Consider the following 70,674-nt stretch of genomic DNA (forward strand, 5'->3'; position numbering starts at 1 on the left):
TTCCCATGAACACTGTGGAAAGTAGAAGTTGAAATCAAACCAACAACTTCTCCTACTCTTCCCATTGAGCCACAGTCCCTCAATAAAGGCACTTACAATGAAAATCGTCCACACTTTTTGATTTGTTGATTTCTTGTGTAAGAAGTTGAAAAATAAGTGGCTTTTATTGCAGTAAACATAAGTCAATTTTTTCCTCCAATACCTCACATGTGTAATTGCTAACACAGCAGGCCTAGTCAAAAAATCCAAATATTTATTTCATTTAGCTAAAAGCTAAGAACCACATTGAAATAAAAGCAAACAATAATATAGCACAATAGGATTAAGCAGCAAAAGGGAAGAAAAAGAACTTCAGATCTTGTCTCTGATCAGATAATATGCGTACTTCTATGCCCCGAGGTAAGCTTACATATTTGATAAGCCAGTTGCAAATTTTGATATTTAATCAGCCTGTTGCAGGTGAATAGGATGTGAGAAGGTAAGAGCGATCAGGTGTGCTGTTTTGTCCAGATACGAGGTAGGACAAAGTCCTACAGCTGTTCCCCCTGTAAGTATTTTATTAAATAGCTGACATGAACAGGCAAAAATCTGGAATGACAATCAGGCTTTGTATTTTTGTGTTTGCTTCTGTAAGGCTTGTCCTTTCAGAGGCCCACAAAAATGTTTCTGTTAATCATGTCAGCAATAACAACAAACTAAGATTGTCCTTCAGGGCACATGAGAAGCATGCATGCAGAGCTGTACCATTCCACCTTTTGGTGTCATGACCTTACAATGTGCGGTCATGATACTCACACAGTGAGTATAAACAAATGCAACAGACTGGAACGTCCATGACTCTGTGCCACAAACATCTTAGAGAGGGTTATTTGTGAGCACTGGACTGAAACCTGCAATGGAGACATTTACACATAGATGCATAACCCAATGTTTAACTGTAGTGTGAGGCTGCAGATAAAGATGGTTTAAACAAATTAAAACATCTTGTTTTCTTTTCATTGGAAAACATATTAGTCTATTATTTAACAGTTGATTTATTTCAGTAATTCAAGCCAAAAACTGAAACACATTAGTAACAGAAAAACTGTTATGAATAAAAGCTTATAAAAACAGTGTTCTCCAGAAATTCTCTATAAACATTGTAATATGATTTAACACACACAAAATGTGGTTCATGTAGAAACTAAAGTCCCAAAGTATGGAGTAAGATTAGATAGGCAGAAAACCCAAGTTGCTTGCAGTGTGATTTTTGAAAAAAAAAAAAAAGAAAAAGATATTTATTTTGCTATTGTGAATTCAATCAAATAAACTTTTTGAGAAAATCTTAATGAGACACACCTAAAATTAATAAAATAATTTTTTTTTTTTTTTTTTTTTGCTCCAACACGAATTAAATGTCACACTCACTTGTGACTCTTGAGCAGATGATGAGTTGAGAAGTGTGGACACTAAAGGAAACCTTTCTTCTTACACACAACACATTTCAACCTTGATCTACCTTAATCTCGTTGGACACCATCACATGCTCCACTATGATTGCTATGACAACCAGCACACACACATATTCACGCCCTCTGCTCTTACTCTCAAGCAACAGATTTAAACTAACACAAACACACATTCCCATAGCTGTCACACAAAATGAAAGAGAAAGACAAAGGACTCCAACACATACACAATGCTAGTGATGCTTGTGGAATACAGTAGGAAGCAGCTAGGTATTAATTTTTCTAAAGCAAATCAGTGATTTTTAAAATTTTTTACTGTAGCACAACCTTAGGAGGTCATTCGTGCTTGAGTAAGAAGAAGATGCATTTTAAAAATGCACTATGAGATTAGAACTAATGAGCAGAACACAGCAACTTTATGAAAACGTAAAGGCCTAAATCTTAAATTACATATGTGGACAACAAACATATTAGCTTTTTATACAAATGAATTGGCCTTCTTATGTCATCTTGTAAAGGCCTTCTTTTTTAGCCTTCTGTCTGATTAATATGTGCAAAAGCTAGGAGTTAAACACTATAATTTTTGAAATAAGTAAAGAGCTATAGGATCAGGGTGCACATTCTGCTAATCTAGCATTAAACCAAAACAACATTTTATCATTCCAAGACTCTTAAGTTTGAAGTTTTTTGACTGTGGAAGGAAACCCTTAGTCAGACGTTTGGCCCAGGACCTTGTTGGGGCAACTATGTTAGCAAATATGCCAGTGTACAAACCAACATTTAGAACAGAAATCTCACATTGCATTCCTCAAAAGCTAATTCAGTTTTAGACAATTAATTTGGAATAGGAACATCCTAGTCATGGTCAAACACGGTTGTGGTAGTGTTTGACCAAATCAAGGGCTGATTTGTCGTAATTGATGCAACAATACATTGTGCTTCCCATCAAAAAATCTGTCCAAAAAATATCAGAACATACTACTCTGTCTAGCGGTTATTAGGTGAGAGGTAGGTGTGCAGGTCTCTGGAGAGACCTGCACACCTACAAACAACCCTGCACTCTAACACTTAAACCTAAGGGTAAAGTGGAGCCAAGCTAATCTAACAGTTATATTTTGAGAGGAAGCTGGTGTAGCCAGAGGGAACCCACATAGGCACAGGGACGACATGCAAACTTCATTCAGAAAGATTAAACCAGATCTTCTTCCTACAAGGCAACAGTGCTAACCCCAACGCCACTGAACAGCCAAGTGAAGCAGCTCTTGTAGTTAACATTCTTAAATTTACAGCTTTACACATAAATAACACAATATGTACAAAAATAATCAAGTGAAACTGCACCTTTGCTTCCCAGTTCTCATGAATATTTCAGCTGCCTTAATGTCATTCATCCATAAATCAGGAAAGGTTGCTTCTTCCTACTGCCTTTATGAAACATACATGCATGAGTGCAACATGTTTGTCACTTTAGTGTTATTTTTGCAGCTTATTGTCACGGCTCCTGGAAGATTTTATATGGCAATGATTCTGTTCTGCTGGAAACAGAACGCACTTGAGCAGAAATGTGCACGCCCACGCAGTTTTCTAGAGCTACTATAAAACAAGTGCAGCTAAAATTGCTACCTTTACTCCACTTTTCAGCCCAGCAATGACCTCTCACAGTTACAGACAAAGCTTCTGTTTTTGACCGTGCTCTAAATCCCTCTCAGTGAAATTGGGCATCTTATGTTCTCTTTTGTTCCTGGTTTCCTTCTTTTCTCTCTTCACTCTCGTCAGCTTTTATCTCGTCGAGCCTCTCCTTTCTTTCAAATCCTCTTTTCTCCTTTTTGTACTGGCTGTCTCTGTTGTCTTCGTTAGGCTGCCTCTGTGTAAAAAGTCCTGCTCTGATTCAGAACTCCACCACAGGCTGAATACATCGGCTTATCCTCTGTGCATGTATGCCTGCTTTTGTGTGTACGGGTGGACTGTGAGGCAATTTTATGATAGAGAAAATGGAAAGCAAGGGGGATGTGCATGGAAATTTGTTATGTGACCTCCTTCCTGGCTGCTTGACAAAACGTGTAGTGTTTGGACAGGGTGGTCATTGCAAAGCACTCAGCCGTCTATCGACTGGCAGCCATTGATCTGCAAAATCCAATGACTCACTAGCTGCTCAGAATGCAGCCCACATGCATATCCACGCAGACGTGACTGCTGTGTGTGTAAATGGGCGCACATGTAGACACTGACTGATTAAAGTAATTACAGTTCACAAATTAAATGAGTATAATTGGCCTGGGATATTTAAACTGAGTTGTTCTTTTGAAGATTGTAGTTAAAGGAGATTAGTAACTCCCTGCCTCACACAGTAACTGAGAAAACAATGCTGAAAACCAAAGTTGAACTGAAAATGCTAGTTTTATATGGCTGAGGAGGATGTTTTAGCTGTGAAAGCATGAAAGAAATATGTTATGAACTATATGTCAATATTTACTGTATAGGCCATTCCTGTATCTTGTTGAACCATTTTAAGAAGCAAAAGATCTCTTAAGGTTGACAGATATTAAAAAAACAGCATACATTCTGCTTCTGGTGATTGTATTAATATAAAACTATAATAGTTCTATAAAAGTTCAATAAAAATATATTAAGGTGTACGGAATCTTTAGAGAACATTTCCTGGATGTTTTCTAAAGGTTATTCCATGCCAGTTGGAGATACTCACCAGAGACAATTTATAGAACATCCTTTGATAGTTTCCAGAAGGTAGCACCTTTAGGCCGATGGGGTCAAAATACTCTAAAAAATAAAAGACAAAATAATAGTCTATCTCCATCAACCACCTGTGCCAAGTTTGTACCAGCCTTAAAATGGTCGCTCCTGCTTTACGTAGTGTACATAAATAAATGTTTCCTGCATTACCTGCAGAAAATGTTCCATGGAGGTTCTATAAAGGTTACTTTGAGAAAGTTGGAAATAATCTTTAAGGAAACCTTTTAGAAGATTCCCCAAATATTGCATCGTCAATGTCCTTTCAGCCATTGCTTCTGAAATTGTAGAATTTTTTTTTTTCTGATTCACTTGATTTCTGCCATGGGCCAAACTTTTTAATTAAAAAGTTATTGGGCATATTACCAGAAGCCATGATGAAATATTTTCCTATATTTACTTGAAGTATTTAAAGGTTGATTTGTCCATGCAGCCTTTCAGTAATGAGACTTTATTCAATCAGACTTCTTGTAACCAGTAATGTAGTTGGCCAATTATTCATTTTCCAGACTGCCTTGTTTTGTCTCCTTCCTCATTTCCTATTTTTGACACACTGCACTGTTTTAGAACATCAAACCAATTTAAATATTAGTCAAAGACATATATTATAAAGGGAGTCAGAAAATCTAGACATAAGGCCTTGTGTGAAAAAGTGATTGACCCGTAAACTGAACAACTGGTTGTGCAACGCTTTGCAGCAACAACTGAAATCAACCGTTATAACAACCGGCATGAAGTATTTTACAGTGCTGTGGAGGAATACTGGCCCACTTATGTATGCAGAATTGTAATTCAGCCACATATTAATCAACATTTTCATTTAAAACTACATTTTGTGTTCACTTGTGATATGACCAATTGGCTTGATGTTCTGAAACACTGAATTGTGACAAACAAGTAAAATAAATAAAATCAGGATATATATATTTCTCCCACATGTAAAAACACCTTTTAAGTTTTAAGACTACTTATAAATGTGACTGAATGGTACTTTGTCTTTCAAGTCTCTGCTGTTTTGGAAATATTTAAAGGCCTGTGCACATGGTAGCTCACAGTCTGCTGATTGATTTAGTTGGTATAAAAATATAAGTTAAAAGAATTACCTAATTTACCACCACATAAGGAAAAAAGAGAAAGTGCGCCCCCTGTAGGAAAAATCGATACTACTACATTGTCTAAGCAGGATTAGAAACATTAACATGTAAACGGTAATTGACTTATTTATCTGGTCAGTTTTCTAATAATTACAGCTGTTAATCAGTTGATTGGAATATTTCTAAAACTTGCTCAGTAAAGTGCAGCACTTAAAAGAAAAGGTTTCAATTTGTTGAGGTTTTTAATAATCATCAACACATTTATATACAAAGCAAGCAACAATTATCATGTTCAAAGAAACAAAAGTATCCTAAAATGTATTTTCTTGTTTTTGTCTCTTTAAAATAGCTAAAGTTTACCTCAGGAAATCAATTCAACAGTTATAAGAAGACATTTTACAGAGCAAGTATAATTAAAATTGACAAAGAAAAAAATATCTTCAGAGATCATTTTCTAGTTTACCAAACCTGGGTATGAGTGAAAAAGCTGGATGGAATTAAGAATTACATGCCCCTCCGATAAAGATAATTATGACAAGATCCTATTTTAATCAGAGTACACTTGTCCCTTACAGTTTTTATGAGCACCAAGTTTGACTTTGTTCTGCAATTATTCAATGGGGTAAAAAAGAATGCGCACACAATAGAGGCAGAGATAACTTTTCCAGATCTTAAGTGTTTGAATAATTGGGCTTGTTGGGTGTCTCAAGTTTCCACATCAGCATCTCCTTTAATCAGTCTTTCACCGGCCACCTGAAGACAAAGGTGTTTGTATTTCTTGCACCTATTGTTGTGCTTTTAATGCAAACATCTCAATACCCCGATTGTCCAAAATATTTCACAGTGACATCAGGATACCCTCTGCTTTCTGCTTTGAAGACCATACAGAGATAAAAGAAAATAATAAAAATAAGCAGAAAACGAATAAAGGTAAAATTCACTACTGCTACAAACATGTATTAGAGTGAACGTGAAATGTTTGAGTAGTTTTATTTGACTGCTTGCAAACACATTTAAGAAAATGTTATTGTGAATCAGTCTTAGGTGACGCTAGAATGACCCTAGATAAAAAAAAAAGAAACAACAAACTAAATTACTTAGGCTTGGGAGCTTTGAAAATCATCACATCGATGTTGATCTCTTATTTCACATTTGTATCCATGACATTTATTTCAACCGTCCTTTAGCACTAACTGCAATGATGCAGTCATAAAGATCGAGTATAACTCAAGGTGATGGTAGGAATTCCTGAAGCATACCAAATAGTTTGTTACTCTAAAATGATCATAAAAATTTTTAATCCAGAGCAAAGCATATTCCGAAACAGACAAAGCCCAACAACGGCCAGACAAAATACCAGACCAAAGATGATTGGTGCTGTAACCACAGATGTAATTTGCACACAACCAGGACAGTACTTAATTTTTTTTCTTCTGTATTTAATATAGTAAAATGTTCTAAATAATGTGATCTTACATCCTGTTTTTCTCTTACGTTTATAACTCAAATTTGTATGAAGACATCACAAGTGAGGATCAATTAACTTTAACTTACTCTGCATTATTTGATCATAAAACCAGGGGTTACAAGTAACTGAAAAGAGTACAGAAAAAAAACCAAGTAGTTGTCTGTTTAACACAATCCTAAAGAAAAAGAAAGGTAAAACAGTTTTGGAGAAGTTCAGAACATATACAAAAGCGTTTCACCCACAGGTTCGTTTGGTTTGTTTCTTCCTCAGGTTTTCTAACGGTCTTGCCTACGTGAGAAGCTGCACCGTTGGGATGATGGTGAAAGACATCAACACAAACATACTAAAACTCACTGTACAGCCATACAGCTGTGGACCTCAGTGCGTCCACTTTTCTCAGTGGCATCACAGGTGAAAGTCTGCAAGTCTTTAGCTCTCGTACAAACAAACCGTGGGAGCAGTGTCGGGCAGTTGGCGCTGCCGGCGCTCCTATGTTTTATAGCTGCAACAAACAGGGAGCTCCTCCACTCTGTCAGATCATCTGACTGACAGAGAGAACTGTGGGAAAGAAGGTCCTTTAGGGGATCTTACATTTTGTTTCAGTCATTAAAATGAAGAGCTGCAAACAGAGAAAACAAAAATAGGTACATTTAACCACTGAGAAAAAAGAAATCAACACAGAATATCAGTCAGTAAAATTAATTTTAAAAAAAGTTTGGAAGGATAATTGAAGCAAATAAAGGGTTATGAAGATTATGACCAGTTTTTATCCAACAACTTACTGAAAGCTTCTGACATTTCTCATTAACCTGCTAAAAGTCTTTTTATACATTCCACACAGATTCAGGGAGTTTTAATGAGTTATTGATAAATGGCTTGACTAATCATAAATGAATGATTCAGAAGAGAAGACTGGCTAAAAGGAAAGGAGTAACAGCAAAAAAGCTAAGCCAATGGGTGAATCTATATAGAAGAATTGTCCAATATGTACAGATAACTGGTTTATTTTTTTCCTCTTTCCTAAATAAGTGTTGAAAACAAGAAGCTGAATGCTATGATGACTTGTGAAAATACTTCTAAATTAAGAAATGTCCCCACTGCTGTGGAGCCGCTGATAAGCTGACAGCAAGCTTTAAAGTGTGACTCTAAAAATAATTAAATGCATGAAGAGGTTTTATATATATTCAAATGCTGAATATTTTTAATAATCAAATATATTGATTGTAATACCATACAGACATCTCCAGGACATGGGGTACAATAGAATTTTCTAGATAAGAGTTTGCTTTGCTGCAATCTTCCCCATTAAAGTGAAAAAAGAAAGTGTTCTCAAAATGTTTTTTTTTTTTTTTGATCAGACAATATCAGGATGCTGCATTGGCAAATAAAAATAAGCTGTGAAAGCTTATTTTCCAAAGCTTTTGGAGTCAACTTAACCCGCTGGGGTCACTACATTATAAAATGCCTCATGCAAAGCACAAACTCTGTATATGTGGAATGTCCTGTCACTTTTATGTAGCTCAATGTGCACAACTTGTAAAATTGCAGAAGTGAGCCATCAGTTTTACTGTGGTGCTGTTTTATGGTTTAAAACCTGTGTGTGATGCAGCTTTGTACCACTTTATTTATTCTCCTATCATACCCTGTCTGTTAAACTAAACAGGTGGGTTTACCAGGAGTTTGAAGCCGAAATAACTTGTCTGAATAATAATGTAATTCAAGTGACCGAATATATCTGTGCTGTCAGACATCAACAGACTTGTTCATTGCTGATCTGACCTCCACTCTGCAGCATTGCCTGGTGTTTATCGTATTTTCCGGACTACAGAGCGCACCATACCATAAGGCGCACCTACAATTTTTTTTTTTAAACTGGAAACATCCATATAAGCTGACCATGGTATCTCCGCCGCTCTCGGTTTTCTTCAGCAGAGGGCAGCGTTCTAATAAATCTGCTAGATTTATTAAGGCGCAGCCCTCCGTCTGCAATGGCGAACGATGGTTTTGTTCATGCCGAGTTTACGTGCAGCAGCTCTATTTCCTTCCTGTACTGCTGGATCAATAGCCCTCAACTTAAAAGCTGCATCACATGAGCTTGAAGAAATTTCTTGCTAGTGCTAGCATGTGCTTGCTCTAAATGAAAATTAGCACTTTCTTCTTTGAATTCCAATTTTGACTTTCAATGATTCACTTCCTGCTAAAGAGGAGGTGGTCGAAGAAAAATCCACAGAAAAGCTGCACCGGGCTATGAGCCGCATGGTTCAAAGCGTAGGAAAAAAGTAGTGGCTTATAGTCCGGAAAATACAGTATTTCAATGTAAAGCAGGTAACTGTAATCTGAACACTCAGGACAGATTTTAATAACTGATTTGACTTCTTGTTAGGCTTGTTAACCTTCATTTAGATATAAGCATGTAAATACTGGTCTAAATACGGGAGACTTTAAAGCATTTTAGGTATTTATTCCTTATTTATTTACCAAAGTATCAAAGTTCTTGATTCATAAGAAAAGTCACCCATCTTAAATCCCATAGAGACCCAATATAGGTAGTGTGTAGAATATGAGGAACACAATGCAAATAAAATGAAAGAAACTTGGGCTTCTTTAACATTGAAGCAAAGCCATAGGCTGATCCTCTTCATGACACGCTGTGCTGATGCAGTAATACATAAAACCACGTGTAAGGCATATTGACACACATAGGTGGGCCAACATTGTTGTATTAATATATTTCCCATTGGTAATTTTCTGAGCAACTGGGGGTATATTTATTAGCCAAAACCTAAAATCTTAAAACATCAGTAGAAATAAATGCTTGAACTATATGTATATTACTCTAACATATGCATCACAATTTTAAATAGAATTATGAAATAACTTTTTACAAGTATTCAAATTTACTGAGATATACCAGTAATTTTTCACTTAACAGTAAAGTTCACTAAATTTTGAGCTTGTATTGAACTTGAATCAAACTAATTTAAATGGAATATTGTTAATTAAAGCAATGAAGAAAAAAAAAATCAGCTGAAGATTTTACCTTGTGGCCTTGATGGTTTTAACTCTCATCATCTGACACATGGGGCTTCGCAACAGCCATCTCCTCTTTGCTATTTGCAATCATCTTGCACTTCTATAGAAACAGATAAAAAAGAAACAGTGGTTAGTTTTGAACTAAGATGGACATAAATACAATTTAAATATTCAGAATTTCAGAACAGACTACCCTTGGAGGTTCTTTTCATCCATCAATCAGTAATGGCTGGTTTACTAAATATTCAGCTTACACATCATTAAAAATAAAGATTTTAAAAGATAGGTTTTCTTAGTATGGATATAAATTGAATCCTTATATTTAGATGAGTTTCCATACAGATGTTTGGAAACTCAAGACTTACATTTACCTTTTTTTTGTAAAACAGTTAAGCCCATTTACCTCTGTGAGTTCCTTAATGGTATGTATGTTGGCCTGCTGAGTGACTTTCCTCTTTGCTTCCTCAATGTGGTCCAAGTTTAGAGATGGAGTTGGGGGGACAAGGCTAGGAGGGGGTTTATTAGTTATGGTGGGAAGAGGGGCAAGTGGTGGCATAGCTGCAAGGGCACCCATGTTGGTCAAGGCAGCAGTCATGGTGGCTGCTGTCATACTTGCCACAGCAGCACTCATGGTGATGTTTGACATAGTGGGCATTCCAGGAATACTTGATAAGCCCATTGGACCCATGTTGGACATATTCGGCATTCCCATACCCATTGGAAGAGGTAACGGTAAAGGTAATGAAATTGGGGATGGGGACGGAGTCGGGAGAGGGAGCTGGAGAATAGCTTTTGGCCGAAGACTTTCTGGAATAGGAACCCCTGCCTTGGCACACATGGCGGCAGCATTCGCCTTGGCTATTTCAAGCAACTGGTCCTTATCTGAGGAGAAAAGGAGTGAAAATAAGACACAAGAAGGGGTAATGCAAACAAGAAGGTTGGTGCACGCAGTTTATTTATTCACAAACTAAATGTTTTACCCAGATCAGTTAGCCTTGGAGGTGTTTTGCTAGCACTGCGTCGTGATCGGGACCCTGAGCGGCGTTGCTTGCGGAGAATGACAACTGGAGAGTGACTTGGTTCCCTCTTCCATCTGTCTCGTCTGTCAAATGAACGACTGCGGAATGCTGGCCGTCTTCCTCGACCTCGTGACCTTGACCTACGTCTGCGATCTGAGGAGCGGGACCGTGATCGCCTACTTCTGTCTCCTGATCTGGATCTTTTCCTACGGCCTGTGGAGCGGCTTTTAGATCGCTTATTCCTATCCAGGGACTTGGACCTCCTCCTTCCCCGGGCATTCGGTGAACGGGATCGCCTCTTGCGAGCTGGAGAACGGGATTTGGACCGTCGATTCCTGGTGCGTGACTTGGAGCCAGAACGCTTGCGCCGTGTGGTAGAACGTGAGCGTGATCTCCGCCATCGAGCAGGACTCCGAGATTTGGACCGTCGCTTTTTTCTTTGTGACGGAGAGACGGAGTCTTTTTTCCTAACCGGAGACTTGGACCTTTGGAAGAATATTCAGAAGAATTAACAACTGCACACAATGATGCTTTCCAATGCAGACTATAAGTCAGAAATCAACTTGAGTAGGAAGGAAGACTCGTCAAATTTCAATGCCTGACTTGTATTAGATATTTTTATACCAACTGAAGACCTAATTTTACAAAGTTGACAAAAATTAACCCCCTTTTAGAATACCTCACAATACAAACCTGGACAACTTTCTTTTGGATGCCGGCTTGGATGTCGAGCAAGAACGTTTCCGGCGATCAGCAGGTGAGCGTGACTTGGAAAGCTGCTTCTTTGGTACTTCTGGAGATGCTGAACCTGAGGAGCTTTTCTTGCTCTTTGGCACAGTTTTAACTGGAGATTCCTCATCGTCATCTGAGCCTTCTGAAGAATCAGAACCACCTGGGCCGCTGGCTGGCTCTTGGGAAGCAGATCTTGAACTGGGAGCAGGCAAGTTTGCAAGCTGAGTGGGTTGATCCTGCAACTTATCCGAGGGACTCTCACTTTGGGGAGCAGCGTCAGCTGCGGAAGGCAATGGAATCAGATCACCTGCTATAGATGCATACACAAGGCATAACACCTCAATATCAGAACATTTATTTCACTTAAATGTATTTATAATGTTAACAACCTAACAAATGTTTTACCTGCTTCAAAACAAGGTGTGCCATTTTCTTCAACAATTTTTTCTTCTGGTGTCTTCTCCTTAGCAGGAGGGGAAGCCTTCTTCTCTTTAAGTGGTGTGTTAGATACTGATCTTGCTGAAGATGAACTTTCAGATCTTCCATCACTAGATTCAGACCTTGACCTGGATTTAGATTTTTTTAAACCTCGAGAGGCAGATTTAGACTTTGACCTCCTTCGACTCCTTCGTGGAGATTTTGACCTCTTTTTGCTCGGCTGAGGTGATCGGTGTCTTCGAGACAAAGAGCGGGATTTTGAACGTTTTCCGGACCTTGGTGGTGAGCGATTCTTCCTTCCAGGAGATCGAGAACGTCTTCTAACTGCTGAACGGGATTTGGACTGCTTTCGTGGAGGAGGGCTTCTTGATTTGGACCGTTTGCGAGGACTTCTGGATCTAGAGCGACGGCTGCGCTTAAGCATGACAACGGATCTTGAAAGACTTCGCCTGCTCCTGCGGGCGGATCGAGACCGTGAGCGGCGGGATCTCGGTGGTGGTGACCTCCTGCGGCGAGACAAGGAGCGACTCCTGGAGCGCCTGCCTCCTGCACGCCTGGCTGCTGATCTTGATCTAGAGCGACCAACAGGGCGTCTAGACCTAGAGTGAGAGCGACGGGTTTTCGTGATGGAACGTGACAATGAACGTCGACCAACTGCACCACTTCGTCTTGGTGACCGGGTCCTGGAGCGCCTTTTACCTCCACGGGAACGTGACTTTGACCGTCGTCGTCTCCTTGGAGACCGAGACAGGGAGGGGGACCGCCGCCCTCCACGCTTAGGGGATCGTGACACTTTTGGAGAACTTCTGCGTCGCTTTGGGGAAACAGACACAGAACCCTTCCGTCGTTTAGGAGACTTGGACTTGCTTGGAGATTTTGACGCCTTCTTCATTGGAGTGACAGAAAGAGAGGTGGATCGGGACCGACGACTGGATCTCTTCTGCGACTTTTGGAATGGTGAGAGCGATGTCTTCTTGGTTTTGGGAGAGGGAGAGCGGGACTTGGAGTGAGAGAACCTTTGACTCTTCTGAAGAGATGAAGGCAGCTTTTCCTTTGAGCTTGATCTAGAAGGAGTTCTAGAGCGTTCTTTTGTTAATTCTTCTGGTTGAACCTCAGCTTCTTTCTTGATAAGACAGGGTGAAGGTGAACGGCTGGGGGGCAATTCTGACCTCTTTATTTCTAAGCTCTTAGAAGGGGACAATGGCTGGGGTGAATCGGGCTCCTTGACCTTTGCCTCTACTTCTAAACTGGTCTGATTTTTCAGGATTAGGTCATCTTTTGGAGTAGTGCCTTCCTGTTTTGGGATAATGTCAGGCAATTCCTGTACATGCATGAATTTGGCTTCTCCATAATTGCTCTCAATCTTCACCTCAACAGTGTCTGTCTGTGTTATCTCATCTTGGCCAGTAGAGGGTGATGTCTTATCCTTTTCTATGTCATTGGTGCAACTATGGTTCTCTTCAGTGGAGGGGACTTCCATGTCTGATATTTCTTCCTTCTTCACTTCAGCCAGTTCAGGCTTTTGCATGACGATGGGAGCAACTTGCTCCTCCCCTTGGCTGTCCTTTGGATCCGGTCGGGATATTGGCTCCTTGAGGTCAGACGAAACAGCTGGAGAATATTTTCCATTGCCAGCTGTTTTACCTCCTTCACCTTCAGAGTCAGAACCTGAAGCTGAACTACTGTCAGAAGGCGAGCGGGATGATTTTTTTTCTTGCTTTTCATCTTTCTTTCTCTTCTTTTTTTTCTTTTTGGCAGCTTGTCTTTTATGTTTCTTAGATTTTGAGCCTCCATCTGTATCTACAAAACAAGAAAGAAATACTCACAGTTAATATTGCCAAAAGTATTTATTGCATTACTTAAAAAAACAGACACAAATTATGGTTGTGTCACTTCCATTTACCTGTAACTGCATCTTTTCTTTTCTCCTCTTTCAGTCCTGTGTTTTCAGTTCCAGCTGCTGCTGCCAATCTAGCACTAGAGCAAAAAATGTGTCCAATTTACTTCCCATGTCTAAAACACTAAATAATTGTGGACATGAGCAAAGCAGGATGTTTGCTCATTCTAATATTTTTAGAATAAAAATATTCTAAACATTATTTTTATTTTGAGAATATTAAAATATGAACCCATAGTATAATTCAGTTCCCGATTAGGGATCAGGTCAGTAAATAAAATTCAAATTTATCCCTTTTCATAAAGAAAACCTAAAACATTTCTCTTCTCTAGCCGTTACCACAACAGATCTGTAACCCAGGTGACCACCATGACCCAATCACCTTCCCTTTGAGCTGCCCCTTTAAATTGATTGTCGTGTGTGCTTCCGGGTTCTCTCCTCTTTTCTCCAAACATTGCTGCTGCTCATTGTTGGCTGTCTGATCGGTTGTTTATAAAACAACCAGAGCGCTTAGATTGACTCATCGGTTGTTTTGTCTTTGAGACGTGAAGATTTGTGGTGAGTGTTGAATGTCATCTGACTGTTGTTGTATAATAGCTGTACTGATCGCGCCGCTAATGTTGCCTCCCGTTAAACCACTTAGGTTGTGATCTATTGCCAGAATCGAACAAGTTACCATTACCACCTCCTCAGACAATCATTACTCGACGGTGAGTAGATAACGGGGAATTATTTTCATTCTGCTCCGCTAGTTAGCGTTAGCAATCAACTCGACAATCAGTGGCTCACATCAAATTGTCCTACTTATTACTTGCTTAACGGCAGCCGAATTAAAGACCACACCTTTAATATTTAAGGGTTTGCTTTTCAATTTTAGATTTGATTATTTTTTCAGGATTTCTTATTGGTGTTTGCACTCCATGTTGGTGCAACAATGGAATTTGGTACCTAATATGATTTAGTTGTAGCTACTTTGATCAATCACATTTTAAGTTGATTGATTTGATTCAATATTAGTTGTCTGTAATGATTGCTAATTAGATTACTTAATTGATTTTGAACTTGAATTATGAAGTGCACTTTTTAAAAGGATTTCTTTCTTTTTTTTTGAGATTGTTAAAATATAGGAAGAATGTATTTAACAGTCTTCTTGCCCCTCCTTTAGTACAAATGAACTAAATGTGTTATCTGGCCTTTTAGGTCAGGTTTTTTTTCCTCCTTGGATTCACCTCTTTGTGAAGGAAGATGGCGAGCTACCCACCCACCACCTGGTGGTAGGAAACGGAACTGCATTTCTTTCCTACAGGAAATGAACTAAAACTCTTAAGGAGTATTGCAAGGGGAAAATACTTGTCTCCTTTTGCTTTTGGACTTCTTGTGGACTCTATTGGATTTTGACATATCACTGATTATAATAATTGTTTTGTTGGGTTGTTTTTTTTCCTCCTTCCGTTTTTTTTGGGGAAATTTATTGTTTTGTTGGTTTGGTATTATTATTATTATTATTATTATTATTATTATTATTATTACCACTGCAATAAATAGCAGTATCAACAAACTTTACTTTTGCATCAGTTGTATTACTTATTCACCATTATCATGACTCCGTATCGTACCTAGTTCTGATTTTATAAACTGGTTAATATTACAACTTGCAGTCAGAGCTGCGCAGTGAAAAAAAAGCGCTACAAGTGGCGAGCTAGCCAGGAGTCTTGTAATGGGTGAATAATTGAACAACTTCACAGTGTCTTTAATTTTGATGAGTTAGAAAAAAAATGGATGTTGTTACTCAGTTGGGTTTAAACATGCAACGATCTGTGTTAGTTACTGGCACTCAGAGCGATGATGATGAAAAAGAGATAGTTGAACGTTTACAATGTTATGGTGCAGTAAAGGAGGTTTTTCATGTTAATGATCCACAAAGTGCATTTTATAAAAACCTGATTGTCGAGTTTGAAGAAGATTCTTCATTAATTGCATTACAACCCCTTTTCCCGTATGATTATCCTTCTCGAACCAGTTTATATATTAGATTTCATGTTAACTCTCTTGCTTCAGAATATGCAGCCGCAGTGAGTAGCAACAGTTCCCCATAGATTACATTGATGAGTTGAAGAACATAGCTACGCTGGCCGGAAAAGCGATTTGAGGAGGTTCTTAAAGGTGTGATGGACCAAATCAGCACACATTTGGAGTTGGCAGGAGGTGATGATGGAGATGATGAGGACAAGAAAGATGACATCCTCACCTTAGCACAACCTGTGCAAAGCCAGCAGACATTGCTATCTGTGCCTCAAGCGGTTTCAGCCCCTCCAACCCATTCATATACTGATTGGCAGGGAGAGCCACCTGGAGCTAGCCGCTCCCTACACCGCCAATCCAGAGAGTTTCTTTGTCAGGGAATGATCTTATTCCACAGAATGTTCAAAAGTTGTGGTGGAGCATGTTGTAAAAAATAGTGACTTTTCTACATCCTCACTTAGACTCCGCTCATTTCAGGAAAAATTCAAAACCAAGCAATGAAGCGGATTATGACTCATGGCGATCCCAAATAGAGTTGTTGCTTGCTGATCCCAGCCTTTCCAGACTGCATATTAATCGGTGTTGAAAGTTTGTTATCACCAGCTGCCGATTTGATTAAATGTTTGAGCCCTGGTGCATCACCTTCCACTCTTCTTCAAGTCCTTGATTCAGCTTTTCAAACAGTACAGGATGGAGAGGAGCTGTTTGCTCAGTTTCTGAACATTTTCCAGAATCCTGGTGAGCGCCATCCTCCTATCTCCAGCGATTGCAGCTTACTCTCAGCACAGTAATAAAGAGGAGGAATATTACCAAGAGACAAGGATATGTATTTACTTAGACAGTTCTGCCGTGGATGCTGGGACAATTCAGTCATCTCCAAGTTGCAGCTTGAGGAAAGAAAAGCAATCCTCCACCATTTTCTGAACTCCTGTTGGCACTCCGAACAGAAGAGGACAGACAAATTGCTAAAGAATCTCTAATGAGAAAGCACATCCAGTCATCTAAACAGAAAGTGACCATTCAGTCTCAGAGTACTTGCTCTTGTGGTCATGAGACAGTTAATGAAGAACTGAAAGAATTAAAAAAGCAGATTCAACAACTCCAACAACAGATGTCTTCCTTCATGTCTAAAAAGACATCTGTTAGTGTAAAATCAGAGTTACGGCAGACCAAGTCTAAGCCAGGTACCAGTTTTACCTCACCTCAGACCACTGGAAGACCAAAGGCAGGATATTGCTTTAACTGTGGTGAAGATGGTCATATTTCTTCCCATTGTAGTAATAAAGCGAATCCAGGCCTTGTGGAACATAAGAAGAGACAGCTCCGTCAGAAACAACAAGCATGGGATGAAAAAATTTGAGCCAGCGTTAAACTAAATGCAGTTTCTGCTGAGGGACACTCAGGAGCTGCTACTATTAGCTGTCCCAAACCCCATTCTGAATTGTCTTGTGTATTACCCAAGGGTCTTATTGGCATGAAGAGCATGGGCCAGATTCAAATAAAAGGAACCACCTTCAGCTGTCTTCTTGACAGTGGGTGCAAGTCACTACAGTACCACATTCATTTTATAATATGCACCTTTTGACCATGAAATTATGCCTTTGAACAGTCTGTTGGAAGTTGAGGGTGCTAATGGTCAAAATGTGCCATACCTTGGGTACATTGAATTAAATTTGACTTTTCCACCTGAATTTCTTGGCTCACCAATTGATGTGGACACCCTAGCTTTGGTGGTTCCAGACACCAAAACCACACATCCACTTTTACTAGTAGGCACAAATACCCTTGACATTGCTTACAAAAAGCACCTTGAGAGCCAGTCTACTACTTTTAAGCCCATTGCCTTTGGGTATCAAACTGTCCTGAAGATCCTGCAGCGCAGGCATACTCAAACCACATCTGAAAATCCAGTTGTCCTAACTCTGCAGTCTGACCAACCACAAACAATATTATCTGGTCAAACTGTTGTTCTTGAGGGATGTTTGACCGCACGGTTACTGAGGGAAGAGAAGGTGGTTGTTGTTGAATACCCAGCTTCTTCCTGTCTGCCTGGCGGACTTATGGTTAACACCTGTCTCATTAATATACCTCAACATCGGCCTTGTAATCTGCCAGTTGTGGTAACTAATGAGTCAAACCATCCTGTCATCATCCCGCCAGAGCAGCCATTGCAGAGATTGCTGCGTTCCAGTCTGTTATCTCAAAAGAGCATAGTGTCCAAAGTCCATGAGTCTGCAGCGCCATTAACAACTCAGCTTCAATATAATTTTGGAGAATCACCTCTAACACCAGAATGGAAAAGTCGGATCATTTCAAAGCTCAACAACATACCAGAGGTCTTTGCCAAACATGACCTTGATTTTGGTCGAACAGACAAAGTAAAACATCAGATAAGATTGTCTGACCCGACACCATTCAAACAAAGACCACGCCCTATACATCCACAGGATGTTGATGCTGTGAGAAAGCATCTGCAAGAATTGTTTGAGTCTGGAATAATCCGTGAATCAGAGTCTCCATTTGCCTCACCCATTGTGGTGGTTCGTAAGAAAAATGGCTCTGTACGTCTCTGTATTGATTATCGAAAACTCAACATGCAAACTATTAAAGATGCTTATGCTCTTCCGAAGCTAGAAGATGCATTTACTGCACTGGCAGGCTCTAAATGGTTCTCTGTGCTGGACCTAAAATCTGGGTATTACCAGATAGAGATGGAGGAAGCTGATAAGGACAAGACAGCATTTGTTTGTCCTTTAGGCTTCTGGGAATTTAATCGCATGCCACAGGGAGTGACCAATGCTCCGAGCACATTTCAACGACTTATGGAAAAATGTATGGGTGAGCTCCATCTGAAAGAGGTCTTGGTTTTTATTGACGATTTGATCATCTTCGCACCAACTCTTGAAGAACATGAAGAAAGATTGATGAAAGTCCTAAACAAATTAAAGGACTTTGGACTAAAACTGTCTGTTGAAAAATGTGTGTTCTTCCAAACTTCAGTGAAGTATCTCGGCCATGTTGTGTCCCAGGATGGTGTGGAGACAGATCCTGATAAAATTTCCACTCTTGCATCTTGGCCGGTGCCAAAAAATTTGAAAGAACTAAGATCATTCCTGGGATTTGCAGGATATTATCGACGATTTGTGAAGGATTATTCTACAATCGTCAAGCCGCTACATGACCTCACTGCCGGCTATCCACCTAACCGAAAGAAACCAAAACCTATGTTGAAACCCCAAACCTATTTCAACCCAAAAGAGCCTTTTGCTGAACGTTGGACTGAATCTTGTCAGCATGCATTTAAAACTATTATTGAAAAACTTACTACTTCTCCTGTACTTGCATTTGCAGATCCTAGTAAGCCATACATTCTCCATACTGATGCCAGTTCTGCAGGTCTTGGAGCAGTGCTATATCAAGAAATTGATGGCAAAAGTCGAGTTGTAGCTTATGCAAGTAGAGGTCTGTCCAGAAGTGAATCAAACTACCCAGCACATAAATTAGAATTTCTGGCGCTGAAATGGGCAGTTACTGAGAAGTTTAATGACTACCTATATGGCACACAATTCACTGTGGTCACAGACAGCAATCCATTGACCTACCTGTTGACATCAGCTAAGCTTGATGCTACAAGTTATAGATGGCTCTCTGCTCTGTCCACATTTACCTTTAAGATTGTTTACAGAGCAGGAAAATTGAATGCTGATGCTGATGGGCTGTCCCGACGACCACATTCTGAAATGCCTGATGATTTTAAATCTTGCAAAGAAAGGGAGAGAGTGTTGAAGTTCGTTCAACATCATCTCGAGGAGCCAGGTTGCACCTCTCTTGACCAGCACATTGTTGAAGCCATCTGTGACCGCCAATTGGTGCTCAGCTCAAGCAATGACCATGCCCTTGTTCTTTCTTTGACTGCCCATGTGGAAAGCTTACCTGACAGTTATACGAACGACACCCAATTTGCTACCTCTGTTCTCCCTCGGTTCTCCACTGCTGATCTTGCTGCTAAACAGCGAGCTGATTCCACCATCCAACATGTGATTGCTCAGCTTGAGAGAGGGGAATCTCCCCCGCCATCACTGAGGGATGTACTTCCTGATTTGCCACTACTGTTGAGAGAAGTAAATAAATTGGAGCTCCGTAACAACCTTCTTCTCAGGAGACGGCAAGTGGGAAACAGAGTAGCCTATCAGTTAGTGTTACCAGAGGAGTGTCGGCATATGGTGATGGTTCAGCTTCATGATCGTATGGGCCACCTTGGGATCGAGAGGACCTTAGATTTAATTGCGTTCTCGGTTTTTCTGGCCACGCATGTCTGCTGATATTTATAACAAAATCAAGACCTGTGAACGATGTGTAAAAAGGAAAACCTTACCTGAACATGCTGCACCTCTCGTTAACATCAAGACATCAAGACCTCTAGAGTTAGTGTGCATGGACTTCTTGTCTTTGGAGCCAGACCGCAGAGTGAAAGATATTCTTGTGATTACAGATCACTTCACAAAGTATGCTGTCGCTGTTCCAACACCAAATCAGAAAGCTCGAACTGTTGCTAAATGCTTGTGGGAAAATTTCTTTGTCCACTATGGCATTCCAGAGAGGCTACACAGTGACCAAGGACCGGATTTTGAGTCCCGTACCATCAAAGAACTTTGTGATATTGCTGGCATCCATAAAGGAAGGACAACTCCTTATCACCCAAGAGGTAACCCAGTGGAAAGATTCAATCGTACATTGCTTAACATGTTGGGGACATTAAGTGAGCAGAATAAATCACGGTGGAAAGATTTTGTGAAACCACTTGTACATGCATATAATTGCACTAAGAATGATGTCACAGGGTTTTCTCCATATGAGCTAATGTTTGGTCGTCAACCTCGTCTTCCCATAGATGTGGCTTTTGGGTTACCACTGGAAGAAGACACCACTACCTCTCACCTGCAATATGTCCAAGGATTGAAAGCACGCCTGCAAGATAGTTATCAGCTGGCTGTGGAGAACTCAGAGAAGGTGATGTCCCGCAACAAGAACTTTTTCGATCGGCATGTCACTATTTCTGAACTTGCCGTAGGAGACAGGGTCCTTGTCAGAAACGTCCGACTGAGAGGAAAGCAAAAATTGGCTGACAAATGGGAACCTGACATATATGTAGTGGTAAAGAGGGCTGGCAATCTCCCTGTTTATACTGTAAAACCTGAGAACCAGGATAAACCTCTCAGAACACTTCATCGTGATCTTTTGTTGCCCTGTAACTACTTACCTGAGCAGAGCCCTGAAAAAAACTTGCCTATGAAGAGAAAAAAACATCTGTCTGTGAACTTACCTGATCCTGACGATAAAGAAACATCAGAGGATGAGATCATTTCACCTATATATGATCCCTCTTCTTTTGAGCCTGTGAAATTTATCACTACTGTTAATTTACCATTACCTCCTGTCCAACAATCTGTTCCACCTGTAGATCTACCTGAAGTTCCTGATCAGCCCCCATCCTCTGCTGCAGAAGAGGATTTAGAACAGGAATTTCCAGTTGTCTCAGATGAGTTAATGGGATTACAACCTGTGGACAGAGAGGCAATATCCATCAGTTCAAAATCTGATGATTCTGCTGGAGGCCCTGCAGCTGAGGGAAGTCCTGTTCCTGAGCCAGTCACTCCAGAACCCTCCACTAGTAATATTGAACCAGAAGTGGACTCAGATGCTGAATCAGAATCATTAAGCCCTGAATCTGAATCATTAAGCCCAGAATCAGAACCATTATTGCGAAGATCAACCCGAGCAAGAAGACCACCAGAACGTCTACAGTACTCTCAACTGGGCCACCCACTGTTGAAGAGCATCCAGTTATTGTTTCATGGTTTGACCACTGCATTCTCACATGCTCTTGAAGAGACTGAGGAGGATGAACGCATAACTGTCCCTGCCATCCAGACTCAACCTGGTCCATGTACGGGGACGTGCATGGGATTAGGGGAATGTAACCCAGGTGACCACCATGACCCAATCACCTTCCCTTTGAGCTGCCCTTTAAATTGATTGTCGTGTGTGCTTCCGGTTCTCTCTTTTCTCCAAACATTGCTGCTGCTCATTGTTGGCTGTCTGATCGGTTGTTTATAAAACAACCAGAGCGCTTAGATTGACTCATCGGTTGTTTTGTCTTTGAGACGTGAAGATTTGTGGTGAGTGTTGAATGTCATCTGACTGTTGTTGTATAATAGCTGTACTGATCGCGCCGCTAATGTTGCCTCCCGTTAAACCACTTAGGTTGTGATCTATTGCCAGAATCGAACAAGTTACCATTACCACCTCCTCAGACAATCATTACTCGACGGTGAGTAGATAACGGGGAATTATTTTCATTCTGCTCCGCTAGTTAGCGTTAGCAATCAACTCGACAATCAGTGGCTCACATCAAATTGTCCTACTTATTACTTGCTTAACGGCAGCCGAATTAAAGACCACACCTTTAATATTTAAGGGTTTGCTTTTCAATTTTAGATTTGATTATTTTTTCAGGATTTCTTATTGGTGTTTGCACTCCATGTTGGTGCAACAATGGAATTTGGTACCTAATATGATTTAGTTGTAGCTACTTTGATCAATCACATTTTAAGTTGATTGATTTGATTCAATATTAGTTGTCTGTAATGATTGCTAATTAGATTACTTAATTGATTTTGAACTTGAATTATGAAGTGCACTTTTTAAAAGGATTTCTTTCTTTTTTTTTGAGATTGTTAAAATATAGGAAGAATGTATTTAACAGTCTTCTTGCCCCTCCTTTAGTACAAATGAACTAAATGTGTTATCTGGCCTTTTAGGTCAGGTTTTTTTTCCTCCTTGGATTCACCTCTTTGACGAAGGAAGATGGCGAGCTACCCACCCACCACCTGGTGGTAGGAAACGGAACTGCATTTCTTTCCTACAGGAAATGAACTAAAACTCTTAAGGAGTATTGCAAGGGGAAAATACTTGTCTCCTTTTGCTTTTGGACTTCTTGTGGACTCTATTGGATTTTGACATATCACTGATTATAATAATTGTTTTGTTGGGTTGTTTTTTTTCCTCCTTCCGTTTTTTTTGGGGAAATTTATTGTTTTGTTGGTTTGGTATTATTATTATTATTATTATTATTATTATTATTATTATTACCACTGCAATAAATAGCAGTATCAACAAACTTTACTTTTGCATCAGTTGTATTACTTATTCACCATTATCATGACTCCGTATCGTACCTAGTTCTGATTTTATAAACTGGTTAATATTACAACTTGCAGTCAGAGCTGCGCAGTGAAAAAAAAGCGCTACAGATCACTATTTACATGTCCACTGACATTTCTATTATATTTGAAGGGGTTCCAAATATGATGAGATTTTTTTGGTTTATTCTTCATTATATGGGTCATTTTCTGTAATTGGTTGTACATCATTTTGGCAATCATTTATTTATTTGGGGTCTTTTTGCCAACACCATACTTAAATATGTAAAACTTTGTTGTAATTTAAATGTCATTAACTGTGGAACATAGGGTACTGTAACACTAAAACATTTTAAATAGACAGGGACAGGAAGGGTTTTAATCTTGAATATGTTTTAACTTGATGCCATACAGTAGCCATATTTGGCACCATCGGATTTGTTTGTTGTTTATTAAGGCTCTTCTTTTGACCACCGAGTACAGCCACCAGCACAATTTAAACCCCAGGAATCAACAGTAATGGAAAAACTTCCAAGTAAATTAGTAAATTGCTATAGTTAACAAAATGAATGTTTAAAAGCTAGGATAGCAATGTGAACATTATATATATGTGTTTTATTGCCAAAATGTAATAAAGAAATGTTGTTTGGGTTCAGTTTATCAGGACTTAATAAATTACTTTGCTTTAGATTTAAGATTTTATTTAAAATGTTTAATGGAAAAAAATACCTATTTTTGTCTGACCTGGCTCTAGTGGTCCTTCTCGGTGGAGGTGGAGGCTCTACATCCGACTCTGCGCCGGATTCTGAACTGCTCTCCTTCTCGCCTTTTCTCCTCCTCTTCTTCTTTTTGCTTTTGTGTTTTCTGTGCTTCTTGTTTTTCTTGTGGGGCGCCTCAGTACCTTCCTTGGTATTCACGTCATCTTTCTCAGGCGCTTCATCCTCACCTGTACACATATGTAGTAACGAGTATTTTAGTTACACAACTCTTTTTAAAATCCACAACAAAACACAGGGTAAATCATCCGGAGATTATGCAGAGATTGTCTTGACAGTGACAAAAGTGGTTCATGTCCAGTAATCAACCAATGTTTCTTAAATGGCAGTGCAAATGATCCTTTCAAGAAATTATAATAGAATTGAATCAAAGAGCACACAAACAGGCATATGCCTAATAGGAGATTTTCCAGACATAATTAAAAACATATTTTTAGACTAAATAACATGAAATTTATTTTGTATAAAATGTAGCATATATAAATGTCTGTGTAAATCAAAAAAAGATTAGAAGAAATGACGATAACACTGATCAAGTACAGATTTGGAGCGCTACGGATTACGTACCTGATGGAACATCCACTGCACTTTCCATTACGGTAGCACAGAAATGTGGTAAAAAGCCCTCTTAATGATGCTGGAGTGGATTTCTTAATAAATGCTGTGGGGAAATAAACCAAAGGTAATAAGATCTAAAGATGCATTATAACTAAGCAGCACTTATGCATTCAACTCAAGCATATCATTGGCGTGAGCAGAGCAGTGCTTGTCTCTCAGTTGGCTAACATGTATTTAAACCTACAAATGAGCCAAAAATTAAACCATCTTATTAGCTAAACCACAGACAGTTTTAGAAACCCTAAAAACACCAAGACAGAGAATCTCAGTTAAAAATAAATTAAAACCCTGGAAAAAAGTTGAGCATGAAGGCTTTCAACCCAAAGAAAAAATAATTCCACTTAAAAATCCTTTTCAAAGAGTTATGTAAGAAAAATATCACATCTGCATAATCTGCCAGCATTTTTCCTGACTTAGATTCAACAAAACTGGTAATATGTCAGCAAGCTAGCTACAAAATATAAGCAGATGGCTTTGACAAAGTAATATTTGAACATCATTCAATTATGTGGTTTTCAACTGAAATGGAAACCAAAATGATCAAAGAGGTGTCCTGAATGATTCAAACACTGACACATTCATGTCGTCTCCATGCTGATTTTGCTCTTTTGTTCATTTTTCACAAGCAATTCATCTCTCTTAGTAACACAGGCTTTGCTAGTTTAATAAGAACAATAAAGTAGCTACAATGACCAACTGGTTCGGCAATTTTCACTTTTAAAAAACTGATCAGGCTGCACAGTGGCGCAGTTGGTAGAGCTGTTGCCTTGCAACAAGAAGGTCCTGGGTTCGATTCCCGGCCCGGGGTCTTTCTGCATGGAGTTTGCATGTTCTCCCTGTGCATGTGTGGGTTCTCTCCGGGTTCTCCGGCTTCCTCCCACAGTACAAAAAATATGACTGTCAAGTTAATTGGTCTCCCTAGGTGTGAGTGTGTGTGTGTGTGAATGGTTGTGTGTCCTGTATGTCTCTGTGTTGCCCTGTGACAGATTGGCGACCTGTCCAGGGTGTACCCCGCCTCTCGCCCAGAACATAGCTGGAGATAGACACCATCAACACCTCCCTCTCAAATGTATTTAAGTCTGTAGTTTACTGAGTCATTCAAAGGTGGACTTGATGATCTGCTTTGGATCATTGACTTGTTGCAGAACTCTAGTGTTCTGAACAGCTCGAGACCATCACACTACCACGACCATGTTTGAATATGAGTATGATCGATGTCCTCTTTCTAAATGGTTGTGTTTTACATGAGTCCTCCACTTACCAAATAGTTTCACTGTTGTCTCGCCAGTAACACAAAATGTTTCCCCAGTCTAAAAGAACTATCGAGATATTCTTTGGCTGGTTGGTGATGACCTCTCGCTGTAATTTTGATAGACCAACCATTCCTGGGAAGGTTTCCCATTGTTTCTTATATTCCCTATTTGAGAATTATATTTCACACTATGTCTCAAAGCCTTAGAAATGCCTTTATAAATCTTTCTAAACTTATTTTAATGATTACTTCTCATAAGTTCTTGAACTCCTTGCAAAAAGTGTAGTTTTTGCTGCCCAACAGGTTGTGTGTAAGATATTTATTAATTCCTCAGATCTAACAGTGGGAAAAAGGTTATTCATCATATTACCTTCATAATTATTATGGGGTATGATTTCTTTCTCACACAAGGTCAGACTGTTTAGGTTAACTTTTAATAAATAAATCATATACACCCTGCGCATAGTATCTACTTATAATAAATTTGCCAGATATTAAAATTTCTTTTTCTTTAAGTGTAACAAAATAGTCAAAACAGAAGATATTTTTAAGGGGGTAAATACTTATTCACAGCAATACATACCGAGATATTTAGAAAATGCTTTGTAAATTATTGGCAGTTATGGTCATTTTATTGAACAAAACGTACATTTGAATAGAAATGTTAGTATTTACATACATCAAGTGTCCTTGAATTTCAATGTTTGAACTACTGTAATTGTCTTATTTTTTTAACCAACTACCATAATCTTGGAGTCCTTTAAAATTTATTTCAATGCGTTTTAACATGATCTATGGTTGTTTTTGTATTGAGAAACAACTCTTGAAAATACAGTTAAGAAAGTAATTTAAACGTTTTATATAGTGGGATTTTATAAAATTGCTCTAAAAACATTTATTTCAAAAGGAATACTAATAACAGCACCACACAAATAAGGATGTAAAGTCACCAACATGATCTTGAGTATAAACCACCATTAGCGACACACGGTACATATCTGCTGTAGAGTACATATCATATAAATCACAAGTCGTCAAACTACGCTTGCAAAACGGTACAAAAGAACCAAACAAAAAACAGTTTACGACATATATTAATACCCCTTAATGGATAGTACTTGATGAAATAATGCCCAAATAAGAGACATAATATTAAATGCACAAAAAGCTTGTTTATACTTTTAATAGGCGAATCCGATTAATTTAGTTAATTCATTCATAACGTAAAATGTTATCAAATGAAACCTAACTAAGTACTGATTTGCAACAACCAAAAGCTGCGTCGAAAGCGGAGCTAAATTTGAACAAAGTTGTGCACATCGCCACCCCGTAAACACGTTAGATAACGTTGTCAGGCCTACAATGCCCTGACTAACATTTATCCACATATGGTAACCGATGGCTCTGGCTAGTCAGCTCAAACTGATCTGTAAGAATAAAATACGCCATATTTGAAAAGTTCTGGAAACTGTTTAAAACATTTATAAAATTATTAGCCTCAAGAGCCAAATACGGTCCTTGCAGGGAGATGCGGCCTCACACACCGACAACGCACTAGCAGCTCAAACCTTGAAGCTAATGTAGCTGCTAAACATTTAGCTGCAAGTGATGTCAACAAAGCAAAGCTGTTTCTTTGTCAGAGTATTTAACTGTTCAGCTCATATTTACCCGGTTTACGTTAAATGGCTCCGGTTCGTGTAGAGAAAAAGGCAGACGAGTACTGCGCTGAATTGTGCGAAATCAAGCAGTTGTTGAATATGCTAACCGTTAACATTAGCTTGCTCCCTGTTCCGCCATGATGGAGAGAGGTATCCCAACATGCAATGGTGCGCGGTTTGAATGACTGCGTCACTGTTTCCCAGGCAACACCACAGTAAACCAGTGACCCTGAAAAGCTGCTGTTTTTAGGTTGTAAAGGGGACCACTTGGACTACCTTTAGTGGTTCTCAAAAGACTTAGTGTCAGTTATTTGCCAAGTTAACTGTGTTTTTTGTACTTGACAGCGAACCACGAGCAAATGTTTGTGACCAAGTATACTGTATCATTTAATCCAAACTTGGACCTGAGTATGATCAAGCCAAAATTCAATACAGTTCAGTTTAAGAATATTTTATTAATACCAGGGGAAAATTACATGTTGTTGTGACCCTTTTTTCTCAAAGAGTTGCTAAAGGGCATGGGCAGGAAAGCTCTCCTGCAGCAGTTTGTATTACAACAACTCAGAGAAAGCCTCTGACTGGAGATGCTGTTGTATTGAGAAGGATGCTGTTGAGACGCTTATCCAGGGTTGCACGTGTACTCATGCACATACAGCTGTATTTCACACATAGTATGTTTCATTTATGCACAGAGAGCTTTTGGAGGAATGGAACTTGACCTTGCATGTTTCACTTTCAAACAAAAGGCTTTCAGTAGAAGTGAAACTTAAGCTGACACCATGATATCATGGCATTCCTTAGCTGACGTAGTTCATCAGACGACCAATAAGGCGTGTCTTAGATATAAAGAATGGATCGTCCGTTTTTGATCAGATGCTGTTTAGTCCCGGTGTATTCACGTCACAACCAATTAGCCTGTGAGGGTAAGCGTCTCTTTCTTTTTAGCGCTAAAAAGAATAAAATAAGTAAAGTCTGATTATTTGTGTTTGACTGATTTTCTGCACGTGTGATCACATGCTTCCGATTCATCGATAGTATATTTGGTTCAACAACTTGGTAGCGCAGAGGATGGTTACATGTTGACACACGTGCAGAGTTGTGCAGATTTGGCCAGCCGTTTGGGCTGCTGCGGCCTGGCCGGACAGTGTAACAGCGTTGGGCCCAAAAAATCTAGTAAGGAAGTTTTTTCCTTGAACGCATTTGCACTGTCTGTTGTGGGGCTGCCTAAAAGTTAAAATATCAGCCGTAATAGTTTAGGAAGAGTCAATAGAGCAAGCTGATTTGAATTGTCAGCTGTGTGTACGTTCATGTGTGTGCGTGCAAAGTAATGAAATAGAAATAAAAAGAGATGAAATAGAAATAAAAAGAGATGAAATAGAAATAAAAAGAGATGTTTGCTGGATTGGCTTATTAGTGAGAGGTGGCCGTCTCCCCCTTGTGCCACTCACACAGGTGTGTGAGTGCGTCGGACGCGACCAAGGTTTTGGCTGGGTTTTTGTCGGTTTTTAGATCCCGGAGAAGTGACTAAGCTCCAAAAATAAACGCGTAGCCAATCCGAGCCAGCTCAAGAGAGCTGACCGCAGAGTAAAAGAAAAAGTTGATTACGATAGAGTTGATCGTGATCTGTGCCTAGGACAGCCTGGGACAAAAGTTGATTACGATAGAGTTGATTGTGATCTGTGCCTAGGACAGCCTGGGACAAAAGTTGATTACGATAGAGTTGATCGTGATCTGTGCCTAGGACAGCCTGGGACAAAAGTTGATTGCGATAGAATTGATCGCGATCTGTGCCTGGGACGGCCTGGGACAAAAGTTGATTGCGATAGAATTGATCGCGATCTGTGCCTAGGACAGCCTGGGACAAAAGTTGATTGCGATAGAATTGATCGCGATCTGTGCCTGGGACGGCCTGGGACAAAAGTTGATTGCGATAGAATTGATCGCGATCTGTGCCTGGGACGGCCTGGGACAAAAGTTGATTGCGATAGAATTGATCGCGATCTGTGCCTGGGACGGCCTGGGACAAAAGTTGATTGCGATAGAATTGATCGCGATCTGTGCCTGGGACGGCCTGGGACAAAAAAGTTGATTGCGATAAAGTTGATCGCGACCTGTGCCTGGGACAAAAAAGTTGATTGCGATAAAGTTGATCGCGACCTGTGCCTGGGACGAAAAGTTGATTGCGATAAAGTTGATCGCGACCTGTGCCTGGGACGAAAAGTTGATTGCGATAAAGTTGATCGCGACCTGTGCCTGGGACGAAAAGTTGATTGCGACAAAGCTGATCGCGATCTGAGCCTGGGACGAAGTATAACTGAAAAGAGAATAAGAGATTTCTTCTGTGTGGGAAGAAAATAAAGACGTTTTCTTTGTGGGAAGACGAATATGAGTTAGAATAAAAGAGAACGTCCAGGGCTCAAAGCGGGGATCCTTTTAAGTGTTCTCTGTCTGTTTGGCAGCTCCGCCGCCGAGCGGAGTGCGTGTGTGTCAGCTGTGGGTGTGTGAGAGCTGCAGACGTTTTTGCTCTCATGTGTTCTGGTGCTGGTGAACTGTAATTTAAACACGGTTAAACACGACAAAACAAACCGTGTTTAAGTTATCAAGTGTGTCGTCGTCGAGGTTTGACTTTGTCTGTGGTGTTGTCTCGTCGCCGTGCGAGCAGGTGCCGCCGTGCCCACTAAACAAAACATAAGGTGATTTCTGAATTTGCAAAATGGAGAGTGACTCAGGGATGAGGGTTACGACTCAAAGTGGGGCACAGGCCCTTGGGTGACTCTCGGGGAACAAATAGACGGACTAATAACTTATCTGGAGCAAGATAAATTTCAAAATAAAGGGGAAGAACAAAAATAAAAAATAAAAACAGAGACCTCCGCCGTGTGTGTGAGTAATAAATTATAACAAAAAAAAAAAAAAAAGGCAGGGAGGAGAGAAGAGGTGATTCTTGCTCCAGGCATGGCAGACGAGGTCGACAGGAAGAAATTTTATTTAAAAGGGGGTATAGGACCTTTGTTTATGGTTGGTGAGCAAATAGAGGAATAACTAGCATAACTAGAAGAAAATCTACAATCACTAAAATTTCAGCAAAAGATCTAACAAAATTTATGCTACTAAATTTCACCAACTTAAAATTATCAGAGTCTAAGCTAATAATGATTTGTAAAACTTTCTCTCCTTTATTAAAAAGAAAAGAAGGAATATTCGGTAATACATGCTAGTTTGAAATTAAATTGAACAGTTTTAAGGGCTGAAAATAATTGAGACTGAAGTGTTTATATACCATAAAGTATTTGTTGCATTTAAACTGAACAGTTAATTTAGAATTTCATTCTATAAATGAATTTACATTTTATTAAAATGGGTGAAGTGCTCTAGCAGCAGGTAGTTCAGTTACTGCTGGATTCTAACATATGTCTGACATAGTTTTAATAACAATAAATAAATACATGAATGAATAAATAATAAATAAAAATGTGCGCATTACCTAAAAACAGGAACCTGACAACTAAAAGATAATATTAACATATTAAATATGTTAACTAATATTGGAAATTTCATGAAGCTTCAATAAAATTGATAATTTGAGCATAGGAAAACAAGAAAAGCAGACTGAAAATTTGTGACTAACTGAAAATCAGATAAATATTTATGTTTCTGTTTGTGCTGCTTTGGTTGATGAAAATTAGTGTGATTATGAGAACAAACAAACCGTACTCAAGCACTGAGTAACTGATGAAGTTATTAATTATTTAATAAATAATAATTATAAAAAGATGTCTACTGCTATAAAATAAAAGATTAAAGGAAACTTTGATTTAAATAACTGGTTATTTCAAACTGATGATTGTGAATATAAATAACATTTTCTAGACTAAAGTTTAAACTAGGTTTGACTGATTGATTGATGATTATTAAATTCATAAAGACATATTGAATTAGAGGATTTTAGATTTGGTTTAATTTTAGGACGGTAATTTTTGTTTAAAAAGTGTAAAAACCCAAGAAAAAAAACAATGTTCTGCAGAGGAGCGAACTTTGGGTTGTGTCATCTGTCAGGAATCAGACAGAAGTGTTCCACCTTGATGAATTTGACAACATCTACATGTAAGATTTCTGATTAATTGCCTCTTTGTTAACAAGTCTCCTACAAACAATGTCACTACCAGGTAAAACTAATAATTTTTAAGCGTGCCATGCACACCACAGGACAGGATGAAGCTCTATAAGGGACATAGGTCAGCTGATCAAATGTTAAAATAACAAAAGCAGCAACAGGATAACATAGAACTGGAATCCTCTTAAATTAAGATAAAAAAGAGCAAACAATAGATAAAATTGTTCTAGCTGACATGCAGGCAAATGCTCCAATAGCAAGATCACAAATGAGAATAATTAAAAGAGGCAACACTGAATGATAATAAAATTTTTTCAATTAAAAACAAAAACAGAAAGAGGCAGGAGTTTTCACTAAAAGAGGCTGAAGACAAAACAGGCAGACTGCAGAGACAGAACTCAGGCAAAATGAAAACTATTGGGTTCCTGACAGGGACAATAACATAAAATAATTTTTTTTAAAAAAAAAGGGTCATTGCCACCAGCTCTGAACACACTAGCATAAAAATACAGACTTGACTATTTTCGTTTTGGGCAAAATCAAGAACATGAATGCTCTTAAAGGGCCAGTTGTACCAGAATGTATTGATAAAAGCCATTCACAAACTGTTAAAATATCACGCATTTCTTAAATATCATTGAATTTTTGTGATTTTTTGCAATAAAAAGTGTTTGTGGTAGTAATTTGGAAATATTTGCACTTATTTATGACGGTAAATTTGACTTTTTATTACTCGCTGTACAGGTCATATAATGGGAAATCAATTAGGTTTGAGGCAGCTGTTTAGTTCAAGTAAGGAAGTTTCACATTTTTTATTAAAACTGCAAAAACTCCCAATTATTTGCTCAGAAAAGTGCAGGGATTTGTTGATTTTGGTGAATTTCCCTGATAATTCTAAAAGAAACTGGAGCGACTGATTGATATAATTTGGCAGTAAACGGATAGAACTGCATTAATTTGATTGATGACATAATATTTAAGCACACTTAGTGTTTAGTTTAGAATCTGGAGGGCCGCACAAACCCACAGCGGGCTGGATTTGGCCCACAGGCCTTCAGTTTGACACGTGTTCTAAGCGGATATATCCCCTAATTAATATCACAGAAGGTACTTTGACAGTCAAGGGGGAACTGCTACCCCACAAAACTTCAGGAGTCCACACTGGGAATAGAACCCCGACTTGGACTGTATTAGATCAAACCCCATCATCACCAAATCCCATGTTTGGTCCCAACTAAATGACATTATATCTAGAAACCTGGCTCAGAAAATCTACAGTTAATCTTAAAGGTCCATGCACAAACTTAATTGAAATGTTTAAAGAAGCAGTTTTAAAAGGCGTCCCTGAATATGTTATGCAGTCTATAAAACACAATCAATGATCTCGCAGGGTGTGAACATGTGAGATGGAAAAGACACCTGCTTCATCACCTCTTAAAGGCGCAGGACGAATAAAAATAAAAAACAGTCTTGAGGGCTTAGGCACTCAGACGCTGAAACTCCAATTGCAGGAAGCAAAACAAAATTACATTACTTAAATAATAATAATAAAAAAAAAAAAAAAACAAGAACATGTGATGGTTGCAGCAGCATCTTCTCAAAATAAATCTACACAGGGTAAAATTCCAAATTACTGGCAAAACTCTAATCATACTGGGGGGGGGAACTGGTTCCTCCTCCTGCTTTTTCTTTTTTATATCCTCAAACAGATACAGAGCGTTTCCTCGTGGACGGGGATGGCGTTTGGCTGGATGTGGATGGGGGCCATGGGGCAAGGTCACGGAGCACGAGGCCAAGGACCAAAGGAACTTGACGTGCTACCAGTGCAGACATTTTGGACACTGGGCCAAACACTGTGTGAACATACCAAAGACTGCCAGGTTTGATCCCCAACAATCCTTATGTGATTCCTGGACATTGCTTTCAGGGGAATACTGAGGCCACACAGAACATCTACTGAAACACTGCTGAGGACCCCAGAGACAATGTGGGTACAGCAGACCCCATGTTGTCTGCAACAGTGGAAGGAAAACACACAGACTTCCTGGTTGACACCGGAGCCACACATTCCACTCTGAACTCTGCTCCTCCTTTTTCTCTGACATCAAGAACTGTGTCTTTAACAGGGTTCTCATGGACTGAACAGAGTCTGCTATTCACGATGCCTCTGACCTTCACCTTGGGTAATCAGAATATGAAACATTCTTTTGTAAGTTTTCCTACGACTCCCATGAATTTACTTGAGCGAGCTTTGCTGATAAAGATGGCAGCAACAATCATGTGCTCGGCTGATGGAATAATTGTTGCTTTTCCTGATGGCACCTCCCTTCTTTGTGGAAATTTCCAAACAGAAGGACAGTATCTGATCCAGCCAGTGGTGTCTGAGTTTGCTGACATCTATTGGGGACTTTTAACAAATTTACCCTACAGCAGCCTAATGTCAACGTTCTTGGCCTGGAAGCCCTGGCTCCTGTGTCTGCGCTTCTGTGTTCCTCCTCCGGGTCCACCACACGTGACCCTGTTCTGCGACAGAGACGCCTCTGAATGGTACCAGGAACCTTTCCTTTCCACTTTGAAGGAAACAACCTGGCAGGTAAAAGTCTCGGACATTTATGTAGCTCCTGTTGGTGTAGCTGCTGCTGTCTCTTTCGCAAAAAAAAAAACAATCAGAATGGTATTAAATGTCTCACATTTCTCTCTGTTTGCACCCTGAGCACCAAGTGAAAAAATTGGGCGTGATGATGAAACGTTCCCTGGCAGCCACAGATTCGATTGCCACAGCAGCACTAGGTTTGTTTTCCTCCCATACTCTTTACACATGTAATATCTGTCATTCAGGGTCTGATCACATAATAAGTCTTAAAGGAAAATGTACTGCAATTTTCCATAAATCAGTGACCTTAGACATTCTGATGAGGCTCCTTGGTTTGTAAAAGTAACAATCTTCAAACATATTTGTCAGCATATCTACATTTCTTAATTAAATGGTTTTCTTTATATTGTTTGGTAAGATATTCCGATTTAATCTGTCATATTTCCATTAACTGTAAGCATAAAATTATTGTCATTACTAGACTTAAAGACTTTAGTTATGTGTTTCACTTTTTGAACTGATTTACTAAAATAAATTAACATTTAATATGCAATGCATAAAAATATTTTAACGTTGAATGTTCCCTCATAATGGAATCGATTTTAGTTTAACCAGGTTTTGCAAGATATTTTGCAGGACTGCCCACTAGACCTTTTGCTTGCTGCACCAGTAACAGAGACCTGCGTTAAAGCCACCTCTCTGGTTTTGCAGTGCCTCGTCAAACAGATTTTAAGGTCAGTAAAAGCAGATTGCTCGAAAACAGGCTAAGTTTCTGGGTAGAATAATTTCAGCAGGAACGACTGGCATGTCCCCATGGAACAAGCTTTTGTCTCTCTCCAACAACACATGGCTTTGGCTGCAGAGCTCTCCATCCCTGAATACATTTTACAGTTCTTTGAGGATATTTCTGGAACAAAACTGACTGTTTTGTTTCAGAAAAAGGGGGAGGAAAAGGGCATCACCCTTGTACACAACAGGCAGCTGGGATACCTGCTGCCTGATACAAAAACTGAACACATAGTCATGGGACATTCACTGAGTTTCACCATGACAGCGTTGAGGCAACAAACACTTTCCAAAGTCCTGAAAGCTCCAAACATTTCACTCACGACATAAATATGGCAGACTGTTTTTCAGAAGGAGAACCACACGTGTGCAGACCTGGTGGCAAAGACAGACAAGGTAACACCAGGACTTCAGCAGCTCCTCTGCTGGGACCAGAGGTGAGACAGTTCTTTACAGATGGTTGTTGTTTCAGAAACAACACACAAGGGTTAAGAGCCTGGAAGAGGTGGTAAGATGCCAAAAGGGGGCGCCACCTGAAGAGAAAAACGTGAAACAAATGGGTGCTGGAGGGGCCCAGATGGCAGGTTAATTCTGCCTCCTGGGAAAATAGGAGAGCTGCTCCAAGAAGCTCACAGGGTTGGATATGTTGGGACGAAGCAGATGATGCACAATCTTAAAGAGTGGTGGCACCCCCAAATGATCCACATGGTGAAACATTTTGTTAAGAATTGTTCGGTGTGCGGACAGTTCAACCCTAAGAAAACTTTGAACCCACATCAGGGACAGTTTCCTCCAGTCACATGTCCAGGGAAAGAAATTGTGTTGGATTTTACTGACATGATAAACCCGGTGCAAGACAAAAATATTTGCTGATTTGTGTTGATGCTTTCACAGGATGGCCTGAAGCCTGGCCAGCAACAGCAGAAGATAGTAAAATCATCATAAAATGTCTAATCAATCATTACCTCCCAAGGCAAAGCAGAATGAATGAATCAAAATTTAAAACAAAATTGGCTAAGGTTTGTGCACAAACAAAATTAAATTGGGTCGATACATTACACAGGAACCAACTTGTGGTTAGACTGATTAACTGCAACAGCTCAATGATATCAAATGTCTAACTGTGCGGCCTGCACAGCTGGACGACCCAGAATCTATAGTGAACCTGCTTCTTTGATTCCATCTGACATTTGGGGTTTTAACTGCATGTTTAATATGACTAAGTTTCAACAGCCCTCTAGATGTGACACTTTAACAGCTTTATTTCCAGTAATCAACAGCGGAGCCCGGATGGTGCCGCTATTCCAGTTAAAGATAACTATGTCTATTAAATTTTGACAATTGATGACATTCACATTATTTTTAAAAAAAAAATATATATATATTTCATTTATTTATTTTTTATTTATTAGCTGAATGTTCTTTGTTAGCCTGTAAGAGGAACACTGTGGTTTCTTCCCGCCGCCCAGGGCCAGGGGGCGCTCTGTTCGATTTTTACCCCATAAGAATGAAATGAAATGACAACAACAAACATCGTAATGGGCCCGGGGAGTTTTCCGAACAGTGGGCAGTGTTTCCTCAGGATGTGTGATGCTCCCCAAGCTGTTTGATGTTCTATTTGTGGTCTCTTAGAGACCAAAAGGGGGAGTTGTTGAGACGCTTATCCAGGGTTGCACGTGTACTCATGCACATACAGCTGTATTTCACACATAGTATGTTTCATTTATGCACAGAGAGCTTTTGGAGGAATGGAACTTGACCTTGCATGTTTCACTTTCAAACAAAAGGCTTTCAGTAGAAGTGAAACTTAAGCTGACACCATGATATCATGGCATTCCTTAGCTGACGTAGTTCATCAGACGACCAATAAGGCGTGTCTTAGATATAAAGAATGGATCGTCCGTTTTTGATCAGATGCTGTTTAGTCCCGGTGTATTCACGTCACAACCAATTAGCCTGTGAGGGTAAGCGTCTCTTTCTTTTTAGCGCTAAAAAGAATAAAATAAGTAAAGTCTGATTATTTGTGTTTGACTGATTTTCTGCACGTGTGATCACATGCTTCCGATTCATCGATAGTATATTTGGTTCAACAATGCTCAGAGATGTCTGTAATTGTCTTGATTTTATTATTAATTCTTTTTTGCACAATAATCTGCAGATGTTCCAGCGAAGTCCCCAAAACAGAACCAGCCTTATTTATCAACTTTATATCCCTCTGGTTCTGACACTTTTGCCTCAGTCAGGGATGGCAAAAGAGACTGCCCTTACACAACAAACTTCTAAAAGATGTGCAGCATCTGGCTGCAAATACTGAAGTACCTACACCTGTTCGCTCCCTTCTTGTAGACAGGCTGTTCCATGCTTCATGCACCTGATGACTGCAGTCATTAAAATATTCAGATGGCAGGAATCTGTTTTGTACTGGAAGTCTGAGGTGTACAAAGTGGAAAGGAAAGGTGAGTACAGTCCTCTGAGTTTTTTTCTGTGCTGCTGACCATGTGATTACACACATGACCCTTTTTCTTCAACGCATAAAATACTCTTTGACCAGTACCTCTACTTTTTGCATGTCTTCTGTCTTAAACTGCGTTCATGCTTTTAATTTGGTAGTGTGGGTCCCGGAAATGTGGCGTCTCCTGCTTTCACTGTTGAGTAAAGAACGTTTGTAAGTTTACGGATAAATTCAGGGCATGTTTTACTGCGAAACGTTTTTATAAAAATTAAAGACATGAAGAAGAGGTTTCACATCGATCTGGACGATTCTGCTTTCACTAAAGAAAGAACACCGGTCTGTATTTTGATATAGCTACTAGCTGTGTAGCTATATCAAAGTGTTAGCTCTTCTGTCTGTTTAAAGAACCTTCAATTTCAGATGTCTTTCAAAATAGTTTATCAATGATAATACTGTGAAATTTATGTCAAATTAATTCTCATATTGTTATTTGATTGTTTTCCAGCTAAAGCCGCAGTTTCAGCCTTTATCCAAAGGACAACAAAACACAACCGCTTCAGCTTCGTCTACCACAGAGTCAGTTACAAAATCATCTGTGCAGCCCCTCTCTTATGCAGATTACATTGTCCAGAGTAAAACTACAACAGCTGCTGCTCCACAGAGAGATGCTCCCTCTAAACTGGTCAGGGCTGAGGGAGCTGGAATCAGCAGTTTGCAGCAAGGGGAGTCTGTGTCGTCTGGGGGCTCTGAAACTGTTCAAGACTGTGTTAAAGGGACTGAAGTTCAGCCCGAGGAGGTGAAAAGGAATGATGAAAAACACGAGACTGCTGCTGAGGATTGCAGCAGTCTGAAGTCAGATCTAAGTGTCATTCCGGGTCCCAAACCAGCGGGATCTGGGAGCAGCATTATTGTCAGTCCTCGACAGGTAAGCTTGGACTTGTAAATATATTGGACTCACTAAAGTATAAACTATCTATGTTTATGTGCATCAATAATTATATGCTTGTTGATGAGTGTCAATTTTGATTTTTAATTGTTTACATATTTGTTTTTGCTTCTACAGAGGGGTAATCCCATTCTAAAGTTTGTGAGGAGCGTGCCCTGGGAGTTTGGAGATGTTGTTCCTGATTACGTCTTGGGACAAACAACTTGTGCTCTTTTCCTCAGGTGGGTGGCTTTAGGGGGCTATGAAGTAAGCAATGTTTTTTCCTCACAAAGATTTTTCGTAAAATGGAGGTGGAGGGAAACTGTGCAGCAGCACTATGTTTGATAAATATTGTGATGATATCACAAGTAATAAATTTACCTTGTCCTATATTATCTGCTTCTCATCTGCCATTACAATGTCTACCACTCTGTTTGGGGTCTTTCAAACCTTTGTTAATGTTTTCGTGGAGTAATACTCCATCCAGCAGACTGAGTAGGCTATTGGTATTAAAAACATCAATTCCTGGCAAATTGATTGTAACAGAATGCAATCAATGTATTCCAAATGTACTTTGTAGTATTATTATATGGACTGGACTGTTGTCCACTCCTATTATTGCATTGGATTGATGCACTGATGTTGCTATGACGATTAATTGAGATCTATTGTGCAGCTCTGTTCTAAAATTTAAATAATTTTTAGGAAACAAGGAGTGGTGTTTTTCTGTTTGTTTTGTGAAGTTTGCCCTAACGCTCGTTCTGTTTTTTGTTTTGTGATTTTTCTCTTTTTCATGATGATGGCTTTGGCCTTGATTTGAAGCCTGAGGTATCACAACCTAAATCCAAACTACATCCATGACCGTTTAAAACAGCTTGGAAGTGCATTCACCTTACGTGTGTTGCTGGTTCAAGTTGATGTGGTAAGTATTGTTTAATCACTGTCACAGTGGACTTGCATTTAAGGTTGATACATCACCTGCAGCCAAACACTATTATCAGAGAAGAATGGGACATAGTTTGCTGAATCTTTATACTTGTCTGTATTTATCATTTTTTAATTTGCTGTGCTACACCCACTAATACAGAGTAACATCAGTACATTTCAAAATATGCTTTTGTCTTAGTAGTCAACATTAATTTTCTTACATATGTAATTTACACTTACAGTAGATTCCAGATTTATTTTAATGCTTATCTGTGTTCAGACAAATTTTACTTTACTACTTGTAAAGTAAAACAATTTGTTAAAAGAACTAAAAATAATTTTAAAATTCTTGAGGCTACTGTTTCATACTTAAATAGATGTATATAAAATGGTAATACAAATAATTTTGTACGCAGAACATCCTTGGGCCGTCTTCCTTTACTGTCAGGCTGTTTAAATCAGTTTTAACAGAAGACTAACTGTAATGTGAGCTCCCCTTATAGAACTGTCCATCTATGAAGTGTATCTTGCTTCCACAGCATTGGGTTTGCTTACAACTGTACAACTGAAGTGTGCAGCCGGTTGCTATTTTTGGCATCACACGCAGCAAAAAATAACATATCTCATAAAATTGGCCTATTGGAAAAATAGGCCTACTGTCTTACCATTTAATGTAAGAGTTCATCATTAAGAGTAATGTATAATATCATAGTGTAAACCTATTTGTTTTTATATGTACAGAAAGATCCTCATCACGCTTTAAAGGAACTGGCTCGCATCTGTGTCATGGCCGACTGCACTCTCATCTTGGCTTGGAGGTAAAATTAACAAATGACACACATCAGTGTTCAGAGAAACCCTTTAACTTCTTCTGCACATTTAAATTGTATAAAGAAATGATAAAGCTAAGTTTGTTTTTTTTGTTATATGTCATCGAATTGTATGTGTTAGCATGACCACCCTAAAATGGGCTTTGTTTACAGTTTTTAAATAATCTCATATACTGTAAATAAACTTGTGAACCACAGTTGAGCACTTTTTTCTCTTTTTTTTTTGCTTAATATTAAATTGGCAGTACAGAAGAAGCAGGACGTTACCTTGAAACATACAAGTCTTATGAGAAGAAGCCAGCGGATCTTCTGAAGGAGCAAGTTGAAAAAGACTATCTGTCAAAGGTCTGTTTGTTTTGTTTTGTGTTAGAAATTTGATTATTCTGTACATTTCTTCCCACAAAAAATAGGCTAATATTATTTATTTAAAAATAGATTATACAAAACTGAAATATAGCTGAATCAGCTTTGTACCAGCACATAAATGTTTGTTTGTGTTTGTTTAAAGGTTACAGATTGCCTGACGACTGTGAAGCCTATAAACAAAACCGATGCCATAACCTTGTTATCCACTTTTTCTGTGAGTATTTCTGTGAAACAACTATGAGGCTGTCCTGGATTGACTTATTTCCAGAATTGCCAATATATTACTCACACAAAAGCTACAAAAGAATAGTTAATACAGACCAATTTCACCCTTTTTTTTTAAGTCTAAGATTAGAAATCTACAGAGTTCTCGGTAATTTGTTCCCATTTATTAGCTGGATGCTCTTAATTGTAAAGACATTAAAAATGTATCTTAATATGAAATGTTTTATAAAATGACTTGATTTTTCCATTTCAATATTGTAGCACATTAACTGTTCTGTTTCAACTGTTAACTCAACTTATATAGAATTCTGCGAGCACTACACAGATAACATACTGTGCTTTCTACTTCTTGTCCAGTCTGTAGAGGGAATCATCAATGCCTCTAAAGAAGACTTGGTTCTCTGTCCGGGCCTCGGACCACAAAAGGTGAAGACATATGGATCTTAAGGAAGGCTCACAATGATTATGCCAAGCATTTATTGAACATTGCTGATTTACCTTTTACATTGACAGGCGAAACGTCTTTATGATGTCCTACATAAGCCTTTTCTGAAGTCAAGAACAAACAACAACTGACGTGGAAAGAATTGAAGAAAGGAAGCTGTCCCATTGAACAACCTTATTTAAGACACAATTTAAAGTACTTAATTATAAGAACAAACTGTTTTGATTTAAAAAATTACGTGAACTATTTTATGCTGTTCTATGGTTTGAGGACTATGTTTTTACAGTAATAAATGTTATTTTTCTACAGTATATTCTCCCCTTTGTGTATTGATTACTGATTCACTGTGTGACGTAATGCCATAAAAAACCATTTGGCCTCTTTCAAATTTCTTCTGTTTTTGCTTTTTTTCCCACACTTAGCTGTTTTAAATCATCTTACTGCCAGAAGCAGCAGAGAAGACCATCACATTACGCTAGATAGTGTGACACCTTTTCAGAAAGTTCCATTTTTGTTGCTTGAGAATTCATCCACGGGTGTCATTTTAGCCCAGTTTCTTATTGCTGAAACATGACCACTGACCTCAATTGAGCCAAGAGAAGTCTGTAGTGCTGTAGATGTAGTTACTGTTTAGTAATTTTGGTTGGCCAGTCAGTCCTAGGAAAACCCATTACTGTTCCATGCACTCTGTAGATAATGGCTCCCATCATGGATTATTGGATTCCCAAGGTATTATAAAGGTTTGTAAGGATTTATCTAGGCTGATAAATGTTAATGATTGTATGTCTAGCAGTAATCAAGCCTGTGTGTGGTACAATTAGCCAAAATATTGTAATCAGATTTAAATCACGATTTAACAAGATGGCAATTACTTTCTCCATATTAGACATAATTCATTTAGACAGCTTTTTTTCCTTTGTAAAAAAATTAAACATTGCAGAGTAAAAATAATTTTAAAAGTTAAATATCCTTTTCATGTCATCAGATAATTTATTTTGTGGGAGCTGAAACTGCTTTTGATGTAAATGTGTCTTAGTTTACCTTGTATGTTACAAAACAGCAAGATCCAAAATCCTAGAAAAAGCGAATGGTCATGACTTCAAACCGTTTAATTTTAAACGAACACAACTATTTTCACGAATTAAAATTTATTGTGTGCAGTAAAATAAATCTGGATGGTTTGGATTATTTTCAGTAATCCGACATGATGAATTAAAGAGTTTCGAAATTTCCGACAGCCGTGAAGGCTCTCAAGTCAACGTAAAAAACAGGAAGTGGTTTCCGCACATCCTTCTGTTAAAGTGAGTAAGTTTTGCCGCTTGTTTCGCTGTAGTAACACGTGACTCCTTTGGCTGTTATAAAAGGTGGTTCAAAATTTAAAATAGATTGTATTAAAAGGCAAAATCAATTCTTTGCCAAAGCCTCCTATTTAAAACATGCAGACGGAGAAAGTAGAAGAAGAGGAAGATGCTCCTGAAGAGTATGCTGCCCTGTGTGATTTCACTGCAAGCGGCTCTGAGCAGGTTATTCTTCTGCCAGTCAAACTTCTTGTAAGACTTTGTAATAAAACTGTCACTGTTAACCGTTTTGCTCCATTTTGTTCCACAGTTGAGTTTCATCACAGGAGACAAGCTGCTTGTGCACAACAAGTCTTCAGCAGATTGGTGGTGGGCAGAACTGCAGGGGGAGATCGGTTATGTTCCTGCCAGCTATCTGCGCCTGGATGGTGCTGAGGAGGGGGACGACCCCTGGCAGGATGACGAATACTTCGGCAGCTATGGGACACTGGTTAGAAACATAGAACTGTCATCTTTCTGTTTCAATTTTCTCCAAGTTTCACAAACTGACTAATACTCTATTTAATAAAATCAATCAACCTTGCTTCTTGTGGCAAGACTCCCACAGAGTAACAGTGCAAAAGCAAAAGTATTCTTATGTTTTCACTTTTTCTTAAAATACTGCCACAAGTTGCCTAATTGTGTAGGTGTTAGGAAAATAACTCCTTTCCCCCCTTTTACTTTCTAAACAAAAATCTTAAAAGTGTGACGTGTATTGTAATTACCACTTTGATACCCCTAAATAAAATCAAGTGTAACAAACTGCCTTCAGAAGTCACTGAATTAGTAACTCTGAAGGAGATGCAGTAATGCACAGCTCAAAAGGGAGGATCTGTATACTAGAGATTATTGTATTGGAAGCATTTTGCCAAAAGACACAGGAAATTTATGAAAGATTGTGTTAGACATAGTTGCTAAGTGTCTCATTATGCTGTGGAGGTGCTTCTTTTTAGCAGGCACAAGGAGACTGGTCAGAGTTGCTCTGAAGATGGAAGCATCTAAATAAAGGGCAGTCTGGCTAGAAAACCTGTTAGAGAGGGTGAAAAAGATTTCAGACAGGGGTCAAAGGTTTACTTTCAGGCATGTCAATGACCCTAAAAATACTGTTTTAAATTATGTGTAAAAATGTACCACTCAAAATCCAGACCAAAGTCAAAGGGAGAATTAATGTTTATGGACACTCTTCATCAAGTATAGCCATTTTCATTTTATCATCTCTGCAGGCACTAAATACAAGTGCACAACACACTTTCTTACTTAGTTGTAAACATTTTTGAAAATAATGTTTGGTCTACTTCACAGGAATGTATTTGTGTTTGGTCTGTTTGATAAAATTGATTCTACTTAATGGTTGCATGATGAAACTTAAAAAATGCGTCTATGAGTCAGATACGTTTGCAAGACACCGTCTATTTAGCTTCAAAAATTTAATGCATAATCAGATACATTTACACTGGAGTGTGTAAATGTGTGTCCAAGTCCTAAGCCACCTAACTCTTGGAGTTGTTACTTTTAAAGTGCTTCAATATGTCAGTTTATGGGGGACTTAAAGTGACATGAAAGGAGAAACAGGATAAACCTTCACAACAGCTCTTGATGTTTGGTAATGCAACAATGTCATTAAAGAAAATGAAAGTATGCCACACCTAGAATGCATTTGAAAGTCAAGGCTCCTGTAAAAATGCAAATACTAGACACTCCAATAAATAATCAAAGCAGCCACCAAGATGCTCTTGTTGACAGATGCATTTGTTAAGATTTTCTCTCAACGTTATTGACACTTTTTGTTGTTCACATTTTGTTTGGAAGAAAAACATCACAGTTTATTGCCAATAGTTTTAAAAGAGATTTGTTAGGAATATATATAAATAAACTGCCCTCGGAAAGATAATGTAACTATACAAAAACCAAAACTGTAATCACACTATTGAGTTTGTGAGAATAAAGTCTGGGAGTATATCTATTGCGTTTCTGCATCTCTGATTATGGTTATTAATCTTCATTAAACAATTCATAATATAAGATATTTTGGTTGTACTTTACTCGGACATCATTCTAGGACCAAGACGGAACAGTGAAGGGCATGGTACAGAGACAAAGACTTTATTAGAAATCTGTCTCCTACCTCAGACCCACAGATGGGCCCTATATGGATTTATCAATACACGCTGCAGTTAGACTGCAGATATTCAAGACCCATGATCAGGGTTGTAGATTCTAATTTGCACAAACTTCAGTCAGACGAAGGATCGATAAACCAAACTGACTAGATTAGCATCCTTGCTGAAACAAGCCCTCTGCTCTCTGCTGCTTATGCAGGACAGCTTACATAAAAGCACAAATCACTTTCTGCTATATAAATGTTCATTTAAATACAGCAGATGTTTGTGTGGCTTAACTGTGAAACAATGTACCTCGTAACGTAATTTCAGTTACTTTCCTACATAAAAATTTGTTTAATTGATAGACGTATCCACAGGCGTCTTGCACATAGCAGTTATTTTATCTGTTTGTCGCACAGAGGCTTCACCTGGAGATGCTGTCGGACCGGAGCCGCACCGAGACGTACCGGCAGGTTATTGTCAGCAACAGCGCTTCACTTAGGGATAAGGTGGTGATGGACCTGGGCTGTGGGACTGGCATTATCAGCATGTTCTGTGCTCAGCTGGCCAAACCTTCTATGGTAAAAACAGCAGATAAGTTATAGCCGAACACAGTTTAATGTTTTGTCTTCTGACGGTTTCAAATGTATTACATTTTTTAAGAATTCATGCCCCTTCCTTCAGATATTATATATTTTGTTGTATATAAATACAATCACTGGATTTATTGGGATTTTTAGGATTGGCCAATGAATCCAGAGAATGTTTTTGAGGTGTCCCCTACGTGGCTTGTGACTAACTTCTGTGATTAATGCTGTCCTTGCCAGGCCTGTCAGTTCAGATGGATGACCATGTCTTTGTAGGTTTGCTGTTATACCATACTCTTTGTATTTTATTATCATAAATGAAACAGTGCTCTATGGGATTATCAAAACTTTGGATTGTTTTAGAAATTTGTCCTTGCTTTAAGGCAGAGGTTCCCAAAGATTTCCTTCTGGGCCCCCCCAGTGGTTCCCAAAGATTTTCTGTTCCCCTCCCCCCATAGATTACAATAAAATAAAATCCCTCCCAAAAAAGAAAAAAAAAAATCAACTGGGCACACACATCGTTCAACCAGACATAAACCTACAGACATATTTTGTTTTCAAACTCCACTGAAGTTTGTTTCACATTTCAGGTTGCAACAAAACACACTACAAACCATCTTTACAGTGAAACACTTTTATGTAACTTGTTTTTTGTTGTTGTTTTTTTTCCATTCATACCGCTTCCTGCGCCCCCCCTGCAATGGCATTGCGCCACCCCAGGGGCCGCGCCCCACACTTTGGGAACCACTGCTTTAAGGTTTCCAACAAGGGTCTCTCTGCTGTGCTCCTTGGTCATAGTGATGCCTTTTGTTTACTAATGTTCTCTAACAAATCTCTGAGGGCTTCACACAGTAGTTGTATTTGTATTGAGATAACACAATAATTTACTAATTAGGTTGTCTCTAAAGTCAATTTGGTAGTACTAGGTTTGATATAAGGGCACAGAATTAAAGATTGTTAAATACATCACCCCACCATGTGTTTAATAAATTTATTTGTAAAAACCTTTCAAAACTATGTCTTATTTTTTTTTTCGATTTCACAATTATTCACTGTTCTGTGTTGATCTGTCACAACAAAAGTCATAATAAAATTAATTGAATTCGCTGAACGGTTGCTCCTGCAAGATCCTACATGTGCTTCACATTATTCATTAATGTATTTATACCTCCATCTCTTGGACAAGCACTGTTACTACTGCAGAGACACAGCTTGGTGTTAACACTGCTCTAATTATTTGGTGGTTCTGTAGGTGTATGCTGTAGAGGCAAGCTCCATGGTGGAGCACACCAGACAGCTGGTGAAGCAGAACGGCTGTGAGGAGGTGGTCACTGTGCTCCAGGGCCGAGCAGAGGAGCTTGAGCTGCCAGAGCAGGTGGACGTCCTGGTGTCTGAGTGGATGGGCAACTGTCTGCTGGTAATTATACCATCAGTAAATTTTCTGTAGTGTGCATAAACCCCGTAACTTTCAAATTTGGTGTTTATTGTTTGGGAGTGGTTTTCGAAGTAATGTGTAAACTCAAGCTCGCAGACTTCCATTGATCTATCCAATGAACTCAAATAAAAAATGTTAATGACTTTCATTTATCTCAGATTAGTGTAATTTCCTTGTTTGCTGAAGTAAACTCGAGATCTGAAACGGCAGTCCTTGAACGCCGTTTTCCTGCACCATGTCTGGGTTGCACACATAAATCAAATAATTTGTTGATTAGTGGTTCTTTTTAGAACAGGGGCCACAAGTCCAGTTCTGGAGAGGTGCTATCCTGCAACATTTCAATGCATCCCTTCTGTAGCACACCTAAATGCAATGAATGGCTTACTGCTAGGTCTCTTGAGAACTGAATGATGTAATGAGTCCTGAGTCAGGTGTGTTGGAAAAAGGACTGACTTGGCTCTTGGTAACAGTTTGTGATCCTTGAAGTAGACAAAGGATTGCTTAAGTGTTTACTAGTCCTCCACAATGCTGTAGTCCGCTATAAACATGAAGACTCATTTAACACTTACATTTATGTGTACTGCACATCTTTTCTTTAGACCTCTCTTAATAGCTTATTATCCTGTTCTTCTTGTTATCAAAATCAAAGTTTTTTTGTTTTTTAATGGTAAAACCAAGCACTGCAAGAAATCAAGCTTGTTGAGTTGTTGGCCCCTTGCCTTTGGAACAGTTTCCCTCCTTGCATTTAGTTGAGTCACTGATGATAATTTATTGCATTGATCCTCTTGTGGTTACCTTTTGATGTTGACATTTATAGTGTTCTTATGAGAAATAATAGATTAATTCATTTGCTGTGGCTTTCAAAACTTTTATTTTACTGTCTTTTTCTTTGGTCTCTCCTCTGTTTTAAATGTTTAAATATCTCTAATATTTGTACTTTCTGCTGGTCCAGTTTGAGTTCATGGTGGAGTCAGTCCTCTTGGCCAGGGATCGCTGGCTCCGGGATGGCGGTGTGATGTGGCCCTCCTCAGCAGCTTTAGCTCTGGTTCCATGTCAGGCCAACAGTTACTACAAAGAGAAAATGGCCTTCTGGGAGCGACCTTATGGCCTGGACTTTACGCCACTACAGTAAGAGCCACTGGTCAGCTGCGGAGCTGAACATTATCTTTTTATCTACTTTTGTTTGCATTGCTCACTTCTCATTTTCAGAGTTTGTACACAAATGTGTAGGTGGTAGATTAATGTAGTGAGGTCTGAGATTTCTTACCTAGTGGGATGAGTCCTGTGGCACCCAGTGAAGTGGGGGGTTCTAAAGCAAATCAGACTTTTAACTTTGCATTACTTACAACAATAAACTCTTTCTTTTTCTAATAAACTGTTCAGAGTCTGAGAAAGTCTAAATTTTAAGCTTTGCAAGATACAGAGCCAAAAACTTCTGCAGGTTTTTCATGGTGGATATCATCGTCTTTTTTTAATGAAAGTCAGTGAAAATTAGACACTAGGATCAACAAAAGGCTCATGAAACAAAATGAAACAAGGAAAAATAACATATAAATCTATTTTTAAATATAGATTTATAAATAGATTTTTAAGAAAACCAAATAAGTAATGCGCAATAATGACATTAATGGCATTTATTTCTGTCACAAGAATTATGAACCTGCTAGATCATTTTTTACTTTGTTTTAAACAATATGCTTCTATATGGTATTGATAATAACATAATTACATTTTATTCAAGTTTGCTGAAGCTGAGACAGATGGAGAGTAGTGGAACACTGGCCTTGAGCACCGTCTGCATATGTGCTGCAGAGGGAGCTAAAGATTATTCTTTTTGGTTTTTGTTGTGGGATGTCTTGATTTTTGAAGAGGTCATTGTTGACTTACCTAATTAAACAAAGGTTAAATAAAAATTTAGTGAAACTTTAAGCTTAGAAGAAACTGTGTGCTTTGGACAGATGAACGAAAATCCGGCTTTTTCGAAACAGAGATTTTAGGTGGGTTTGGTTTGAAAAAAGGAATGTGTTGAAAAGCATATCATGCCCAGGGTTAATTATGGAGGATGTGTAATTCTGTGGGCCTGTTTCTCCTCCAGAATCCCTTGGAAACCTGTTAGAGTGGATGGCACCAACGCCCTCTACCTGCGTAGTTTAACTAAAACTTTGGGGGAATCTTGTCAGTAGATTTTTGAATTGGATATTTATCCAAAAACATGTGGTCAAAACAACACAGAAATGGTTAAGTTAACATAAAATCTATCTTTTTACCCATCTCAGTTTGTAAACCTTATACGTAGAACTATATGGGGGGTGTTTTCAGTGTGAGATTAATCACTAGCAAAAATGTGTATTAATTTTAAGGATTTTAAACAATTTCTATCAGAAATGCTAGTGGATATTACTTTGTGTCCATATTTATTCAGAAGCTGAGCATGTAAAAACTTGAGCTGACCCAAATGTGTTAATGATTCTAGTCCATTCACCTATAACGTCATAGCTTTATTGCAGCTTCATAAAACACTGGCATTAAGGGTTCTAAAATAAACTGAGTTACAGAAAAGAACATGTATTTCATGACAAGGAGAAGAAGTGAAATAAAATATAATTACTTATTACATTTGTAATTAAATTAACTGACTATTGTGATTACAAAAATATATAGCTCCCGAAAGAACTTTAGAAATAGTTGGATGAAGTAAATTTTATTTTGTGCCCGGAAGAAAATCATTCATGCATGCATACATACAACAGATCATACTGTTTCATGTATTATAAATTCCTCCTTCAACAAATTTTTAATGCTTTCTGTAGGAGCAGATTCATTCCTTTTTTGGCTCCTGATTGATGTCTCATCCCTGCAGGCCTTTGGCACAGCAGGAGTTCTTCACCAAGCCAAAGTTCAGCCATCTTATTGACCCTGAGGATTGCCTCTCTGCTTCCTGTGATGTCATCTGCCTTAACATGTACACTGTACAAGTGAGAGATCTTGAGGTATCAAATTGACTTCTCTATTACAAGAGACTGTAGTCTGATGTGTTTATTTTTTGATACTAATGGAGCAGAGTTTCATTTCTCAGGAAATGAAGGGTGAGTTTCAGTTTTGTGTGGAGAAGCCTGGAATTTTCCACGGATTCACGGCCTGGTTCACTGTTCAGTTTGAAAGCCTGGAGATGGGAGGAGCTACAGTGGAGCTCAACACCGGACCAAACTCAGAGTAAAAAATCAAATTGCAACTACAATAAATAAAAGTATCTAATTCACACGTTCAAAATCCATCAGTACATTAGAATATACTCTAGTTTCAATAATTTAATTTAAAAACTCATTTAAAGATTCATTACACAAAGCATTTATTTCTTTTTATTTTAACACATCTATGAAAAGACTCCTTTGACTAATTATACACCAAATATGCTACTCTTCTAGCTTTTACTTATTTTATTCTGACCATTTTATTCTATGTTCTATTTAACTGTTGTTTGGCAAAACTGTGAAACACTTTTGTCAGCTTTTTTTTTTTTTTACATTTTAGCTTCCATGCGGGTTTAATAACCTTCTGCTGGACAACTGTAGTCGTCTCCATGATTATGTAGAGCATAATATCCAATTTCTGCATGCAATGTTCTGTTTTTATTGGTGTCGAGTATTATTACATTTTTTGTAGAAACTACATTTCTGGTGTTAATTGGTTGCAAGTCATAGTCATTAAAAAGAATATGATTGAATATGAGTTTTACTGTTTGAATTGAATTTCTATAGAATACAAATGTTTCAATATTCCAATTTACTGAGAACCAGGTGAATTATGAAATGACTCTTTGCTTATGATCTGTTAATCCTCAGTCCAACCCATTGGAAGCAGACTTTGTTCATGCTGGACAGGCCGATCCAGGTGTACGCAGGAGACTCCATCCATGGAAACATTGTCCTGCGCAGAAACCCAGTGTGGAGACGCCACATGACCGTTACGTTGCACTGGAACATCAACAGTAACACGGACGACTGCCAGGCAAATATCTCACTGAACATCTATATTCATTAAATGTGCTGTTGTTTTCATGACTTTTGTTCACTTTCTCTTTACATTTATAGGCTGGAACAAAAAGTTTCCCCATGTGGAGGTGACTGGTTTGAGGCGAATCAACAGTAAACTAGCCAAATATGTCCACTCTCTGCCCATGAGCTGCTGCTGACCAGTAATCAGCAGTTACTGAAAATGTGGAGCAGAGTTTCATTTCTGTTACATTATTCAAATCTCTTAACCTGGCAGGCCATTTGAGTCTTTAGTGATGCCACTAATCACTACAGGAACAGGTGATCACACAACGGGTCATTCTTTAAGAGCAGCATGTGACTGAAAAGAAGAAACTGAGGAGTCACTGATGGAGGAAAATAGGGGTCATTAAAGAGTAGCAAGATACTCTTTCAGGTACAACAGCAAAAGAATGTTTTAATCTTTATTATACTCAAGTCTTTACAATGGTTTAAAAAAAGAGCTTAATTTACATTTTCACCAATTTAACTGATATTCAATTATTTAAACACCTAGAGATAAGAAGATTTTTGTTAATTAGCTTTTCACGTTAAAGTAAGCAATAAATTAAGAATTGGTAGATTATGAGTAACAAGCTAAATCATTTAAAAAGTCAAAACACCCCTGTTGTCTTCTACACTTAGACAATATTTGCATAAAACACAAGTCAGGGTTTGGTAAGTAAAACCAGCAACCTTATAAAGGTAAACCTGTTATAAAAATACAGCTTGTAAACTATGACGGGCAGCATGTATTACTTTTGTTACTCCACAAAGAACGTCAAAAAAGTCCAACACCTCACCATTATATTTAGTTGGTGAAAATGATAAAGATTATGCATTTCCACTGTAGGAACATTTCCAGGGAACTAGGGTAGTATTCATATTTTAGGGCTTATTGTCACTGCAGTTAATGCAGGGTTTACTTTTTTTAGCTCCTGTATCATCTACATATTCTGGTAATTTTAAAACATAAAAAGCAGCAATTGGCATTTTTGTCAACACAACATTTAAATCCATTCACACATGTTGAATATCAGTGTTTTACACTGTAGCTGATTTTAATACATTATTCAAATCTCTTAACCTTAATGAAAATCAGTAAACGATAAGGAGGTAATGCTGTCAAAGCTATTTTGTTTTGAGTTTTATCCATTTTATGTGAATCCTGAAGCTTTTGGACCTCACAGTGGAAATGCACAAATCCGACATAAAAAAACAACAACAAAGAAACACTTCAATAAATAATGTTCCACATGCTCAAAATAAAACGTATTTTTGCTCAGACCTGTATTTAAAAATGAAAATAATAAATATATGGTATAGATAGCATATTTGTAATTCTATTTTTTCTGTAGCAAAAGAAATTATCGTTCCTTTGCTATTTTTAAATAAAACAAACAATTATGTTTTAATATTTTCAAATATTCTTATCCTTAGTTCTCTTACCATGATATCTTATATTGGGCCGTACCTTTTGCAAAAATGTTGTATAGCTCTGCACACATGGGCTTGTAGATAATAAAAATAGATTACAAAATTAGATGAAAGTAGGACAGATATATTCTGTGTGCAAACATATTAACCAAGCAATGGGGGGAGGCAAACTGCAGAGGATTTGAGAAGAATTAAGAGAAGCTACCAAGAACTACATTTATCTTGTATTTCTATTATGTTCCATAACTGCATCCTACATAGAGGATGTAGGAAGAAAAATGTACAGTGAAGAAAAACAGTCCGCCATGTTGGATTAACCGAGATTAACTGAGGTATAAGATGCTCAGAGACATGACCAAAGTAAGGAAGGCTAAAACCTGAACATCACTGAACAAGAAAAATAATCTGAAGCATATGGACTGTGCCAAGAAATTTCTGAAGACAGATTTTTCAAAGGTTTTATGGCTTGATGAAATGAGAGTGACCTGATGGACCTGGTGGACAGACGTGTGGATCAGTAATGGGCACAGAGCTCCAAGTCAGATGTCAAGGTAGAGCTCATTATTAAAGATGAGCTAGCTAGATCTTTTCGGGTTGAAGATAAGCTCAAAATCGACTCCCAAAGATACGCCAGTTTTTTAAGACACTTTCTTCAGGCAGCAGTACATAAAGAAGTCTACATCTTTCAAACAGACAATGATTTTTATGCAGGATAAAGGCTAGCCAGAAAAGGTGTTGAAGATGGAAAAGTGCTGACAGATGTTTCTCACCTGACCTGTTAAACAGGAAATGTATAGTGAAGAAAAACAATCTGCCATTTTGGATTAACTAAGAACACTGTATGAATGAATACTGTATGCTGATTAATAAAAACAAGGTTTGCCTGATAATTGTGAACACTGTTCTTGCGTGACTGGTATTCCACTTTAACTCCGTGACATCAGTGTTATATGTTTTCTCTTTAGCATCTATTTCTGTCAAGTTTATCACACCCACAATATTGTGTTTACAAAACCTGTTCACTTGGACAATATTTCCCATCAAGTAAATAACAGAAGCTTGTGATACTACTACCTATTTTTTCATTTGTAAACATTCATGCAAAATGCTGAAGTTGACACTAACGTGTTGCACCTGTTTGCTGAAGCAGAAGTGATTTGAAGCATCTCCTCTTGGTTAAACATCAGTCTCAGTTTTTATTGTGACGTGTGTGTTCATCTCCGAGGATAACTCCTGATTGGGTAAGCCCTCTGGGGAAGGAGGCCTGGAGAGGGGAACAAACTGTGGAGGCTTAACAACTTCGTATTTAACACAATTTTTTTCTTTTTTCTGCTTCAAGTGTTTGTCACAGTGGTTCACGAACGTTTCCAACTTGACAAAGGTCTTGTTGCATACTTTGCAGTGATAAGGTCGCTGGCCTTTTTTTAGGCGTATGTGAAGCCGGAAGTATGAAGAGCGTACAAACGTGCGGCAGCAGACACCGCACTTAAGATCCACCATGTTGCTTTGCGCTTCGTTTGGCTTGTTGACTGGAGGCGCGGGTGCAGAAATGACAGCAGGAGCAGGTGCGGGTCTGGCTTGTCCGGCGGCCTCTAGAGCCTTATGGGAGAGCAGGGTGGACATAGAGCGGAAGCCCGCGCCACACTGTTCACATTTGTAGGGCCTCTCACCGGTGTGGAGTCGAATGTGTGCCAGAAGCCCGGCCTTCTGGGTGAACGACTTGCTGCAGTAAGTGCATTTAAAAGGCTTCTCTCCTGTGTGCAGCCGACGGTGGGTCTTCAAGTGTGAGGCACGCCCAAAGTTCTTCCCACACTCTGGGCATTTAAACGGTTTATCACCACTGTGGATCACCTTGTGAGCCATCAAGTGGGAGGACTGATGGAAGAACTTACCGCAGATGTTACACCTGAACTTCCTTTCCTTGTTGTGGGAGGTGAGGTGAAGACTCAGGTGGGCAGATGAGATGAAGGTTTTGTTGCATATGCTGCAGCTGTGAGGTTCCAGTCGTATGCGCCGGTGGGCTCGCCGGCCGTTAGGGGGGCTGCTGCTGCCTCCAGCCTCACAGGATGGACATTTGAATGGAGCATCTCTGCCGTCTGTCTGCTTCTGTTTAGCTGATGCGGAATCAGAGTGGGAGTCCAGCTGTGGTGGGCTGAAACTGCACCCGCACTCAGAGCAGAGCCTGGACTCCTCCTGCTGCTGGTCATCAGTTTTATCCAGCATCCTGATATTTACAATCACACCAAGGAGGGACTGATGACCTATAAATGACATAAAAACACACAACAAGATGAAAAGATATGCAGCTTTTTGTTGTGTTTTAAAGTGTTATAAAGTGATGGTTTGACAAAAGGCAAACTGTAATGGCTAGATGACTGTAGCTTTAGAGGGATGCCCCCAGGCTGAAGCAATTAGCATTTATGTGGTTCAGTAATGGAATCTAATTTTCAGTTTTATTTGTTGTTTGCCGCAGACTTCAAGGGTGTTGACTATGCTTCTTTCTCTCCTCTACTCCTATCTTCTTACCTTTTAAACCTTTTCCCGACACACGCACGCACGCATACACGACAGTTCTGTGTCCTGTCCTGTTCACACGGCTAGACAGGACATGATAAGAAAAATAAATAAATATATATATATATATATATATATACATATATATATATTAAGGAATAGACTCGGGTGGAAAAAAATATTTAACCCTGTGGACCAATCTAAGAAGCAGTTAATGCTGATTTTGACTGAAAGGTGTTAGAAAACATCACTGCTGTTTACTGCAGATCACTCTGCTTGCCTGAGTTGCACCCTTCCATAATTTCCTAAGAAAAAACAAAAAAAAAAACACGTAAGAATTAGAGTTAGACTTTGGAACAATGGAAGATTACAGTCTGACCTGATAAATCAAGTTTATTTCTAAGGGAACACAGGCTTTATTATGGGAAGGAAGCGCCCTGGCAGAGGCAGTGTGATGTTTCGCAGCAGGGGTACATGACCTATGGGTTACAGAGGGTTTCCAATAACTTCACAATCAGTTACAGCACATTATTAGGCAGGTGGTCATAATGTTATACAAGAATGGTTTACATGCTGTAGACAACGCACAGCTCACCCTTCCCGCTTTATGCCGCAGTATCTTTTAATCAGTGATTTATTTCATCCCCTTAATGTGGCAGTTATAATTTAACAGAGCAAGTAGACAGAACATAAACGTGCAAATCTTAAAACCTCGGATAAAATCCGCCCAGTAAAGCTCCTGTCATCATGCTGCGGCCTGCAGCGCCGTAAACAATGCGGGGGATGCAAACCAACAAAGACTTCACATACCGTGCTCATTTTTTTCCTAACAAAGCGGATTTCCTTTGTTTTGGGTGTTCTTCCTGTGAGCCGCTGTTAAAACATAGCCAGAAACTGGCTTTAATTAACACATTTCAGGGAGTGTTGTGCCGTGTTTCTTCGTTTTCTTTTCTGGAAGGAGGCTGCCCCGTTTTTCTGTGCAGGAACAGGGCTGCAGCATCATCTAGCGAGCGGCGGACTCCGGTACCAAAGCCTAACAGTGTTCGACAGCGCTGTTCAGCGGTCACTTGGATGAAGTAACTCTCGTTTTCCGGTAAGTTTCGTTTTATAGCCAAACCAGATGAATCACGATTTTTAAGATTCAATACCCTAACTTCTTGGCGCTTGATTTACTGAGAAATGAAAGTTACCGAGGATGGACAGAGTGAGGGTAGGGTGATGCAGTGTTGGAGCGAGCCTTTATAAACGGCAGGCAGAAGCAGCATCTCTCAGTGTCAAAGGAACTGACGTCCTTTCACGCGATGTGACTCGGGTACTGTGAATTTATTACTTCGTTGCATTCTTTTAGGGTTTATGAGTACAATCTAACTTATAGGACATAACTGCAAGAGATATAATGTATGAGAAATAACTTGATATTTGTTTCTATTCGTTTTTCCAGGTTTTCCAAGATTTATTTAATTTTATAACATTATTTTCTTAAGACTTGGTTTAAGTTCGTCGGTGATAGAAAAGTTGTAACTCGGCTGTAAATGTCTCAGTTAGGGCTGCATCACTTAAAAGTTAAAGGAAATTAATATTCTCATTTTCTTTTATCGGCTCCGGGAAATGGAGAAGTTTCACCAGGGTTTTCTAAAGCTGTTAAAAATGTTTTATCATTCTACCAAAGTAGTTGTGCAGACTGTTTAATAAGCTAACAATCTCATAAATACACAAATTAAAAGAATAAATACAAAAAAGAATGTTTAATTTATGTTCTTATACTTATGATTATGGTAAGAATTTATTTAATAATTCTCTATTTTTGTACTGCATTATCTTGTGTTACAATATTTGGTTTCTTTCACAGCATCCAACTCAAGAAGGATGAGTGGGAAGATCAGACATAAAACCCGGTAAGCTGACCCACCTATTCCTCTTAAGTGAAGCAACTGAGATAAGTGAAGCAAGACTCTGATTTCTTCAGAAACTTTTGAAATAATATATCTTGTTTTGTCGAGACTAGTCAGTTGTACTGCAAGAACAAGTAAATAGTTGATATCAAACTATTTAAAACAGGGGTCTCAAACTCCAGGCCTCGAGGGCCGCAGTCCTGCAAATTTTAGATGTGCCTCTGCTGCAGCACACCTGAATAGAATAATTAAGGCTCTGGAGAACTGATCTACACAAGGTGGAGGTAATTAAGCCATTTCATTCCAGTGTTTTGTACCTGTGGCACATCTAAAAACTGCAGGACTGCGGCCCTCGAGGCCTGGAGTTTGAGACCCCTGATTTAAAGCATGCATTTTCATTAAATGTTTGTCTTGTGAAAATTATCCCACCTCTAGTGCAACTGTACGACTGTGGATCAGTGAGTGGAGTAGTTAGTTTGCAATTGAAAGTTGTGAGTTTGATTCCATTTTCTTCTTTTGCATATCAATATACCCCTGGCAAGGCACTCGACTCCAAGTCACCTTCATTTACTAAACACAGCTTTACAAACTATTCATAACATTCCTAGGGTGATTTTTGCTGTATTAAGCTGCTTGTCACATAATAATAGTGTTAAAATTTAACTATAATGACAATACTATTATTTAATGAAATCAATAATATATGTAAATTGCAATGTTTGTAGGTGATGCTGAAAACATCATTTTTGATTTCAGAACATAGCAGTATTTGCAGTTATTGCTTCAGAGGTTTTTTTTCTTTTGAGAAACAAGGAAGTACAAAGTGTTTTGTTTACACGTGATTGAAAAATTAAGTAAACATTTCTGTAGAAGTACAGGAAGTGTACTTCTGACAGGACCTGTCAGATAATGCTTCTGCATGTTGGTGTTCCCGTCTTTTTTTAAATTTTTGCCCCGATTTTCCCTTTACGGCAATCTTACAACGTACTGCAGTGTGTGGTGTGTTACATGGTGGTGTGTTGAATATGCCCGATCTAAAATCAATATATACATTTATTACATTTATCCTTAAATATTAAGGACAAACTTAATATCAGTGCAAGTTCTGTCAACATGTGCTGACAAAGTTTTGAATCGAAAGAAAAACACAAAGTTCAACAGTTTGATATGGGTGTAATGTTCCAGAAAATCTTCATAATTTTCACATTTTTAGAACCACATCTGTTTTTAAACATGCCAACATAAATTACAAGATGGGGAAGAGGAAACGATGGGACAGCAGCTTTAGGATGTTCTGGTATGATCTGTATGATGTTGTTTTGTCACTATTTTTAATATACCTAGTGTTGCGACCATATTAAGCTCCTGAAATGTGAAAGACATTTTTGTTATAATATTTATAATCACATTCTACTCAGTGTCTTTCCCAAAATGTAGCCTTATTAAGAGTTATGTACGGTGCTCCTTTAATTTCCGTACCTGTATTGTTCATGATTGAAATATTATTTATTTAAATATTTGTTGTTCTTGCATAGCAACACATTTCATAGAAGTAGCATTGTGTTTCCCTATGCCTTATAAGTACAAAAGCATTACATTTTGCTTTTGTGAATTCACTGATTAAATGGTAAATGCCCTTCATTTGTATAGGTTTTTATCAAGTCAGAGGATCCCAAAACACTTCAGACACTCAGTCATTCACACATTCAAAGACATTTTACACACTGATGGTGGAAAGCTACAATGTAGCCACAGATGCCCTGGTGCAGATTGATAAGTGTGGCTGCCATTCACTCAGCACCACAAGGTCCCTCTGACCACCGCCAGTAGGCAGCTGAAATGTCTTGCCCAAGGACACAATGACTGAAAAGACGGAGTGGGGGAGTTTACACTGGCAACCCACTGGTTACAGGATGATCTCCTCCCTCCTGAACTACTGCTGATTATGATTAGGCACAAATCCAATTAAAATTCCTTAGCTGAAAGGGTAAATGCAGATTAAGCATATCTTACACCACTGATTTTAATTTTAATGTTTTGTTTTTGAATCTTATTTTCTTTAGGAGGTCCTTTGGGGCTACCGCACCACCTTTCCTTGACTACCTGAAAGATATTCTTCGTCGATATCCTGATGGTGGACAAATTTTGAAGGTCAGTATATGGCGTTCACATTATGATTATAGCAATGGCTACTTATTACCAGAACAGGCGTAAACCTTGCATACTAAATGAAGCACTGGAGATTGATGCTTCTCTCAGGTTTACAGTGTTTTTAATATTCTGTTTATCTGCTGTAGAAAGTTTTCCAAGCCTGCAACTATTTACACCTTCCTCCCCCCAAAAGCAAGAAAGGATAATTTCTGGCACTGGATGTAACACAAAACTGTAATCACAACAGTTGATGTCAGTAGCAAAATACAGTTTATTTTACAATTTAGGTAAAATATCAATTACAGGAGAAGAAAAAGACACAGAAGTTTTATGCTTCAGGTTCTCTGAGGCCAACACAACGAACAAAGTTGGCTGTTTGGAAGACAGAAAGTATGAGAGGGATATTGACCTTTCTAAACGCAATTGGGTAGTGTGAACTCATAACCAACCTAACTGTACATGCGTGTTCACTTTATAAAATTGTTCTGTGTTATGAAATGGAAAATAAGAAAAGAGAGGAACTATGAAATTAAACCAAAAATTGTTTAAATTAAACATGAAGATAATGACATTTCTGAAGAAAGTATTTTCAAAATAAAATAAATGAATTTATCACAAACTCCTAAATGTTTATTTGCAAAACCCAGCCCAATCATTATCTTGCTGTTTGTTGAGCTACAAATAATAACAACTAGAAGTAATTGAAAACAAGGAACACAGTCAAACCTGTCCAACTCACTTACGGGTAAGTTGTTGAATTTATACGGGAAGTGGAACAGAAATGTAGCCTGACCACATTTTGGAAATATCTTCTATTACTGAAACCTAGTGATGTCTTTTTTCCTTTAAAGTAGCACACAAACATTCAAGTCCCATGAAAGTTTGATACATTAATTTTCTTCCAGTTACTGTGATCCAGTCTTGTGGTTTATGACCCTTCAGCAACTCCAGTTGCTAAGTGTATTATCATTAGTCTGTTAGTTTGAACACCTAGTCTTTTTTTAAAAAATAAATAAATAATAAATAAATAATTAAAGTTGTGTTGTGGATGCCTTCTTGAAGTGTGTCTCCAGTCCAAGTCTGAAACCTGAGTCAACATCTCTGGGCTATTGTATTTTACACATTCTTCACTTTTTAGCATTTCCGTCATTTCTATTGTAGCCAAAACATTCAGTAAAATCCAATGGAAAGTTTTTCAAATATTCTCTGTGTCTGTATAACTTTTAAAAACTGTCACTTCATGCTTCAATGAACCACTGTTGGGATGCATTTATTTCTGGACATATTCTAAATGTTTGTGTTATGCAAAAGTGTAAGCAAATATATTAAATAATTATAGTTAAGGAGCTATCTTATCCAGTATCATTTTAGTAATTTTATCATCATAAGCCAGGGTTTTCACTTGTTCTGGTGTTTAAATGATTGTTCTATGTAGTGCAAATGCCACACTGCTGTGGCTCTCTCAACTTGAACCTCCATGAGCTTGATTATATGAGAAACCTTCTGTGTATGATATATTTGTGCCACCAACTCGAGCATGCAGTAAGATTCCGTACAAACAGGCTTTGCATGTTTTATGGGGGAAACCTGGGTTTCATTGTTCAAATTTTTCATTTTCATTTCATTAATGCCTTGGTTTACATTTTATCACTCCTGTTTAGGATTAAAAATAAAATACAAACTTACAATAATTTAAAACAGTATAGGCCTCTTGAGCTTTGTGGCAGACCTGACCTGGTGGTGTAGGGGGATGTGTGTATAAGGACAACTGGGCCCTCTCTTTTCTGAGTACTCGGCTCTGTGTTTATGCTGTATGTCATCAAAGTAAAAGAGGATAATTAAACTTGTGTAGGCTTCTCCATTGCTTGATTTTCAACCAAAAGATTAAATGGTACAAAGCAATTGCTCATTTTATTTTTCACAAGCTTTTTTGTTTTCTTTGAACCAGAGAATGTGATCTGAGTCAATTGATTCCCCTTTTACAATTCAAGCTGGGCGACTTTGTCTTGTTGAGCTTGGTTGGGTTTTAATAATCATGTATCTTATTTTGAAACAGGAACTCATTCAAAATGCTGATGATGCTTGTGCAACAGAAGTGATTTTCATCCATGATGAGAGGAGCTATGGCACTGAGAGTCTTTGGAATGCCAATCTTGGACAATACCAGGGTATATACGTTGATTTGTAAATAGTTATTTGGTTGTAAGCTACACTTGCTTTCATGATAGTTTACCTGCAAAAAATGTGTCATCCAGTTACTTTTAAGAAAGATAAATTTTGTATTTCAATAACCTGCCTTTCCTATTGTTCAAAATTGTTGACAGGGCATAAATTGACATTTTATAATTATAGAACACCCTGAGTATTAATTATAGACAATTCTGTTTTTATAATGTTGCAAGGTTCAGCCTGTTGTAAACGAATATTTTAGTAATCAAGTAATCTATTGATTATTCTTACGATTAATCGAGTAATCAGATAAAAAATTGATAAAATAAAACATTGGTAAATCTGGCATAACAGCAGTGTAACTTTCAGATATCAATATCAGTCTATTTTTTCATATTTGAGTATCTAGCAGTTACTTATTTAGAAAATTAACCTGTAACAATAATAGCTCACTTTCTAAGTTAACTTGAAGAAAAGTTATACAAAGGTACTCCCCTAATGAGGCGGAAGTAAGAGCTCTGCGCAACACAAATAATGTCCCGGATGGAACACCTTGCGCTAAATAACAAAACATACATTAACGAAGCTTCAAGGCAGATACATTTTCGTTGAGGAATTTTAATAATCGAGGTACGTCAATCATTCTTGGAATCGTTTTGGCCCTAGTTCAGCCATTTTACACCAAACATTTAAAGAGAAACGTCACGTGCATGTTGTATCTGTCTTTACATCCAAAATAAGCTATTTAGTTTTCTCCATTCAAGCTGAAATTACAGAACAAGCACTAACAATTAACTAATATTCCAGCAATCCCAAACAGATTTATTCATTTTGTTACTGATTGGCTTTTTGCCTAGGCCCTGCTCTGTATGCCTACAACAATGCTGTGTTTACTGAAGACGACTGGGAAAGAATTCAAATGGCTGGAAGAAGTGGCAAGATCAATGACCCGAATAAAATCGGGAGATTTGGAATTGGCTTCAACTCCATTTATCACATAACAGGTAAAATTTATTTGTTAGAAGGATAACATGCTTTGACTTAATGATTTTAACTAAGAGGTCATTTTAGAGATAATAATTAGAAGCATTTATTTCTCAACAGATGTGCCCAGTATTTTCAGCTCAGGACATCTGGGATTGATGGACCCCCAAGAGGAAATATTTGGTGATAAGGGGTTTCGGTGGTTTTTGAATGAGGTTGAAGACCAAGAAGCTTTGATGACAATGCATGACCAGTTCCAGCCCTACAGAGACATAGTTTCAGTTGTAGGCAAGCAAGAATGGTCAAAAATCATAGAGGATCAGCACTTCTCTGGGACACTTTTCAGGTTCCCGTTACGCAACAAAGCATCAGAGATTTCAGACAATCTGTATGATTCTGACAAAGTGGTTGAGCTTTTTGATAGCTTCATTGCAGATGCAGACTTGAGCCTTCTCTTTTTGAAAAGTGTGAACACTGTGTCCTTGATCCACATCAGTCAGGATGGTACCATTAACACCAGGCTTCAAATAAAATCCTCAGAACCAACAGAAGTTCTTCTGAAGCAAGAAGATGAGTCTGATGTTGAAAGCTCGACAAGAATCAAATTGATAACTCTAAATTCGGAAGATCAGAAAAAAACACAATGGCTTCTAACAACAAGCACCATGAAAGAGGGAAAAGCACCAAACCTTGATGACCTTGCCAAAAAGTTGAGCTTTTTACCCAGAGTTGACTTGGCATTTCCACTTGATGAGCAGAGAGACTGTGGTCAAGGCAGATTGAGCTGCTTCCTCCCTCTCCCAAACAATGAATCCAACAAGACCGGTCTCCCAGTTTATGTCAACGCCTGCTTTGGTCTCACAGACAACAGAAGACACATCAAGTGGCAAGAAGAAGACCAAAAACATGATGAACATGCTTTGTGGAATGAATTGCTTGTGAAGAAGGTGCTCCCACAAGCATATGTGAAGATCATCCAAGATGCCATCAAACTCTGTCAGCAGTCTACTCTTCCTGTATCTTCTGTGTACGACCTGTGGCCTGATGTCACTCAAATGCAGCACAAAGACAAATGGCTTGATATTGCTGTGGATGTTTTTCATCACTTACTCAATGAGAACATGGCTGTTCTCTCTCTTGCCAGAGATGAAACACAGTTTGTCCCTCTATCAAAAGCTGTGATACCCTGCAACGGGCCAACAACAGCTGAGACAATATCTGCCATTAAAAGGACTTTAGTTTCCTGCGGGGAAAATCTTGTGAGTGTACCAGCTACTGTAGTGACAGCCATTGAGAAGTTTACACACACCAACCCACAGCATGTAACTCCCCACTTCCTCAGAGTGGTTTTCCACAGGTCTGGTGTTCATAACATCAGAAAAGAAGATAAACTGTGTATTTTGGAGTACATATTGAGCGATGGAAAATACAGAGAACTGGAGGGTCTTCAGCTACTTCCTCTCAGTGATGGATCTTTCAGATCTTTCACAAAGAAAGAGGAGGACACTGCTTTGATTGACAACAGGGAATTTCCAAGGTAAGGTTATAGTTTGTCTGTCTTTATGTTAATTTTAATAACTCGATTTTGCAGGAAAGCTTGTCTATTCAATAGTTAGAACTGTTATTTCACTACAGAAAGATTTTGTGGTTAAAACACAGCTGCATTTGGTTTGTTCCTTTGCCTTCATCTTCTTCTTTTTAAGGAAGTTTTTTCACTGAAACTGGACTTAGTTTTTGTCAAATGCATAACAACTGTAATAAAATAGTGTATGTTTTTTCAGAACACTTCTGCCGTACTGCAATCACCTCTTCATCCCCCATGATCTACGTTCAACTTGCAGAAACCATCTGGAAGAACTGGCCAAGTTAGGTATGTTATGTTGACTTTGACTTTTATAAACAAATGTTATGTTGACTGTGTGATTCCACATAAAAGGTATTTGTTTTCCTTTTTTTTGAAGTAATTTTTCTTTATGTTTTTGTTATTTACTTGTTTTCCAGGGGTTTTCCAAGTCATCAACATTAATAAAAAACACATAGAGCAATATACAAGAAAATTTCTACCACAGGACTGGAAGCAGATGGAGAAAAGGCTTGTTACTTGGAACACCAACAGAAGTGACCATCCACCATTAGATTGGCTTCGGGGATTCTGGAGGTTTCTGAACTCTCATTTCAGTGAGTTAAGCTGCTTCATGGAAATACCTCTGATACCTGTCAGTCCCCTCTCTAACAGTCAGCCTGTATCACTGGCAAAGCTACAACAGAAGACAACCCTCATTTTTCAGAACCGAGGACAGAAAAGTTTGCCTGACCAAATAGCTCAGCTGGTGACCAAAACTGGCGCTACAGTGGTGAGAGGAAATGAGTGGCTTAAACATAACGACCTTGAAACTTATGTCCCTAACCCATCTCCAAGGAGCATCATGAAGGTGTTGATGAATTTAGACTCTGGGAAAGTCATCAGAATTATGAAGTCTGAGTCTCAAAAGACAAGAGAAAATCTGAAAGACTATTTGTCCCATCTAAATGCTCTCTCAGGTCAAGAGAAAGATTTCCTCATGAAGCTTCCTCTGTTTCAAACTATGAGTGGATCGTTGGTCACAGCTCAATCAAAGCAGGCTTTGGTTCTAACATCTGGTCTGATTATTCCCTCAGAGTTGCCTGTGCCTGATTCAATTATTCAGTGTGCTACTGAGGCTGATCACAGACTTTTAAAGCTGCTGAAAGTGAATTTCTTGAGCTCAGATGATGTAGGCATTATCCTCATTGACAGCATAAAGAACGGTACCTGCAGTAGTCAAGGAGCTGAGAACATAATGACTTGGATTTTGCAGCATGGTGACATCCTTTTCTCTCAAAACCAGTATCTAAAATGCAAGTGTAAGGAACTGAGATTCATTAAAGTAAAGAGAGAGCTGAAACAGGCTGCAGACTTTCTTAGTCCAACAGTTAAAGCCTTTAAGATGATCTTTGAGTCAGACAGCTTCCCCCCACCAGTATACACAGAAAAACAGCAGATGCTTAAAAACCTGATAGATCTTGGATTGATAAACAAAGAGGCAGATTTGACACCAGAGCATGTGCTCTATGCCACCACACTGATCGAAAACCTGAAAGAAAACTCTGAAAGTGAGGCTTTGAAAAGAGCTCAGGTCCTCTTGGAAATGCTGGATAAATATGATCTACTGTCAAAGTTTTCTGATCAGCAACTTCATCGCCTTAAGATGATAAAATGGATACCATGTGATCAGCCTGGAACTGAAAAACAAAATAGATTTGGTAAATCTACAAAAAGTTGTTTCTGCAGCTCAGAGGAAATAAGACACACAATGTATGAGGAGATTGTTGGAGAGGTGATGCCTCTAATGGGGAAGCTCAGTGATAGAGTTAACACCAAGCTCGGCCTCAAACGGCTGCCTCCACCTGAGAAAGTGATTGAGAATTTGTCAGTGCTGAAATCAACTGTACGAGACATGGATGGTCCTGACACCAATGTGGATTTCAAGAAAAAACTTCACAGCATTTACAGGCACATGCAGCAAAACATCTCTGAATTTGCGGAGTTGATGAACAGGGAGCCAGACTGGCTGTGGGCCAATGACAAGTTTGTTTCCCCTTGTGATTTGGTTCTTAACTACCCTCAGGATCTGGATCTGAGCTCTTATATTGGGAAGGTACCAAATGAATTTTTGCCATTCAAGAATCTGCTTCAGAGATGTGGTCTGAGAACGGCACTTTCGAATGAAGAAATTGTTGATATTCTTTATTCTATCCAGCAAAACATTGAAGCAAGACGACAGCCTTTTGCAACTTCAGGTGAAGTAAAGGTTTCCAAAGAGATTCTCAGCTGGTTGTGGAAAACAAAGCAAAGAGTTAATGATGACATCCCAGTGCCAGTTGTTACAGAAGATGAACAGTTTACCCTGAAACCACAATCAGAGGCACTTCTCTGTGATGTAAACAGAAGTAAATTGAAAGAACTTCAGATCAGTGAGGAGAAAATCTATCTGCTACATGAAGAAATACCAATAGCAACAGCTGAATGGTTGAAAATAAGGTTTCTTAGTAACTACATCCTTGCTCCAGAGTTAATAGGCATTGAACAGTGTGGCCAATCTGAACCGATAACTATGAGGATAAAAAATATTCTTAAAGAGTATGATGAAGATGGTGACATCTTCAAAGAACTCATTCAGAATGCAGAGGATGCTGGAGCTGATGCCTGTAAATTCTTGTTAGATTTCAGAGAACACAAAGATCCTCCTGAAAGTCTTATTGATCCTGACATGGCCCTATGTCAGGGACCATGTCTTTGGGCCTTTAACAATGAGCGGTTCACAGATGATGATTGGAAGAACATAGTCAGAGTTGGCTCAGCCTCAAAGGAAAACAAAGTGGAAAAGATTGGAAAGTTTGGACTTGGATTCAATACCGTTTATCATGTGACAGATGTTCCCTCTATCCTGAGTGGTAACAAACTTCTCATACTTGACCCAAATGTAACTCATTTAGGAAAGCATATCCAGCAGAAGGCAAATCCAGGAATTAAACTGGATCTCTCTCAACAGAGACTTTTCCATTGCTTTCCTGGTCTATTTGGACCATATGAAGGTATTTTTGACTGTAACTTCACCCAAAAATGTCCTCCAGAACCTTATGATGGCACGCTAATCAAACTACCTTTCCGAAGTGAGGAAGAAGCTCAGAGATCAGAAATAAGCAAAAAGGTATACCATGAACAGGATATCTTTGTTCTACAGCAGAACTTCATGAAGAATTCACAAGCTCATCTCCTTTTTCTCAGGAACATCAACATGTTGTCTCTAAAAAGTATCTCAAGCAATGTATCAACACCACTGAAGGATGAAGAAATACCACCCCTTCTGGACATAGTTAAAACTGTTGATAATACAATGAAGATTTCAAATGAGACATTCATCAAGATGCAGCAAAAAGCACAGAAATCATTGATGAAACATGATATTAAATGCACAAAAGTCATTGACAGCGCTACAGTCCAAATTGTCCAGATAACTAACCAGCAATCTGGTGAAACTGAAGTACAGTCTTGGCTCATTTACAACTGCTTTGGCACTGGTCAGTCTCTGGAAATGGTTCTTAAAGATAACAAAACAGAAAAGGAGAAAGCTGTATTCTCCTTGCCCATTGGAGGGGTTGCTGTGCCTTTGCAACAAGATACAGAAACAAGAAAATTATCTCCTCTACAAACAGATTTCACTGGACAGGCATTTTGCTTCCTTCCTCTTCCCATTCAGACAGGTCTCCCTGTAAATATAAATGGTACATTTGCTGTAATGAGCAACAGAAAAGGTCTTTGGGAAAGTGGAGTAAAACACAAGTGGAACATGGCTCTTCAAGAGGATCCTGTGCTGATGGCATATATTACTTCACTTTCTGCACTGAAGAAAATGTCTGAAAACAAACAACTTGAGGCTTACTGTTATTACAGCTTTTGGCCTGAGAGAGAGAAAGTGAGTGATACTTTTAAGCCTTTGGTGGATGCATTTTACTCTAAACTTGTACAGTGCTCCAGTGGCCTAGAGCTCTTTTCTGATGGAGAACACTGGTGCTCAATGAACAATGCAATCTTTCTACATGAATGCATTGAAGAAAATGCAGAAATCAGCAGGCTCGCTGCTCAGGTGTGCAAGAAATACATGAAAGCACCAAACTTTGTTGTTCCTATCCCACTGTGGTTAAGAAAGAGCTTCAAACAAGCTGGGCAAGAAAAGGTTTTACAAGACAAGACATGGACATGGGAGAAGTTTTACCAAGAGATGGTGTTCAAAAACCTTGCTACCATGGACCCTAAGACCAGAGATACACTTGTGCTGCATGCTGTGGACCTCGACATAAAAGAAATTGACGATCTGCTAACATTTTATCCCTGCATACCTACATCAGACGGAGAACTCCAATATATCAAGAAACTTGTCAATCCCTCTGGAAGAGTGGCCTGTCTTTTTGAGCCAGATGAAGGACGCTTGCTGGGTGGAACCAAACAAGACTTCGGTTCACCCAGAAGGATTCAACGGTTGCTGGAACTTGGAATGGCCAGTGATCACCTTTCACTAGAGGACATAACACATAAAGCATGCACAATGACTGAAACCTGGAGAGTTGACAAAAAGAAAGCATATAAAAATGTAAAGTGCCTTCTTGAACTTATGAAAAACCACCTGAATGACAAAGATTCTCCCCACTGGAAAACCTTGAGAATGACTCCGTTTCTCCCAGCATTTTCTCCTGGTGACATAAAGATGAATGAAAACACAACGCTCCAACAACCCACAGCAATTTTCAGTGACAGATTCCATTCACTTGTTAATATGATTCATCCTGTGCTGGATCATAATGAACTAAAAATACACAACACTGACCCTGTCTTGGACCTTTTAAAAGTTCAGAACAGTCCAGAGCCAGAGACTGTGCTTCAGCAACTGCAAGAAGCCAGTAAGCATTCACAGTCTTTGGACAGATCTATGCTTCACAAAGTAGCATATGAGTGCTATAAGTTTCTAGATCAGCGGATCAGTGGTTGTGAGAATGACACTTTCATTTCGCAGCAGGCCAATTCATTCCCCTTCGTCCTCATTGGCAGCACATTTGTTAATGTCAACTGTGTTGCAGAAAATGAACAGTTTGAAGCCAAACCCTATCTCCACGTACTTCCACATGCCTTTACTAGTTTCAGAAATCTTTGGGAGACTGTTGGCGTTGGAAAGAATTTTACCACCACTCAGTTTTTCTCTGTGCTTCAAGAACTTCACTCCCAACATGAAAACAAAGCACTCCCAGAAAGGGATTTATCTATTTGCCTTACAATTTTAATGAAAGGGATATTTGAGACAAAAGAAAAACCAACTAAAGAGTGTTTGATTCCAAATGAGCATGGAGTTTTGCAGCCTGCCAAAGAGCTGTTTTACAATGACAGTCCATGGATGCCAGTTGCTTCAGGTATCACATTGTGCCATCAAAATATCCCTCGTCCTATGGCTATCCACTTTGGAATCCAAACAACCAGGCATCACACTCTGGAAGACTGTACAGTTGACAACTTTTCCCCTTTTTCTTTCCATTTTGAGCAGCAGGAACAACTAACTGTTCGAATTCAAAACATAATTGCAGCATATCCATCGAAGAAAGACATCCTTAAAGAACTGATCCAAAATGCTGATGATGCTGAGGCAACAGAAATTCATTTCATATGGGACAAACGTCAACATGGCAAAAAAAAAACATTTGGGGAAAGCTGGAACAGTTTGCAGGGTCCAGCTCTCTGTGTTTTCAACAACAAAGTGTTTTCTGATGATGACTTGAAAGGCATTCAGCAGCTGGGAGAAGGAGGAAAACAAAACTTACAAGGAAAGATTGGGAAATATGGACTTGGTTTCAACTCTGTTTACCACCTGACTGACTGTCCTTCCATCCTAACTGGAGATGATTTACTTTGCATTTCTGATCCCAATCAGAAATTCATTGAAAGTCATTCAGGCAAGCCTCCTCTAGGCATTGGATACAAACTAGTTAGTGGTTTCAAAAAGATGTACACTGATGTCTATGAATCATTTCTTCCTGAGAAATTCCCTCTTAAAGAAGGCACCATGTTCAGATTACCTCTGAGGACAAATATGGCAGCAAAAAGCTCAAATATATCTCAGCAGGAAGTCACTGAGGATTGTATGAGGGAACTGTTCTCTGTCCTGTCTGAAGATTCAGAAGGACTAATTCTGTTTCTGAAAAACATCTGCAAGATTGAAGTTCATGAACTTGATACCACTTCCAAGAATCTTAAAACCACCCTAACTATTGAAAGAACTCTGCAGCCAGAAAGCAGAGTAAAAAGGGAAACATTTGCAAAGCAATTACAGAATGCACAGCAGTCTAAGAATCCAGTAACCCGCTGCAAGACCTTCTATGAAATGACAGTTTCCACCTCAGATAAAAGACAAAGTGAATGGATTATTGCTGAACAGTTTGGACCATTCAAAAACAGTAATGAACTAAAAGCAGTCAAGAAACTTCCCCAGGGGGCGATTGCTGCACATGTAAAGAAAACGTCTGTCCTAATCACTAAGAATGATTTCAAAGGTGCTGCCTTCTGTTCACTCCCATTGCCTGGAGAAACTGGACTGCCAGTACATGTGAATGGAAACTTTGAGGTAGATGCAAATAGGAAAAATCTTTGGAAAGTAGATGGCCAAAGTGTGAAGTCAGATTGGAATGAGAGTTTGAAACAACTAATAATTGCTCCACTTTATGCAGATCTCTTGCGTTACATTAGAGATAAAATTAATGTCAAGAAAGGCTTCTTTCAAAGTCTTGGAGTCCATTTAAGTGATGCATACTTGCGCTTTTGGCCAACCAGGATAAAAAATGTTGGTCCAGAGTGGCATGAGATGATACAACATGTGTACAGAGCTATTAAAGAAAATGAACTTGATGTTATTCCAGTTCTGAAAACCTCAACATGCAAAACTGCAAGACAGGAATTGAAAGAATACTCTCTTGATTGGTGCAAACTCACAGAAACAGATCCTGTTCAAGCACCTTACCTGACAGACTCAACAAATGAAAGGATCAATCTCATTTTGGAAGCTCTTGGAATGAAACTTGTTCCTGCTTTCACAAAAATGCCCTGCATTTGGGAAAGCATACAGTCAGCTGGGATTGAAGTGAAAGAAGTCAGTGCTAGTACTGTGCGTATGTTTTTGCAAGCAAAGGCCATCAATGATCCTACACAAACAGATGAGGATTTACCCTTGCCTGTAACTGCTACTCTCATCCAAAATGAAAAACAGTGCGCAGAGCTCCTGGAGTTTTGTTTGAACGATTCCCAGTTAAAGGAAAATGTAGAGAATGATTCCACATTACTTGATGGCCTTCCACTTCTTCTTACAAAAGACAAGCTTTTACGAAAGTTTAACTCTAAATTTCCAAAGC

At 38.7% G+C, this 70,674-nt stretch overlaps 6 protein-coding genes across 11 annotated transcripts in view; 4 read left to right on the top strand and 2 right to left on the bottom strand.

Annotated features, from left to right (window-relative positions):
• Positions 1–6,261: 6,261 nt before the first annotated feature.
• On the bottom strand, positions 6,262–27,652 carry sona (SON DNA and RNA binding protein a). Of its 6 annotated transcripts, none has more exons than XM_044131966.1 (10): positions 27,416–27,652; positions 24,445–24,538; positions 23,846–24,047; positions 13,884–13,957; positions 11,948–13,780; positions 11,504–11,849; positions 10,772–11,295; positions 10,195–10,673; positions 9,799–9,891; positions 6,262–7,377 (listed from the first exon to the last, which is right to left on the bottom strand). In XM_044131966.1, exons 2-9 carry the CDS (start codon positions 24,470–24,472, stop codon positions 9,817–9,819), a joined length of 3,561 nt encoding a protein of 1,186 aa, XP_043987901.1. In that variant the 5' UTR covers positions 24,473–24,538; positions 27,416–27,652; the 3' UTR covers positions 6,262–7,377; positions 9,799–9,816. The 6 variants fall into 6 exon arrangements, with proteins under 6 accessions (XP_043987901.1, XP_043987900.1, XP_043987902.1 ...); XM_044131965.1 differs by having other exon boundaries at positions 11,504–11,852; XM_044131967.1 differs by having other exon boundaries at positions 11,504–11,822; positions 23,831–24,047; positions 27,416–27,606.
• LOC122839934 lies at positions 20,199–23,205 on the top strand. Its single transcript, XM_044131968.1, has 2 exons — positions 20,199–22,078; positions 22,164–23,205. The coding sequence occupies exon 1, from the start codon at positions 20,211–20,213 to the stop codon at positions 21,933–21,935; it is 1,725 nt and encodes a 574-aa protein (XP_043987903.1). The 5' UTR covers positions 20,199–20,210; the 3' UTR covers positions 21,936–22,078; positions 22,164–23,205.
• A 9,818-nt stretch (positions 27,653–37,470) lies between the features above and the next one.
• On the top strand, positions 37,471–41,456 carry ercc1 (excision repair cross-complementation group 1). The gene is made up of 9 exons (XM_044131969.1): positions 37,471–37,686; positions 37,856–38,275; positions 38,414–38,517; positions 39,098–39,197; positions 39,944–40,020; positions 40,278–40,377; positions 40,541–40,612; positions 40,981–41,049; positions 41,137–41,456. The coding sequence occupies exons 1-9, from the start codon at positions 37,627–37,629 to the stop codon at positions 41,197–41,199; spliced, it is 1,065 nt and encodes a 354-aa protein (XP_043987904.1). The 5' UTR covers positions 37,471–37,626; the 3' UTR covers positions 41,200–41,456.
• An 854-nt stretch (positions 41,457–42,310) lies between these two features.
• Positions 42,311–50,749, top strand: prmt2 (protein arginine methyltransferase 2). Its single transcript, XM_044131979.1, has 10 exons — positions 42,311–42,373; positions 42,490–42,591; positions 42,677–42,856; positions 44,927–45,088; positions 46,347–46,511; positions 47,482–47,657; positions 49,390–49,519; positions 49,606–49,742; positions 50,372–50,537; positions 50,621–50,749. The coding sequence occupies exons 2-10, from the start codon at positions 42,505–42,507 to the stop codon at positions 50,651–50,653; spliced, it is 1,236 nt and encodes a 411-aa protein (XP_043987914.1). The 5' UTR covers positions 42,311–42,373; positions 42,490–42,504; the 3' UTR covers positions 50,654–50,749.
• Positions 50,750–50,951: 202 nt separating this feature from the next.
• On the bottom strand, positions 50,952–55,584 carry LOC122839939 (oocyte zinc finger protein XlCOF26-like). Its single transcript, XM_044131980.1, has 2 exons — positions 55,322–55,584; positions 50,952–54,258 (listed from the first exon to the last, which is right to left on the bottom strand). The coding sequence occupies exon 2, from the start codon at positions 54,218–54,220 to the stop codon at positions 53,174–53,176; it is 1,047 nt and encodes a 348-aa protein (XP_043987915.1). The 5' UTR covers positions 54,221–54,258; positions 55,322–55,584; the 3' UTR covers positions 50,952–53,173.
• A 152-nt stretch (positions 55,585–55,736) lies between these two features.
• Positions 55,737–70,674, top strand: part of si:dkeyp-118h9.7 (sacsin) — a 19,140-nt gene continuing 4,202 nt past the window's right edge. The window contains exons 1-8 of the mRNA XM_044131970.1: positions 55,737–55,823; positions 56,361–56,406; positions 58,467–58,554; positions 60,611–60,722; positions 61,581–61,727; positions 61,828–63,244; positions 63,489–63,577; positions 63,709–70,674. The exon at positions 63,709–70,674 is cut by the window's right edge and continues 4,202 nt beyond it. Of these exons, the coding sequence (XP_043987905.1) occupies positions 56,378–56,406; positions 58,467–58,554; positions 60,611–60,722; positions 61,581–61,727; positions 61,828–63,244; positions 63,489–63,577; positions 63,709–70,674 (8,848 nt within the window). The 5' untranslated portion in view covers positions 55,737–55,823; positions 56,361–56,377. The remainder of the gene's footprint in view (positions 55,824–56,360; positions 56,407–58,466; positions 58,555–60,610; positions 60,723–61,580; positions 61,728–61,827; positions 63,245–63,488; positions 63,578–63,708) is intronic.

This window comes from Gambusia affinis, linkage group LG11, assembly GCF_019740435.1.
Source record: "Gambusia affinis linkage group LG11, SWU_Gaff_1.0, whole genome shotgun sequence".
NCBI classification, from domain to species: domain Eukaryota; kingdom Metazoa; phylum Chordata; class Actinopteri; order Cyprinodontiformes; family Poeciliidae; genus Gambusia; species Gambusia affinis.

Bases quoted from the DNA above. Each gene is read 5' to 3' on its own strand.
- LOC122839934 (XM_044131968.1), top strand. From the start codon at position 20,211: ATGTCTGCTGATATTTATAACAAAATCAAGACCTGTGAACGATGTGTA.
- sona (XM_044131962.1), bottom strand. From the start codon at position 24,472: ATGGAAAGTGCAGTGGATGTTCCATCAG. The intron at 13,781-13,883 runs GTAAATGGAAGT...CTTGTTTTGTAG, and splicing joins AAGAAAAGATGCAGTTACAG to ATACAGATGGAGGCTCAAAA. The intron at 11,296-11,503 runs GTTTGTATTGTG...ATTCTTCCAAAG, and splicing joins TCCAAAAGAAAGTTGTCCAG to GTCCAAGTCTCCGGTTAGGA.
- ercc1 (XM_044131969.1), top strand. From the start codon at position 37,627: ATGAAGAAGAGGTTTCACATCGATCTGGACGATTCTGCTTTCACTAAA. The intron at 37,687-37,855 runs GTCTGTATTTTG...ATTGTTTTCCAG, and splicing joins TCACTAAAGAAAGAACACCG to CTAAAGCCGCAGTTTCAGCC. The intron at 38,276-38,413 runs GTAAGCTTGGAC...TTGCTTCTACAG, and splicing joins TTATTGTCAGTCCTCGACAG to AGGGGTAATCCCATTCTAAA.
- prmt2 (XM_044131979.1), top strand. From the start codon at position 42,505: ATGCAGACGGAGAAAGTAGAAGAAGAGGAAGATGCTCCTGAAGAGTAT. The intron at 45,089-46,346 runs GTAAAAACAGCA...GTGGTTCTGTAG, and splicing joins AGCTGGCCAAACCTTCTATG to GTGTATGCTGTAGAGGCAAG. The intron at 49,520-49,605 runs GTATCAAATTGA...TTCATTTCTCAG, and splicing joins TACAAGTGAGAGATCTTGAG to GAAATGAAGGGTGAGTTTCA.
- LOC122839939 (XM_044131980.1), bottom strand. From the start codon at position 54,220: ATGCTGGATAAAACTGATGACCAGCAGCAGGAGGAGTCCAGGCTCTGC.